Consider the following 72,089-nt stretch of genomic DNA (forward strand, 5'->3'; position numbering starts at 1 on the left):
ATATACAAATTATGCTTTGACTTCTATGATGGAAATTTGGATCTGACAAGTATAAATATGGGCCATATCACTTTGATACCAAAAATCCCAGTGCCTGAAGGAGTGAATGACTACAGACCTATAACTTTGCTGAATTGTATCTTAAAAATCATTACCAAGTTGTTGGCTAATAGATTACAAAATAAAGTTCTGCAGATTGTACATAAAAATCAATATGGATTTCTTAGAGGCAGAAATATACAAGATTGCCTTGCATTGGCATTTGAATTCTTATATCAATGTGAGTCATCAAGAAAGGAAATCATTCTACTCAAGCTAGATTTTGCAAAAGCTTTTGACACCATAGATCACTCTGCTATGCTAAAGATTATGACTCAAATGGGGTTTGATGACAAGTGGATTAACTGGATTAATATTATATTTAGCACAGGCATGTCATCTGTGTTACTTAATGGTGTGCCTGGTAGGCAATTTCATTGCAAACGTGGGGTCAGACAGGGTGATCCATTATCCCCACTCATTTTTGTGCTGGCTGCTGACTTATTACAAGCTGCCATCAATAAAGCCTTCACAGATGGAATTCTTCAAGCTCCTTTCTCACCTGATTTTGGAATGGATTATCCCATAGTTCAATATGCTGATGACACTCTGATTATAATGCCAGCATGCCCTATGCAAGTAGCTGCTATGAAGAATATTTTGGAGAATTATGCATTGTCTACTGGTCTGAAGATAAATTTTCACAAATCCTCTTTAATCCCAATCAATCTGAACAATAACTCAGCTCAAAACATGGCTGACTTACTAGGTTGTAATGTGGATGCTATGCCATTTACATATCTGGGATTACCACTTGGTACCACAAAGCCATCTGTGTATGATTTAATGCCCTTGGTACATCGAATTGAAAGAAGGGTTTCAGCAACTTTCCTGATGATGTCTTATAGTGGGAGAGTTACTGTGGTTAATTCCCTGATCTCCTCTATTTCTACTTTTTCTATGTGCTCCATTCAGTTAAACATTAAAATTCTTGAACATGTGGAGAAAATAAGGAGACATTGTTTGTGGAATAAGAGAACAGAAGAAGGAGAGAAAGGTCATGCATTAGCTGCTTGGGATATGGTTTGTGTACCAAAGAAGAAAGGTGGTCTGGGAATTCTTAACTTAAAATTGCAAAACCAAGGACTTCTCCTGAAATATCTACACAAATTTTATAATAAGGAAGACACTCCATGGGTTCACCTCTTATGGAACTCCTACTATATAGGGAGGATACCTCATGCTATTAATCCTACTGGATCATTTTGGTGGAAAGACGTTTGCAAGCTTATGCCCATTTATAGATCTATTTCAACACCTAAGATTGGCAATGGGGGGACTGCTTTATTCTGGAAGGATAAGTGGTTGAATACAATATTGTATGATGAATATCCTAGAGCATTCTCATTTGCCTTATCTGAAGATGTCCCTGTGACAGATTTTCTTTCTGCCACTTCTCTTGCTGAGAATTTCAATCTTCCTTTATCTCCAGAAGCGCTTCAAGAAATAAGACGGCTTCAGATAGATGCACAGCATATTAATCTCCAGGAGAACACACAGGATAAATGGGTTTATGAATGGAAATTAGATAAATATTCTTCAAGGCTCTTTTATAAGTACTGTTTCAGAGAACTTAAACTGCACATCTCGATCCAATGGCTTTGGAAATCAAAAAGCATCCCAAGATGAAATTTTTTGGCTGGCTTCTGCTCGCTGATAGAATCAATACAAGAAATATGCTCAGGAGAAGGAACTTTATTCTCAATACTGGGTACAACTGCTTACTGTGTGACACTCCACCTGAAGAAACAGTGGAGCATCTGTTCTTTCATTGCCCCTTTAGTCAAGAATGCTGGTCCATGTTGCATATCAATTGGCCATTGGAAGATAACAGATTACAAATTATTGAGCATGGAAGGACAAAATGGAAGGATCCTTTATTCATGGAAGTTTTTCTTATTGGTGCTTGGAATATTTGGAAGGAAAGAAACAACATGCATTTCAGAAATATCACTCCTACTATTGCAGCTTGGAAGAGAAGGTTTATAGAAGATTTTGGACTGCTTAAACACAGAACCAAGGAAGGGGTTCACCCTTACATTGATCATCTCATCTCTAGCTTGTAATTCAGAAATATTTACCCTGTATTGACCAAACCTATTGTAAATACCCAAGATGTAAAACCTGGGATCCCTGTTTGGATCCTGTTTATTAATATAAAACAGTAGGAGCCCTTCCTACTGTTAAAAGTTTCAAAAAAAACGAGTAAAATGTTTCATGACTATAGTGATGCAAAAGGAACCTTGTCTAGACTGTGGCATAGACTTTGGCATGTCATGTTGGATGTTATTCTTGTCATATGCTTAGTATTTATTGTGGTAGCATGACTTGTCTCAAATGGCTGAGAGTGCATAATGTGTCATTGAAATAATCATGTGTTGTTTCCATCATAAAAGCATAATATTTTGGTATTCTCCTTTGATGCTTTATTGGGTTGACTTGGCACATACTTATACCATGTTATGACTATAACTAGTCAACTAAATCCTCTATGATCATTTAGTTTTTGACTTGTAATATCACTTTATGCTTTGATTGATAATATTTTCTCGCTATGCATGATTATGGCCTTTACTGCTCTCTTAGTTGGTCACTCCCAGTCTTTTGCTAGCCTTCACCTACTGAGTATGAACTCTACTCGTGCATCTAGCCACCATGAAAAAAAATTGCCAATTGTGTCCACCATATCTATCTAGTATTATTATTGCCATTCCAAGTAATTGATCATGTTTTTATCTTCCAAATTAAATTTTGGCATGAGAAAATTAGTGAGTAAAGCTCTCACGAATTTGATGGCACATTTACTTTCTTGTACTTAATAAATTTGATCATTGTGCCTACCTTATGATGTTTATGTGTTTGCAAATTGCGAGTTGGGAGTTAGTAGAACCATGCTTTCACGGGGAACACTTTCTACATTGCACTTATATTTAGTTTATGTCATGTTCTTTTGTCTATGGATGCCTAGCGTGCGAAATAAAATGGAATCTTATAAGTCCATGGAGTTTGTATATGAGTTAGGGAAACGCCTGGACCGCTAATCTAAGCTATGCATCATTCATGGTGGAAATTTATAGATAAGCCATAGTGAGCATTCTATGAAGCATTTGCAATAAAACGCTATACTCATAGTAAATAAAAAATTGCTGAGGTGCTCACTGTCTATTTGTCTTGTCATTTTGGCAGGGGATTGCTCTTACAAGAGTACCTCCATATCATCGGGCATGAGGTACCCCGTTGGTGGTTCTCAATGATACATGTATACTTACAATGACAAGAACTTATTTGAGACCAAAGTTGAGTAGCATGAGGTTTAGGTACTGATACGTCCAAAACGTATCTACTTTCCCGAACACTTTTGCTATTGTTTTGCCTCTAATTTGTGTATTTTGGATACAACTAACACGGACTAACGCTGTTTTCAGCAGAATTGCTCTGGTGTCTCTTTTTTGTGCAGAAATTCAACTTTCTGGAAAATCCTCGAAATATATACCAAAGGGCCTATTTTACCAGAAGAATCAAGGAGCCAGAAGGGCAGGCCTGGGGGAGGCCCAGAGCCCCCAGACGCTAGGCCGGCGCGGCCTGGAGGGGGGGCGCCGCCCTAGCGTGTGGCCCCCTCGGCTGCCCTCTGACGCTCTCCTCTGGACTACTTAAAGGTTTCGATCTAAAAACGCGAGAAGAGAAGTCGAAGTCGCCAGAAACCCTCCAGAACGCTGCCACATCGCGAAACTCCATCTCGGGACCAGAAACTCCGTTCTGGCACTTCGCTGGGACGGGGAATTGGAGGAGATCATCGCCATCATCACCACCGACGCCTCTCCATCGACCAACAATGTTTCGCCCATCCATGTGTGAGTAATTTCCCCGCTGTAGGCTGAAGGGGATGGTAGGGATTGGATGAGATTGGTCATGTAATAGCATAAGATTGTTAGGGCATAGTGCCTAGTGTCCGTAATTGGTACTTTGATGATATTGTTGCAACTTGTTATGCTTAATGCTTGTCACTAGGGCCCGAGTGCCATGATCTCAGATCTGAACATGTTATTGTTTCATGATGATATGCATTGTTTTATGATCTTACCTGCAAGTTGTATACACATGTCGCTGTCTGGAACCCGAGGCCCCGAAGTGACAGAAATCGGGACAACCGGAGGGGAAGGCGGTGATGTGAGGATCACATGTGTTCACAGAATGTTAATGCTTTGCTCCGGTACTTTATTAAAAGGAGTACCTTAATATCCAGTAGATTCCCTAGAGGCCCGGCTGCCACGGGCTGGTAGGACAAAAGATGGTGTGCAAGTTTCTCATTGCGAGAACGTATGACTATATACGGAACACATGCCTATGGATTGCTTAGTACTTGGACACCGTTTTATTATTATCTGCAAATGCCCTGCTTTGATTGTTACATGAGTTTCTCTCATTCATGCAACGCCCGTCATCCATCCCTGTGCCTACAGTATTTTAATCATGTTGTTTACTATAATCACTACTGTTGTCTCTGTCACATCTTTGTTATTTCACCATTGCATCGCTATAAAACTCGCATTATCGATAAACTCTTGCGAGCAAGTCTGTTTCCAGGTGCAGCTGAATTGACAACTCCGCTGTTAAGGCTTTCAAGTATTCTTTGTCTCCCCTTGTGTCGAATCAATAAATTGGGTTTTACTTCCCGCGAAGACTGTTGCGATCCCCTATACTTGTGGGTCATCAAGACTATTTTCTGGCGCCGTTGCCGGGGAGCATAGCTTTATTTGGAGGTTCACTTGGATTGATATTGTTCGCTGCAAATTCTCCATCATGGGTAAATCTCGCGATTCTAAAGTCGCCATATTACCATCCACTACAAGAAAAGGTACAACTCTGAGTACCTCTGCTGCTCTTGATTCACCATTTGTGATAAGTCAACTTGTTTCACCACCGCAAGCTTCACTTGCTGGTACTTCTATTGAATTTGAAAATTCTCATAATATTGATGATGTTTCTGTTGTGCTTGATGATAATGGTTCATTGGGATCTTTTCTAGATGCTACAATTGCTAGGTCTAGACAAATTGAAAATGCTGAAACTCCTAATGAAAATGCTGCTACACCTGTTAATTCACCTGAGTCTGTTGATTATTCTAGTGATGATCCTGATGAGGATTATGTGGAGCTTAATGATGATTTTATTGATAGATGCAATGCTATTACTGATGCAAGAAAAATTAAAAAGTTTCTCGCACAACATACTGTTAGATATAAGCTATCTCCTGATCCTAAATTTGCCACATCTCCTATAAACATTAAGGATAAATATTATGATTTTTCTCTTGATCTATCTCATGTAGCTATTTTTGAGAAAACACCCTTTTGTGGTACTGAAAAAGAAAGTGCTGTAGAACACATGAATGAACTCTCTTCTATGAGTAGCTTGTTTTCTGATGATGTCAAGATGCGCACTTATTTTGTTGCTAAATTTTTTCCTTTCTCATTAAAGGATGACGCTAAAACTTGGTATAATAGTTTGCCTCCTGGTTCTATTACTAGTCCAGGTGATTTGCTTGATGTTTTCTTTCGGAAATACTTTCCTGCTAGTGCTCAACATGCTGCTTTACAGAAAATTTATAGCTTTGACCAGGAAGATGGAGAGAAATTGCCTGAAGCATGGGCGAGATTTTGCTCTCTTATCAGAGCTGGACCTGGACATGATTTGGAAAAGCATGATTTACTTGATATATTCTATAGTGGACTAACCATTGAGTCTAGAGCATATTTGGATAGTTGTGCTGGTTGTGTTTTCAGGAAAAGAACTCTGCATTTAAGCCGAAGAATTATTGGCTAAAATAGGCCGGAATCATAATGATTGGACTACACCTGAACCAACTCCGACACCAATATTGAAGAAGAGGGGTTTGATTAAATTAAATGATGAAGATATGAGGGAAGCCAAGAAATCTCTTAAGGAGAAAGGTATTAAATCCGAAGATGTGAAGAATTTACCTCCCATAGAAGATATATGTGAGATAATTCCCCCTTCATCCATGATTGAGGTAAACTCTCTTCAACGCTTTACTAGGGAAGATATTCTGTATTCAAAACCTCCTGCTCAATGCTTAGATGAGTTTGATAATTATATTGTTAAGCAAGAAAATTTTAATATGAGACTAGAGAATCATCTAATGGAAAACTCTCAAGCTATTAGCAATTTGCATGATATTGTGGAGAGAACCTCCAATGATGTTAAGATGCTTGTTAAACATTTTTAAATGGTTCAAACTCAAATTGATCAACTCACTAAAGTGCAAAATGACTTGTTAAAAAATAATTCTAAAGAGAAACATGCTTATGAAGTAACAACTAGAGGCAGTGTCTCTACCCAGGATCCTCTATATCCTGAAGGGCACCCAAAAAGAGTTGAACAAGATTTTCAACGAATTGAACCTAGTTCTCCTTCTAAGAAAAAGAAGAAGAAACATAAAAATGTTGTAGAATCTTCTGAACCTGTTAATGATCCTAATAGTATTTCTATTTCTGATGCTGAAACTGAAAGTGGTAATGAACATGATAATGATAATGATAAGAATGATGTTTCTGATAGAGAAGAAGTTGAAGATGAACCTGAAAAGTGTGCTAAAAATAAAAAGTATACTAAAGAAGATTTTACTGCTAAGAAACATGGTAATGAAAGGGAACCTTGGGTGCAAAAGCAAATGCCTTTTCCTGCTAAGAAACTAAAATCAAAGGAAGAAGAACATTATAATAAATTTTTTGATTGGATGAAACCTTTATTCTTGCAAATCCCTTTGACTGATGCTATTTAATTGCCTCCTTATTCAAAGTATATGAAAGATATTGTCTCTAACAAAAGGAAAATTCCTAATGAGGAGATTTCCACTATGCTTGCTAATTACTCTTTCAATGGCAAAGTTCCAAAGAAGTTGGGCGACCCAGGTATACCGACTATTCCTTGTTCTATTAAGAATAATTATGTTAGAACTGCTCTATGTGATTTGGGAGCAGGTGTTAGTGTTATGCCTTTTTCTCTTTACAAGAGACTTTATTTAGATAAGTTGATACCTACTGATATATCTTTGCAAATGGCTGATAAATCTACTGCTATTCCTGTTGGTATATGTGAGGATGTTCCTGTTCAAGTTACTAATAACTGCTTGATATTAACTGATTTTGTTGTGTTGGAAATGCCTAAAGATGATAATATGTCTATTATTCTTGGGAGACCTTTTCTTAACACCGCAGGGGCTGTTATTGATTGCAATAAAGGAAAGGTTACTTTCAATGTCGATGACAAGGAGCATACCATTTATTTTCCCAAGAGGATTGATAAAGTATGTGGAGTTAATACAATTTCTAATGTGAGAACTATCAAAATTGGAGATATTGATTGTCCTATATATGAGCCTAAAGAAGGATATCAAAATCTTATGATTGGATCCATATCAATACAATTCAAGGTAACATGATTGATTTGAGGTTTATTTCTTCTTATGCTATGTAAAATTTATTTGGTGGCAAGACTTGATCAACCTTGTTAACAAATACTTTTTATATGCATAGAGGAGGTAAACAACATTTCTTTCTTTCTCCACTTGTTCTACTTGCTGTAGCACTTTTATTTTGCAAAGTTCTTTAGTCAATTGGGGATTTCAAAAATCTTTTTCAGCCCAGTAATAATAAAATTAATACCCAGAATTGTGCATTTTTCAAAGTTTTCAAAAATTCACAAAAATTATACCGTTGGTATTATTTTTCGAAGACGCACCTGGGAGCACCTGGGGATGACCAGTGGGGCACCCCAGGGTGGCACCCCACAGGCCGGCGCGGCCTGGAAGCTGGGGCGCGCCACCCTGGCGTGTGGGCTCCCCCTTGCCCCACTACTTTATCTTTTCCTCCCACTCTCTTCTCTCTCCTGGAAAAACCAGCACCAGCTTTCTCTCACTCGTGTTTCTGCTCAAGAGCTCAAGATTTCTCGATCTCTTTGCTCAGCCCAGATTTCTGTCTGAAATTTGGCACATTTGCTCTCCTGTATGTGACTCCTCCGATTATCCAAGTAGAATTTTGTTTAGTTGAGTATATCTTGAATAATTTGTTGCTGTAGGTAACATGTTTAGTGAGCTTTCATGCTTGTTCTAAGTTGTAGAAACTAGTTTTGATGCATGATTAGTACTCTAGCAAGTTCCTATGGTAGTTTCCCTCAATTATATGTCACCAAATCGAATTTTATAATGTTTGTTGAAAAATTTCAGAAAAGGAAGATGGATAATTACAACTTTGGGGAAGTGTTTGAGAGAGAGACGACAAGCACGGGAAGGCCCTCTAGGACCGCCACTCGATTTAGGCGATCCTATAATGAGGATGTCATCGCGCCAAGCTTCGAGCCCGAAGAGGACAATGGAGTCCCTAACGCTTCATCTTTCCCATGTTATGACTTTTTGAGTAATGCAGGGTTGCTGAATTATTTCTTGACCCTCGTTGATAAGGCGGGCTTAACCACCTATATGGGAGATGAAAGGGAGCAATACTTCATGCTCACTAAAATCTTTGTTGAGAGATTTAAGTTCAACAACAAGCACTTTCACCCGGCAGTTGCATTCAAGATCTATGGTAATCCTGTTACTATGAAGTTGAAAGATTTTTGTGCTGCATTGGATATTGCCCCTGTAGGTACAGCGAAGAGGATCGAGGACAATCCCAGGGCTTTGCTTGAGCTCTATCGAGAGATCACCAATGATGATTGCCGCACCATTCAGCGTGGCAAGATAAGAAACATCCAACTCCCCGCCATTAAGTATTTTGCTTATTACCTTGCTACTAGCATTCTTGGTAGGGAGAACACTAGCAATATTTCTAGCTATCATCTTGCTTTCTTAATTGTTGCACTCACTGGAGAGACACCTTATCATCTTGGTGCTCTTATTGCTCGCCACTTGTCTAACAGGGGGCCTATTTTTGGAGGAATTATTGCATCACACATTTTAGCACATCTAGAACTTCCTCTTGATCCTACTGATGTGCAATTAACTCCTATAAGGCTTGATATTGCTGCTATGAAGAGCCATCAATTTGTTACAGCTGACTCTAGTTCAGATAATATGGTCTATAGAATGTTGTTTGCTGACGGGGATGAGAGGGAAATCCCTTTGCCACAGCCAGATTTGTTCAGTGTTGACAGGAAACCATGGTCGCGCTCTAAGGAGGAGGTGGATGAGAAAATGAAGATACAGGGCTTCCACCAGCAGCATGACTCCGAGGACACCGAGCCCTCCTACGACTACACCGTCACGTATCCGGGTGCTTCTTCCAGCACATACCCGGAATATGATCCATCTTCGTCATACTACGGAGGTGCTACTTCATGGGCACCATGGGATTGATCTCCACTTAGGCCAAAAGCCTAAGCTTGGGGGGAGGTATACCGGCATCACTCATTCTTTGCATATTATGGTTGCTGGATACTTGTATATACTTTTTTAGTTTCTTTAAGTGGTTTTCTAATAAGGGGGAGATGATATTTGGGGAAGTGCTGCCTGAAAACAGATTCTGGACTGTTACCAAAAAAAATCTCAAAAACAGCCAGAACGTTATTTTGCGAAGCCAATTTTTTTGCATGTTCCCCAGGTTGTTATCTAACTTTCATTAGTTGAACACTTTTCGAGCTGAGCAGCGGAAGAATTTCCTAAAAATCTATTACTGTACTGCTGTCAAGTTTGACGAATTCCTGCTGCTTTGTGTTTATGTGACTTTTCTAGTTTTCATTTTCTTGTTTTTGCTTTGTTTCTTTCCTAAAACACAAAACGACCAAAAATATTTCTGTTATTTCTCTTCACCATTTTTTTATTTTGGTTTCTTGCTTTTATTTTGCCTTATTTGCTATCGTTGGTTTGCTACAAGAAAATCCAAAAAGATTTTGCTTTGTTTGCTTGTTTCCTTTTGTTCTTGTTTCCAATTAGAAACACCAAAAATATTTGCTGTTCTTCTTTGGTTTTGTAAAGTTCATTATGAGTTCAATGGTCTTCGGTGGCTAGAGCGTGGTTTTCATTTCATATTATTCAAGCTACACAAGCGAAAGGCAATAATGACGATCTACGACAATTCGACTGTGGTGAGAGGCTGGTATGAACTCTATTTGTTTTCATTTTTGTACATATACTCATCCATGTGAGCATGCTTAGTTGGTTCATGTGAGGTATATGTCATTTAAGAAAGTCTAGTAGTTCATGATCTCTCATGTTTAGCTCCAATTTATTAATATGAGTAGCATGTCATGGATGTTTGCTTGCATTGTTTTATTCATAAATAGGTATGACATTGTGGTATCCTCCTCTGAATAATTCATTTGAATCGACTTGGCACATGCTCACGCATGCATATGACTGAACAAAAGTCAATTAAGCCTCGATGATTTACTTTGCTTCAGAGTTCTTGTATCACTTTTATGCCTCGTTAATTTATTTTGCCGCAAGCATGATTATGACGGTGACTGCTCTCTTGATTTGTCGCTCCCCAGTCTATTGCTAGCCTTCACTTGTACTGAGCGGGAACGCTGCTCGTGCTTCCAAACCCCTGAAAACCAAGTTGTTCCAAAGTGTCCACCATAAATACCTATGCATGGCATTTCAAACCATTCCAAGTAAATTCTCATGCGCTACCTTTAAACCTTCAAAATGCTTCTCAATTTGTGTAAATGTTTTATAGCTCATGAGGAAGTATGTGGTGTTTATCTTTCAACCTTGTCATTTACTTTTGACGGACTTTCATAATAAGAGCTGGCAACGGGGTGCCCAGCTCCAATTAATAAACTCATTAATAATTCTCTTCACATGTTTTGCTCTGATTCATCAGTAAGCAACTTAATTTTGCAAATAGACACTCCTCCATGGTATGAGATTGATGGAAGGCACCCGAGGATTCGGTTAGCCATGGCTTGTGTAAGCAAAGGTTGGGGGGAGTGTCACTCATAATAAAAACTAAAGTACATGTGTAAACAAAAGAGAAGAGGGATGATCTACCTTGCTGGTAGAAATAACGTCCTTCGTGGGAGCCGCTCTTGAAAGTCTGGTTGGCGAGGTAGTTGGTGTACCCATTACCATTCGTTGACAACAACAAACACCTCTCAAAATAATTTTACTCCTGTTTTAAAAATGAAAAGCTCTAGCGCATGTTAATCCCTGCTTCCCTCTGCGAAGGGTCAATCTTTTACTTTCATATTGTGTCACCATCCTTTCTTTGAGCACTTTCTTGAGAGCACAACTATCATTCTTATTATAATATGCTTGTCCCAAAATGTGATTGATTGTGGTATAACTTTGATGCTTTTATCTTTGACAATCTCTATTTCTAGTCTTTCCATGAACTTTAGAGGTGCCTGAGCATTTATGTTTTGCTATTCAAATATGGGCAAGCGAGATACCACTTTATCATACCCTTTTATGAACATTGCAATCCTGCTGATAGACATGATTCATGATGATTATTATTAATTTGTTGGTACCTTTCCATGATTGACATAGCTATTAGATGATCTTATTTGCATGTATCTTATTATGAATTGCCTAAGTACTTGTCCATATCATGAGAATATTTACATCATATGAACAAATGTGTTCGTGAAAGTTCTTTTATCGCACTCAGTTGTTAACTGAATTGCTTGAGGACAAGCAATAAGCTAAGCTTGGGGGGAGTTGATACGTCCAAAACGTATCTACTTTCCCGAACTCTTTTTCTATTGTTTTGCCTCTAATTTGTGTATTTTGGATACAACTAACACGGACTAACGCTGTTTTCAGCAGAATTGCTCTGGTGTCTCGTTTTTGTGCAGAAATTCAACTTTCGGGAAAATCCTCGGAATTTATACCAAAGGGCCTATTTTACCAGAAGAATCACGGAGCCAGAAGGGCAGGCCTGGGGGAGGCCCAGGGCCCCCAGACGCTAGGCCGGCGCGGCCTAGAGGGGGGGCGCGCCGCCCTAGCTTGTGGCCCCCTTGGCTGCCCTCTGACGCCCTCCTCTGGACTACTTAAAGGTTTCGATCTAAAAACGCACGGGGAGAAGTCGAAGTCGCCAGAAACCCTCCAGAACACCGCCACATCGCGAAACTCCGCCTCGGGACCAGAAACTCCGTTCTGGCACTCCGCCGGGACGGGGAATTGGAGGAGATCATCGCCATCATCACCACCGACGCCTCTCCATCGACCAGCAATGTTTCCCCCATCCATGTGTGAGTAATTCCCCCGCTGTAGGCTGAAGGGGATGGTAGGGATTGGATGAGATTGGTCATGTAATAGCATAAGATTGTTAGGGCATAGTGCTTAGTGTCCGTAATTGGTACTTTGATGATATTGTTGCAACTTGTTATGCTTAATGCTTGTCACTAGGGCCCGAGTGCCATGATCTCAGATCTGAACATGTTATTGTTTCATGATGATATGCATTGTTTTATGATCTTACCTGCAAGTTGTATACACATGTCGCTGTCCGGAACCCGAGGCCCCGAAGTGACAGAAATCGGGACAACCGGAGGGGAAGGCGGTGATGTGAGGATCACATGTGTTCACAGAATGTTAATGCTTTGCTCCGGTACTTTATTAAAAGGAGTACCTTAATATCCAGTAGATTCCCTAGAGGCCCGGCTGCCATCGGCTGGTAGGACAAAAGATGTTGTGCAAGTTTCTCATTGCGAGCACGTACGACTATATACGGAACACATGCCTATGGATTGCTTAGTACTTGGACACCGTTTTATTATTATCTGCAAATGCCCTGCTTTGATTGTTACATGAGTTTCTCTCATCCATGCAACGCCCGTCATCCATCCTTGTGCCTACAGTATTTTAATCCTACTATTTACTATAATCACTACTGCTGTCTCTGTCACATCGTCTTGTTATTTCACTATCTACATCGCTATAAAACTGTTACTACTGATAAACTCTTGCGAGCAAGTCTGTTTCCAGGTGCAGCTGAATTGACAACTCCGCTGTTAAGGCTTTCAAGTATTCTTTGTCTCCCCTTGTGTCGAATCAATAAATTGGGTTTTACTTCCCGCGAAGACTGTTGCAATCCCCTATACTTGTGGGTCATCAGGTACTCGCATTCAAGGGGCATGAGATTTTCAGCTTGTGATTTGCAAGCATATAGCTCATTTTTGACTCACATTAACTTTAATCATTCAAGATGCTTATGATAGGGGCAATGAGAGCTCAAAGCTAATAAGTACTATACTTTTTCGAAGGTTTATAAAACTTTTTTATCTTGCTTACTCTGCAAAGAGTCTCTCTTTTACTACTATGTTGAGTCCTCATCTTCTAATTTATGCACCGATTAAGAGAGCATAATTGTCATTCTTAGTGCAATGTGCATAGTCCCAAAATTATTATTGATTGATTCATGATTATGAAATTGTTTGTTCTTTAAATTACTTGTATCTAGTCACGCTCTGAACTTTGAAGGTGTCCTAGCATTTATGTTTTGCTACTTCTTAAAGGACATTTTGAGTACCACTTTGTTATGTTTCTATCTATGCTCATAAACGAACAGTTGCTTTCAATGCACTATTATTCATGATCCTTTTTTGAGTTACGTTTCATATTATAACATAGTTGCTAAGTTCTATTGTTAGAATTATATCTATCATGTCTATGTTTAGCGTACTTTGATCCTAGCTCAGAATGCTTTTACAATAACTTGATCAAGATTGTGTTGGCTTCATGTCACCTCAAAAATTATTTTATTATCACTTACCTACTCGAGGAAGAGCAGGAGTTAAGCTTGGGGATGTTGATACGTTGCAAACGTATCTATAATTTTTGATGCTCCATGCTTGTTTTACACCAATTGCTATATGTTTTGTTTACACTTCGTAGCACTTTTATGTATTTTCCGGAATCGACCTATTGGCAAGATGCCACAGTGCCAGTTCCCTGTTTTCTTATGTTTTTGTATTTCAGAAAAGTTGTACAGGAAATATTCTCGGAATTGGACGAAACAAAAGCCGAAGTCAATATTTTACCGAAATGAAGACGAAGTCTAAAGGGGGGCACAGAAGGGCACCCAAACCACCCCTAGGCGCGGCGTAGACCTGGCCCACGCCTAGGGGTGGTCTGGGGCCACCAGGCCTCCACCGACCTCGTCCTTCCGCCTATATAAAGTTCCCGACGTAAATACCCTAAATATATGAGCCTCCTCCCATGAAAAGTTACGTATCTCCGCTGCCGTCGCAGACAAGATCTGAGGGACAGAAGTCTCTGTTCCGGCACGCTGTCGGGACGGGGAATTTCACCCGGAGCCATCTCCATCGACTCCACCACCATCTCCATCGCTGTTGCTGACTCCCATGATGAGGAGGGAGATGTTCTCCCTGGGGCTGAGGGCTCTGCCTGTAGCTATGTGGTTTATCTCTCTCTCATGGTGTGATCTTTATGTGATCATGAGCTTTGTAATCTAGATGTCGTTATGCTATTCAAGTGAACTTTACTTACGTGTGTAAAGGTGGAGTGTGTGCACCGTGTGGGTCTCTTAGGCTATATTTCACAGAATAATTGTTCACTGAATTATGATTTGAGTTGGATGTCTCTATGAAATTATGGTGTGTTGGTACCGCCTATGAATGCTCAAAGTGCAGCGCGGGGTGTTCATTAGTACTTTGGAATACATTTTTAAGGTTTGCTTTTGCAGACCTACACAGTGAATTACTGTTCGTTATCCAGCCGAAGAGTCTTTCAGGGTAGCATAGTGAAGTGCTTATATTTATATTCCTTTATGATATCATTGTTGAGAGTGACCACAAGTGAAAGTATGATCCCTAGGCCATGTTTCCAAACATCAAATCACCGTCTATTTACTGTTTTACTGCATGTTTACTTGCTGCCATATTTATTTCAGTTTGTTATTACCACTCATATTCATCCATCTCACTTGCATTTTACTATCTCTTCGCCGAACTAGTGCACCTATACATCTTACGAGTGTATTGGGTGTGTTGGGGACACAAGAGACTTCTTGTATCGTAATTGCGGGGTTGCTTGAGAGGCATATCTTTGACCTCTACCTCCCGAGTTCGATATACCTTGGGTGATCCACTTAAGGGAATCCTGATGTTGTTCTACAATCCTCTGCACTTGGAGGCCCAACACTTTCTACAAGAATAGAAGCGTGAGTAGACATCACGGAGCGTCCGTGAAGACGCAAACCTGGCGCTTATTTGGTCCAGGTTTGCGTCGCCGCGGATGGCCCGGTCACTTTGCGTCGCCCCGCTGGAGAAGGGCCTAGATGCATTTTCGGTCACGGCGGATGCAAACGGTCACTCAGCGTCCGTTTGCATCTCCCAGTTGGAGATGGCCTAAGAAAAAATATTAAGCATCTCCACTACCCTCCCCACCCACACTCAAAGGCCAAAAATAGAAAACTGGGGCGTGGCGGAAAAAGTCGCTTTAGCCGCACCCTTATATTTACTTTTGCACCAGTGGTCAAACTTATCATCAGGCCGCCCATCATTCCCTTTTCCACCTCGCGACAGCTTCCTGCACCCTAGATCACCGCCTCATCCACCCTTGTCGTTGTTGGTCGTTTGTCACTGGTAGATATCCCTCCACCACCGCATATACTTTTTCGCAACCCACGCCCCATCCCGCCTTTGTCCCCACCATGACACTCCCACCCATACTTCGTTCCCAGCCCGCATCCACCTTGCATGCCAGGTGTCCGGTGGTTTTCCAAGGCGATGGACTTGAACGAGGAGGATGTGCTTGCCGCTCTAGGACGAGGAAGTCGTTGTCGCCGTTGCGGAGAGGGAAGCGTTCGGTGACGAGGAGCATCTGACTATCCTCGCCGCCCTCCTAACCATGATCATCAAAGAGGATAAGCGGAGGATTGTTGGTTACATGCTGGGTGCCGCCAGAGCAAGCCGAGGTAGAAGATGAAAGGATATTTCATGTTGTATGTTGACTACTTTGTCGATAATCCATTGCACGGCGATGTCATATTCCGCTACCGTTTCAGGATGAGGAAGAAGCTTTTTTAAGATTGCCGAGAATATGAGGGAGATCGAGTACTTCAAACTGAACAGAGACACCATCGGCCTGCTTGGTTTCTCCATAATTAAGAAATTCACAGTCGCCCTAGGGATGCTTGCATATGGAATTCCTAGAGACACATATGACGACTACTTGTGCATAGTCGAGTCCACAATTCCATGTATAGGTTCTGCGGGGCAATTGTGCCAATGTTTGGAAAGAACTACCTGCGCACACCCAATGCAGAAGACACAGCTCGAAGCTTGGCACAAAACGCATATAGAGTGTTTCCTGGGATGCTTGGAAGCATCGATTGTATGTATCGAGCATGGAAAACTATCCATTTGCACACCAAGATATGTACAAAGGACACAAAGGATCATGAAGTCTGGTGCTTGAGGAAGTGACAGATAATGATATGTGGATTTGGCATGCTTTTGAAGGAGATATGCCCTAGAGGCAATAATAAAGTGGTTATTATTTATATCTCTATGTTTATGATAAATGTTTATATGTCATGCTATAATTGTATTAACCGAAACATTAGTACATGTGTGATATGTAGACAACAAGAAGTCCCTAGTATGCCTCTTAAACTAGCTTGTTGATTAATGGATGATTAGTTTCATAATCATGAACATTGGATGTTATTAATAACAAGGTTATATCATTATATGAATGATGTAATGGACACACCCAATTAAGCGTAGCATAAGATCTCGTCATTAAGTTATTTGCTATAAGCTTTCGTTACATAGTTACCTAATCCTTATGACCATGAGATCATGTAAATCACTTAAACTGGAAAGGTACTTTGATTACACCAAACGCCACTGCGTAAATGGGTGGTTATAAAGGTGGGATTAAGTATCCGGAAAGTATGAGTTGAGGCATATGGATCAACAGTGGGATTTGTCCATCCCGATGACGGATAGATATACTCTGGGCCCTCTCGGTGGAATGTCGTCTAATGTCTTGCAAGCATATGAATAAGTTCATAAGAGACCACATACCACGGTACGAGTAAAGAGTACTTGTCAGGAGACGAGGTTGAACAAGGTATAGAGTGATACCGAAGATCAAACCTCGGACAAGTAAAATATCGCGTGACAAAGGGAATTGGTATCGTATGTGAATGGTTCATTCGATCACTAAAGTCATCGTTGAATATGTGGGAGCCATTATGGATCTCCAGATCCCGCTATTGGTTATTGGTCGGAGTGAGTACTCAACCATGTCCGCATAGTTCACGAACCGTAGGGTGACACACTTAAAGTTGGATGTTGAAATGGTAGAACTTGAATATGGAATGGAGTTCGAATATTTGTTCGGAGTCCCGGATGAGATCCCGGACATCACGAGGAGTTTTGGAATGGTCCGGAGAATAAGATTCATATATAGGATGTCATTTTATGTGAATTAAAATGATGCGGAAGGTTCTATGGAAGGTTCTAGAAGGTTCTAGAAAAGTCTGGAAGAAACCACCAAGGAAGGTGGAGTCCAAGTGGGACTCCACCTCCATGGCTGGCCAACCCTAGTGGGGGAGGAGTCCCAAGTGGACTCCCCCTTAGGGGGCCGGCCACCCCTCCATATGGAAGGGGGGAATCCCACCCCAAGTGGGATTCCCACCCTAGGTAGGTTTCCTTTTCATATGGAAGGTTTTGGTTTTGGGTCTTATTCGAAGACTTGGAGTCCAACACTTGGGGTTCCACCTATATAATGAGGGGCCAAGGGAGGGGGCCGGCCACCCCAAGACCACAAGCTGGCCGCCCCATTGAAGTGGCCGGCCACCCCCTCCCAAACCCTAGCCGCCCCCCTCTCCTCCATATCTCCCGCGTAGCTTTAGCGAAGCTCCACTGGAGTTCTCCACCACCACCGACACCACGCCGTCGTGCTGTCGGATTCAAGAGGAGCTACTACTTCCACTGCCCGCTGGAACGGGAGGTGGACGTCGTCTTCATCAACAACCGAACGTGTGACCGAGTACGGAGGTGCTGCCCGTTCGTGGCGCCGGAAGCAATCATGATCAAGATCTTCTACGCGCTTTTGCAAGCGGCAAGTGAACGTCTACCGCAGCAACAAGAGCCTCATCTTGTAGGATTTGGAATCTCTTCAAGGGTGAGACTCGATACCCCCTCGTTGCTACCGTCTTCTAGATTGCATCTTGGCTTGGATTGCGTGTTCGCGGTAGGAAAATTTTTGTTTTCTATGCAACGTTATCCTACAGTGGTATCAGAGCCGTGTCTATGCATAGATGGTTGCACGAGTAGAACACAATGGTTTGTGGGCATTGATGCTCTTGTTATCTTTAGTTTGAGTACTTTGCATCTTCGTGGCATAGTGGGATGAAGCGGCTCGGACTAACTTTACATGACCGCGTTCATGAGACTTGTTCCTCGTTCGACATGCAACTTGTATTGCATAAGAGGCTTTGCGGGTGTCTGTCTCTCCTACTATAGTGAAGATTCAATTTACTCTTCTATTGAAAACATTAGTATCAACGTTGTGGTTCATGTTCGTAGGTTGATTAGATCTCTCTCGAAAACCCTAAACCACGTAAAATATGCAAACCAAATTAGAGACGTCTAACTTGTTTTTGCAGGGTTTGGTGATGTGATATGGCCATAATGTGATGATGAATATGTATGAGATGATCATTATTGTATTGTGGCAACCGGCAGGAGCCTTATGGTTGTCTTTAAATTTCATGTTGAGTAGTATTTCAAAGTAGTTGTAATAGTTGCTACATGGAGGACAATCATGAAGACGGCGCCATTGACCTTGATGCTACGCCGACGATGATGGAGATCATGCCCGAAGATGATGGAGATCATGTCCGTGCTTTGGAGATGAAGATCAAAGGCGCAAAGACAAAAGGGCCATATCATATCACATATGAACTGCATGTGATGTTAATCCTTTTATGCATCTTATTTTGCTTAGATCGCGACGGTAGCATTATAAGATGATCCCTCACTAAAATCTCAAGATAATAAAGTGTTCATCCTTAGTAGCACCGTTGCCAAGACTTGTCGTTTCGAAGCATCTCGTGATGATCGGGTGTGATAGAATCAACAAGTGCATACAATGGGTGCAAGACAGTTTTGCACATGCGGATACTAAGGTGGCCTTGACGAGCCTAGCATGTACAGACATGGTCTCGGAACACGTGATACCGAAAGGTAGAGCATGAATCATATGGTTGATATGATGAACACTTTGAGTGTTCGCCACTGAAATCACACCTTGTCTCGTGATGATCGGACATAGGTGCGATGGATTTGGTTCGTGTGATCACTAAGACAATGCGAGGGATATTGTTTTGAGTGGGAGTTCACCTAGTTTTTAATTATGTTGAATTAAAATTTGAACTAAATTTGTCATAAACTTAGTCTAAACTTTTGCAAATATATGTTGTAGAGATGGCGTCCCCAATCAATTTTAACCAGTTCCTAGAGAAAGAAAAACTTAAGAGCAACGGTAAAAACTTCACCGACTGGTTCCGTCATGTGAGGATCTTCCTCTCTGGCGGAAATCTGCAATATGTGCTTGATGCACCGCTAGGTGACCCTCCTGCAGAAACTGAAACCGATGAAGTAAAAGCTGTTTACGAGACTCGGAAAATTCGGTACTCTCAAGTTCAGTGTGCCATCCTGTGCAGTCTGGAATCCGATCTTCAAAAACGTTTTGAGCACCACGATCCTCATGAGTTGATGAAAGAGCTGAAAGCTATTTTTGAGACTCATGCGGCCGTGGAATGCTATGAAGCATCGAAACAATTCTTCAGCTGCATGATGGAAGAAGGCAGCTCCGTTAGTGAGCACATGCTCGCCATGACCGGGCATGCGAAGAAACTCAGTGACTTGGGAATAGTGATTCCTAACAGACTGGGGATTAATCGTGTCCTTCAATCACTGCCACCAAGTTACAAGAACTTTGTGATAAACTACAATATGCAGAACATGAACAAGGAGTTACCTGAACTCTTTGGCATGCTAAAAGCTGCTGAGATTGAGATCAAGAAAGAGCACCAAGTGTTGATGGTCAACAAGACCACCAGTTTCAAGAAACATGGCAAGTCTAAGGGAAAATTCAAGAAGGGTGGCAAGAAAGCTGCCACGCCTCCTATGAAACCTAAGAACGGCCCTAAGCCTGATGCTGAGTGCTATTACTGCAAGGAGAAGGGACACTGGAAGCGTAATTGCTCCAAGTATCTGGCTGATCTGAAGAGCGGCCTTGTCAAGAAGAAGAAAGAAGGTATATCTGATATACATGTTATAGATGTTTATCTCACTGGTTCTCGTTCTAGTACCTGGGTATTTGATACTGGTTCGGTTGCTCATATTTATAACTCGAAACAGGAACTAAAGAATAAACGAAGACTACTGAAAGATGAAGTGACGATGCGCGTTGGAAATGGATCCAAAGTCGATGTGATCGCTGTCGGCACACTTCCTCTACATCTACCTTCGGGATTAGTTTTAAGCCTAAATAATTGTTATTTTGTACCCGCGTTGAGCATGAACATTATATCTGGATCTTGTTTAATGCAAGACGGTTATTCATTCAAGTCTGAGAATAATGGTTGTTCTATTTTTATGAATAATATCTTTTATGGTCGAGCACCACAAAAGAATGGCTTATTTCTGTTAGATCTCGATAGTAGTGATACACATATACATAACATTGATGCTAAGCGAATTAAATTGAATGATAATTCTACTTATATGTGGCACTGTTGTCTTGGTCATATTGGAGTGAAACGCATGAAGAAACTCCATACTGATGGATTACTTGAATCACTTGACTTTGAGTCACTTGATAGATGCGAAGCATGTCTGATGGGAAAAATGACTAAGACTCCATTTTCTGGTATGATGGAGCGAGCTACTGACTTATTGGAAATCATACATACCGATGTGTGTGGACCAATGAGCGTAGCATCGCGCGGTGGTTATCGTTATGTTCTAACCTTCACAGATGATCTGAGTAGATATGGGTATATCTATTTCATGAAACATAAATCCGAAACTTTCGAGAAGTTTAAGGAATTTCAAAGTGAAGTAGAAAATCAACGTAACAAGAAGGTTAAATTTCTACGATCAGATCGTGGAGGTGAATATCTGAGTTATGAGTTTGGCATGCATTTAAAGAAATGCGGAATACTTTCACAATTGACACCGCCGGGAACACCTCAACGAAACGGTGTGTCCGAACGTCGTAATCGAACTCTCTTAGATACGGTTCGTTCTATGATGTCTCTTACTGATTTGCCGTTATCATATTGGAGTTATGCATTAGAGACAACCGCATTCACTTTAAATAGAGCACCATCAAAATCCGTAGAAACGACACCGTATGAATTATGGTTTAATAAGAAACCTAAGCCGTCGTTCCTGAAAGTTTGGGGTTGCGAAGCCTATGTAAAGAAGTTACAACCGGACAAGCTAGAACCCAAAGCGGAGAAATGCGTCTTCATAGGATACCCTAAGGAAACTATAGGGTATACTTTCTATCACAAATCCGAAGGCAAAATCTTTGTTGCTAAGAACGGAACCTTTCTTGAGAAAGAATTTCTCACTAAAGAAGTGACTGGAAGAAAAGTAGAACTCGATGAGATTGATGAATCTATACTCGTTGATCAGAGTAGCGCAAAGATCGGAAGTTGTACCTGTACCGCCTACACCGGCAACAGAGGAAGCTAATGATAATGATCATGAAACTTCGAACGAGGAAACTACTGAACCTCGCAGATCGACAAGGGAGCGTACCACTCCTGATTGGTATGATCCTTGTCTAAATGTCATGATTGTGGATAACAATGATGAGGACCCTGCGACGTATGAAGAAGTGATGATGAGCCCAGATTCCAACAAATGGCAAGAAGCCATGAAATCCGAAATGGGATCCATGTACGATAACAAAGTATGGACTTTGGTAGACTTACCTGATAGCCGAAAGGCTGTCGAGAATAAATGGATCTTCAAGAGAAAAACAGATGCTGATGGTAATATTATTGTCTATAAAGCTCGACTTGTCGCAAAAGGTTTCCGACAAATTCAAGGAGTTGACTACGATGAGACTTTCTCACCTGTAGCGAAGCTAAAATCTGTGAGGATTTTGTTAGCAATAGCTGCATTTTTCGATTATGAGATTTGGCAGATGGATGTCAAAACGGCCTTCCTTAATGGAGACATTGAGGAAGAGTTGTATATGGTACAACCCAAAGGTTTTGTCGATTCTAAAAATGCTGACAAAGTATGCAAACTTCAGCGTTCAATCTATGGACTGAAGCAACCATCAAGAAGTTGGAACCGACGCTTTGATAAGGTGATCAAAGACTTCGGGTTTATACAGTGTCATGCAAAGGCCTGTATTTACAAGAAAGTGAGTGGGAGCTCTGTAGCATTCCTGATATTATATGTAGATGACATATTATTGATCGGGAATGATATAGAACTATTAAGCAGTGTTAAAGGTTATTTGAATAATAGTTTTTCAATGAAAGACCTTGGTGAAGCATCGTATATATTAGGCATCAAGATTTATAGAGATAGATCAAGACGCCTAATAGGGCTATCACAGAGTACATATCTGGACAAGATTCTAAAGAAGTTTAGAATGGACGAAAGTAAGAAAGGGTTCTTACCTATGGTACTGTGCAAGGTCTTGAGTAAGACTCAAGGACCGGCTACGGCAGAAGAAAGAGAAAGGATGAGTAATATCCCCTATGCCTCGGCAGTAGGATCTATCATGTATGCCATGCTATGTACTAGACCGGATATAGCACATGCTGTTAGTTTGACTAGCAGATATCGAAGTGATCCAGGAATGGAACACTGGACAGCGGTCAAGAATATCCTGAAGTACTTGAAAAGAACTAAGGATATGTTTCTTTGTTATGGAGGTGACCAAGAGCTCGTTGTAAGTGGTTACACCGATGCAAGTTGGAACACTGATCCCGATGACTCTAAGTCACAGTCTGGGTACGTGTTTATATTGAATGGTGCTGCAGTAAGCTGGGCAAGCTCGAAGCAGTGCACGGTGGCGAAGTCTTCAACAGAATCAGAGTACATAGAGGCTTCAGAGGCTTCATCAGAAGCGGTATGGATGAAGAGGTTCATTGTAGAGCTCGGTGTGGTTCCTAGTGAATTGGACCCATTAATCATTTACTGTGATAACATGGGTGCCATCGCCAATGCACAAGAGCCAAGGTCACACAAGAGGCTGAAGCATATCAAGCTGCGTTACCACTCGATTTGCGAGTACATCGAAGATGGAGAAGTAAAGATTTGCAAAGTACACACTGATCTGAATGTAGCAGATCCGTTGACTAAAGCTCTCCCTAGGGCAAAGCATGACCAACACCAGAATGCCATGGGTGTTAGGTATATTACAATGTAATCTAGATTATTGACTCTAGTGCAAGTGGGAGACTGAAGGAGATATGCCCTAGAGGCAATTATAAAGTGGTTATTTTTTATATCTCTATGTTTATGATAAATGTTTATATGTCATGCTATAATTGTATTAACCGAAACATTAGTACATGTGTGATATGTAGACAACAAGAAGTCCCTAGTATGCCTCTTAAACTAGCTTGTTGATTAATGGATGATTAGTTTCATAATCATGAACATTGGATGTTATTAATAACAAGGTTATATCATTATATGAATGATGTAATGGACACACCCAATTAAGCGTAGCATAAGATCACGTCATTAAGTTATTTGCTATAAGCTTTCGATACATAGTTACCTAGTCCTTATGACCATGAGATCATGTAAATCACTTATGCCGGAAAGGTACTTTGATTACACCAAACGCCACTGCGTAAATGGGTGGTTATAAAGGTGGGATTAAGTATCTGGAAAGTATGAGTTGAGGCATATGGATCAACAGTGGGATTTGTCCATCCCGATGACGGATAGATATACTCTGGGCCCTCTCGGTGGAATGTCGTCTAATGTCTTGCAAGCATATGAATAAGTTCATAAGAGACCACATACCACGGTACGAGTAAAGAGTACTTGTCAGGAGACGAGGTTGAACAAGGTATAGAGTGATACCGAAGATCAAACCTCGGACAAGTAAAATATCGCGTGACAAAGGGAATTGGTATCGTATGTGAATGGTTCATTCGATCACTAAAGTCATCGTTGAATATGTGGGAGCCATTATGGATCTCCAGATCCCGCTATTGGTTATTGGTCGGAGTGAGTACTCAACCATGTACGCATAGTTCACGAACCGTAGGGTGACACACTTAAAGTTGGATGTTGAAATGGTAGAACTTGAATATGGAATGGAGTTCGAATATTTGTTCGGAGTCCTGGATGAGATCCCGGACATCACGAGGAGTTTCGGAATGGTCCGGAGAATAAGATTCATATATAGGATGTCATTTTATGTGAATTAAAATGATGCGGAAGGTTCTATGGAAGGTTCTAGAAGGTTCTAGAAAAGTCCGGAAGAAACCACCAAGGAAGGTGGAGTCCAAGTGGGACTGGGACTCCACCTCCATGGCCGGCCAACCCTAGTGGGGGAGGAGTCCCAAGTGGACTCCCCCTTAGGGGGCCGGCCACCCCCCCCATATGGAAGGGGGGAATCCCACCCCAAGTGGGATTCCCACCCTAGGTAGGTTTCCTTTTCATATGGAAGGTTTTGGTTTCGGGTCTTATTCGAAGACTTGGAGTCCAACACTTGGGGTTCCACCTATATAATGAGGGGCCAAGGGAGGGGGCCGGCCACCCCAAAACCACAAGCTGGCCGCCCCATTGAAGTGGCCGGCCACCCCCTCCCAAACCCTAGCCGCCCCCCTCTCCTCCATATCTCCCGCGTAGCTTTAGCGAAGCTCCGCCGGAGTTCTCCACCGCCACCGACACCACGCCGTCGTGCTGTCGGATTCAAGAGGAGCTACTACTTCCGCTGCCCGCTGGAACGGGAGGTGGACGTCGTCTTCATCAACAACCGAACGTGTGACCGAGTACGGAGGTGCTGCCCGTTCGTGGCGCCGGAAGCGATCGTGATCAAGATCTTCTACGCGCTTTTGCAAGCGGCAAGTGAACGTCTACCGCAGCAACAAGAGCCTCATCTTGTAGGCTTTGGAATCTCTTCAAGGGTGAGACTCGATACCCCCTCGTTGCTACCGTCTTCTAGATTGCATCTTGGCTTGGATTGCGTGTTCGCGGTAGGAAATTTTTTGTTTTCTATGCAACGTTATCCTACAGCTTTCTTCGATATGGAACGATCACATAATGCAATCAATGTGATGCAGGGCTCAAATGTGTTCCAAAAGCTTTTTGAAGGCACTACTCCTCCAGTGTAGTTAATTGAGATCAATGGACACCAGTATGACAAGGATTACTATCTGGCTGACGACATCTATCCAAGATGATCAACATTTGTTAAGATAATCTCAAACCCAAGCCTGGAGGGAAGAAAGGTTGGTTTGCTCAACAACAAGAGACTTGCAAGAAGGATGTGGAGCGGGCATATGATGTGTTGCAAGATCGATTTTCCATTGTCCGCTAGTCTTATTTTAACTGGTCGAAATATCAGATGTGGGAGGTCATGAATGCATGTGTGATATTACACAACATGATCAATGAGAGCTATCATGAATCTCCACATAGTGACACTGAATTGTATGAACGGATGTGTCCTCTTTCATATGTTTATCACCAGGTGCCTCCCGCGTTTGCTGCTTTTGTCGCTAGGCATCAAGAAGTGTGAGACGCAAATACTCATCACCAACTGCAATATGATCTGGTGGAGCATTTGTGGAGGCTCAAAGGAGCCGCCTAGTTTGTTTATCTGTTTGCCATTGTGATTCAAACTTGTTAAATTATTTGTGTGCTTTGTTGAACTTATATTGTTTGTTTACTATGTTGAAATTGTTGAATTATTTCTATGATTTTTTGAACTTGCAATAAATTATTATAGTTCATTTTTTGTTCAAATTTAAATTATGTCAAAAATAGTTTATGGGGCATATGTGGTAAATGGTTGGGTGTCGGCACCTCCCCATAAACACATACATGTTGGCTCCCCCCATACGGGCCAGAAAACAACTTCGTCAGATGCCTTATTGGATGGGGGGAGTGAAGATGCTCTTAGAGCATCCCAACATCGTGTTTCAAAGCGTCCTCATAATGAATCACTATCGGAAAAACAGGCACTCTCGTGCAGCCATTTATTGCCATGCGCCCCCGCATGGCAAAGAAAGCTTTATCATGCACGACCAGGAAAATGCACGGAAAATAATCGATGCACGATAAAGGCTCGACTAAACACACGGCAAAGAGGGCCGCACGGAAAAGGCTCAACTAAACGCACGACAAAGAAAGACCGCACGGCAGTGGCAGAAACCAGCGCACGACAAAGAATCACAACACGACAATGATTCTGAGCATTTCCGTGCCTTTCCTTTTGCTGTGCGCGTGGCTAGGACGCATGGCAACGACTCCTTTGCCGTGTGTGCTGCCCTTTGCCATGCGCCATATGGCATTTTCATTTCTTTTCCTTTCTATTTTATTTCATTTAATACTTGTATTTATTTTTTCAACCAGTTTTACTTTTTGTTGACTATTTATTAGTGTTACTTAATGCAATGTGTATACACCTTTTTGCAATACAACAAGTACTCTCCATTTTCATCCCCCGACATATATCAGGGTTTCGGAGCAAACCGCACTTCGGACAATCTGCTAAGTATTATCGCTCGAATGTGAGGAAGGTCACACCGGGGAGCTATTTTTTCACCATTACACCTTCCACCATACTTTCACACATATCATAGGTCCACATGCAAGATTTGGTAGGATTCCGGTGCTCCGGCGGTCATTCTCCCCCCCCCCCCCCCCAAAATAGCGGTATGTGTGCCCCAATGGGTCTACCCCCCCCCCTAGATTTCTCCGCGCGAGGTTCCACCAATGTACTTTTTCATTGGTTTAGGTTTGTTTATGACATATACACATGCAAAACCAGGATTGGGTACTGTAGAAGGGGAGTTAGACAAGGAGACTTTCTCCAATCAATTCTCAACAAAGCTTTGAGACGGAATTTGTTATGTCTCACAATTAATTGCCCAAGTTGTCCTGACTTTCCCATTATTCAATATGCTAATGATACCCTGGTTATTATGAAAGCAGATGCTACCCAACTCACTTGCCTCAAAGCACTCCTGACAACCTTTGCTTACTCAACTGGTCTGAAAGTTACTTATCAAAAATCCAGTATGGTTCCTATAAACATGAATGAAGAAAGATTAAGGCACTTCACATCTACTTTCAATTTCCAAAGTGGAAGCTTCCCCTTTACTTATCTTGGATTACCCCTTGGGATTACCAAACCAACTCTGGAATATTTCATTCCAATGGTACAGAGAGTTCAAAAAAGGCTTGGAGGAATTGCAGATTTTCTAAATTATGGTGGAAAATTGCACATGGTGAACTCAGTGCTTGCATCACTCCCTATCTTTTACATGTCGTGCTTTGATGTACCAGTCACTATCAAGGATCAGGTTATAAAATACATGAGGCATTGTCTATGGAGAAAAAGAAATGCAGAGGTTCAGGCCAAAGGTTCTGCTCTGATATCTTGGAATAAAGTTTTCAAACCCAAGAAGCAAGGGGGCTTAGGTGTTCTGAACTTAGAAATCCAAAACAAAGCTTTGCTTCTAAAAATTCTGCATAAATTTTACAATAACTTGGAAGATTACCTTATTATGGAAATGGTAGATTACCTGGTACAAACTTGGAAGGTTCTTTCTGGTGGAAGGCACACTTAAAGCTGATAGATCATTATAAGAAAATGGCAAGGTGTAATTTGGGAGATGGCAGCACGGTTTTCTTTTGGACTGATCTATGGAATGACAATTGTCTGCATCTGCAATTTCCACACTTGATTACCTTCGCTAAAAGAACTGATCTATCGGTGGCAGAAACTGTAAATACTGAATTCTTACAGGACCTCTTCCACTTGCCTCTCTCTGTACAAGCCTTTAATGAATTCGAAATTCTTGAAGACATTTGTGTAACATTAGGTGAAAAAATTCAACTGGGTGAACAAGACTCCTGGACATATATTTGGGGCAATAATTCATTCTCTTCAAAAAAGGCATATGAAGCATTGATTGGGGTTCAACCAGCTCCACAACTTTTTTTCCTGGCCATGGGACACTTCATGTCAAGCTAAACACAAAATCTTCTTCTGGTTACTCCTACATGATAGATTAAACACAAGAAACCATCTCAGAAGGAATTTTTTTGAGATTCCCACCTACAATTTTGCTACTATAAACCGTGTTCAAGAAGAAACCCTGGTTCATTTATTCTGGTCTTGCCCCTTTTCTCAAGAATGCTGGGATTACCTTTGTCCACAGAGAACAAGAAATCTTTCAGTCCATGAAGCTTTTTATGACATCAGAGACAAACTGAGACTTCCTTTCTCAATGGATATTATCATTTTAGCAGCCCGGGGTATCTGGAATATCAGGAATAACAAGATTTTCAAGAATCAAAGACCAACTTTCCAATCCTGGAAATTCTTATTTTTTCAAGAGCTTCACATGTTAGAATACAGAATGAAGAAAAAAAAGTTCAATCCTTCAAAGAATGGTTGCAAACTCAAGTGGCTTAGCTTTGTTAGTTCTGTAGTTTTGTAGTTTTTATCTTTTGCTTTTGATAGCTGAGGCTGTCTTCATATGTATATACCTTGTATCCTTTTTTTATATAAAAATTGCAGTGGGTTTTTCCCCACTGTTTCTTCTTCAAAAAAAACCAGGCTTGGGACCCTTTGGCACATTCTAGCATCCGGTATACCCGCAGCGGGACACTCTAGCCTCCCCACTTATCAGAAACATTCCGAACACTTGCATTTTGATCCCACCTTGCATTCGCCGTTGGGCTATTATCCCATGAGCCACCCTTCTCGGTAACTTGATGTTCTTCAAGACAATCTGCAAAAGTGGGCATACCAAGGTTCCCATCCAATGCTGGTGATAAGCAGATATCATCCATCACGTTGTCTTCAACAAGGTAGTCCACATGCGCTAACGACACTTAGGAACAATATTACAAGAAGAATTGCTTTGATCTGCAGGTTTTGCATGCAGCTCCCGTGTCAGCAGCTGCAGTTACATTACTCTAGCCTCACCATTTATCAGAATCATTCCCAGCACTCGCATTTGGATACCAGCTTGCATTTGGCATTGGGCCTTTATCCCATGAGCCACCCTTCTCGGTAACTTAATGTTCTTCAAGACAATCTTCAAAAGTGGGCATACTCAGGTTCCCATCCAATGCTGGTGATAAGAAGATATCATACAACCTGTTGTCTTCAACAAGGTAGTCCACATGCGCTGACAACACTTAGGCACATTATTCCAAGAAGAATTGCCTTGATCTGCTGGTTTTGCATCTAGCTCTTGTGTCAGCATCTACAGTTGGATTACTCCAGCCTCCCCAGTTATCAGAATCATTCCCATCTTTTGCATTTTGATCCCAGCTTGCATTCACCGTTGGACCGTTATCCCCTGAGCCAACCTTGTCGGTAACTTAATGTTCTTCAAGACAATCTTCAAAAGTGGGCATGCCAAGGTTCCCATCCAATTCTGGTGATAAGCAGATATCATCCATCGCGTTGTCTTCAACAAGGTAGTCTACATGCACTGACGGCTGTAAACAATCATCATTACCAGGAAATGTCGTACTCTGATGACTCGCTCTTACGTATGAGCATTTGCGACTGGTTTGACCGGGGCAACTAAATCGCTTAGACATACCTATCACGTCAGGCCCACGAGCTAGGCTTAACCGTGCGCCCTAATCAAGTGCATGGTGGCTATTTCTTTCTTAAGACCCGAGGCATGGTTAAGATGCCGTAAGGTTTGCTCTTTGCATTTCAGAGAAAAAAGTGAGGCGAAAGCCGATGAACAAATGGAGAAGGAATCGGAACATGAGTGGCACATTGGGTATTGGCACCAACAAGGCTTTGCTAATCGGATCAAGTTGTTGCGCTAAAGGATGAACAACGTCCTGTCGGGCCGATCAACCAAGGTGAAATGGAGAAAGGCATGCAAAGAACAAGGGGACGAAACGGCAAACGTAACTTAAATATTGCAAAGCTAGTGTCATTACATTTCTATGGAATACAATGATGCAGCTAGCTCTAAGGAATTTACGAGGAGGAGCTCCGCCTGAGGGAAGTCAACAACGACAAGCTCAAGGTGGGAGCGTGTGGAGCCATCCAGGTGCCCGGAGGAGCAGGAGCCAGGCGTTGCGCTCGGGGAAAGGGGGTTCACCCACCCTCTACAAACCTTTTGCGCCGCGTCGCGTGCTCGACTCAAAACAACATCAGGCCTACGGAGTGGAGGGGCCGAACTCATCCTCAAGCGGAGGGTAGTAACTCCAGCGGCACATGCTGTCATCGAAGATCTTCTCCGACAAGTGGCCATAGCCGCGGGACTGGAGCTTCACGGCGTAGCCTACTTGCAGCTCATAATGAGCCGCAAACTCTTGCCATCCCCCGATCAGGAACATGTTCATGCGGTCGTCCTGCCACACCTTTAGGTCCCAGCTAGGCTGGTTACCGCCTCCCTCTCGGATCCACAGCTTGCAGGAAGGGTACTTGCGGAGTTCGCAGGCGAACTTGCCCAGCAGCTTGAGCCAGCACTTGAAGCCCGCTGGGAGGAAAACAAGGAACTCATAGACGATCAGGTTGTCGGTTGCGTCATCATCCACCATGTCGCGCACCCGAGGTGGGGAGACCCAGGTAGGAGCTCGCAACCGTACCTCATGTTGGGCTGGGGGCTGCGATCGTGGCTAGAGCCACGCGCAGCTGAACCCCCGCCCCACGAGATCCACCATGATGATCACGGTGGGCCGAGGCCCTACCGTCCCGGACCAGAGGATCTTCGTCAACCGGAGGGGCACCACGGCTGCCGCGGTGGTGGCTCCCCCGCCTACGTCGTGGTCCCTCCCCCACCGGATGAACAGGGTCATCCCCAGCAACGTAGAGCTCGTCCCCGTGGCCATCCTTGGAGCCCTCCGACGCCATCGTCGTCGAGCAAGCAAAGCAAGAACATAAGGAGATAGCAGAAGGAAATAGGGTGGATGCGCCTCTGCTACCACTAAAGCATCACCCCCTTTTTTATATGCAGTAAGAGGGGAACGGTCCACTTGGAGAGTGCCGAGTACCCTCCCACGATTTTTTGTGTTTGCGCAGGATTCAGAGCAACGGCAGTTAATGAAGACGTGATGCGGAAGACGAGGCAAGGCGCGTCGCTGCGCTCGCACTCGAGTACTGACGCATGCATGCATCGAAAACTTGGCACATCGTCCCATCGCATCGTGCCCCGCGACAGGCTGGGCCCGCGCGCCGTTGTAGGCGAAGCCCGACAACGAGATTCTCAGAAGAACTCAAGATCAAGATCGTTCATGGGCTACTCTGTGGCATTGCCGGCCCTCGCCCGAGGGCTTCTGTCGACGTAATGGGACCTAGGGCCCTCACGATTACGCCATGGCGCGCGCGGTAGTATGTGTATGTTGTAAATATCGTATTTCATTATGCATAGCAAAATACGACTTCTTCTTCAGGTGCCGATGACACATTGTTTTTTGTTTCGTGGGGCAATTCAATGCTCCTTGAGCATCGTTGATGCTATTTTTTGTAAGTTTATCGGAGGCGAATCTTTGAGTGATCAATTCTTTGTTGTAGGTTTGCTGAACCCGTAGTAATGTGCAACTTCACTTGAACCGATGATGTATGTCTAAGCGGCAACCCTTGAATTAAATCGAAGGGACTGTGCCTGCCATCGACTCCGTCGCTCGTTGATACTTGTGTAGTTTAAAGTACCGGCATGGGCCTTGTTTGTAAGTATAAAATTGTGTATCCTTGCTATTCGTAGTACTCTCATAATCTTGAGGCTTTAGCAAAAGGTTATGTGTATGTTAAAAGTTCCACTTGTTTTGCCTTCTATTGCAACACTCGTGTTTCAGAGGATTTTTAGATGGTAAAAGCGGGTGTAGTCTTGATGAACTTGTTCAGGTATCCGAAAGAAACGAAACTTGAATGTTTATTATTAAGATAAACTAAAGATTATGCGGCTAGAAAGCCTTATTGAAAAATTGAAAAAACTGCTAAGATGAAAAAACTAAAGGTGCATAGCGCTAGTAGTCTTGTTTTTAAACAAGAGGAGGATTCTTCTTATCTTGAGTCTTGTCTACATGGCCGATGACTTTGGAGATGCCGATGATTTCATCAGGAGTGCTAGCAGTAAGTGCCAAAGTATTAATATCTTTGGCTGAGGCTTTGTCATCCATCTTTGAGGGTCCAACCACTGATACCCCTAATGTAGTTTCACTTGGTTTCTTTTTCGAATTCTTGACCTTGTCGTCTTCAGGAGAGGTCAATTGCTTGGACGGGTAGTCGATTACTTCTTGTTTCATTCCAAATTTTGCAGCAATCCTTTGAAACTCATGATCACAGTTATCTGAACGAGAGAAACTTCCATGTACCGTGATGTTTGTTCCATTGTTGCCTGGCATCATAAGCTTGAGATACGCATAATGTGGCACAGCCTTAAACTTGGCGTACGCTGGTCTACCAAGTATAGCATGGTACTGTTATTCCCAATTGACTACTTCAAACTCGATCCTTTCTTTCCTGAAATTATCGGGTTTCCCAAAGACAACATTCAAATAGGCCTTGTCGAGAGAATATGCTAGTAAAGTAGGAAGGATGATGTGAAAACATGTATCAGAGTCTTCTAGCATCTTCATGGTAATCCCCATGTTCTTGGTTGTGTTAGCGAACAACAAGTTCAATCCGCTTCCACCATCCATAAACACTTTGCTCATACTAAATCTCCTATTTGAGCCTCGACTACCAAGGCAGCATGACCTGGCTTTGGGATGGTCATCGGATGATCTGCTCTGCTGAACAGAATGCTATGTGATGACCGGTTGACATATTCTGGGATATTTGCCATGGTGTTTTCTGCGAGGTTGATTTCCTGTGTAAGTTTCTTCATCTCTCTTCTTGAAATGCTAGTTCTGTGAATCATACGCATCTGTCCTCTTGGTGGAGGAAAGGACTCATTGGGGTTATGAGGCTGTACTTGCTGAACTTGATGCTGAGGTGGTGGTGGTGGATTTGACTGTTGCGTCCCCTGAATGAATTTCTACATCTCGATGAACTACCAACAATCTCTGAGCAGATGACTCGACTTCTTCTTGTCATCCTTGGAGTCGATATATGAATGTAGATAACAGGGTGCGTTTAGCTGTTCGGCAAAAGGTAGTTCTGGGACCCTTGAAGGTCGTCCTTTGTAGTTGCCATGACTTCCTAATTATCCTGATTATCCTGCCGACCATCGCGTCTGTCGTCATACTGATTATCTCGTCGATCAGAGTATCCAACAGCTACCATGTTAGTGTCATCATATCCGCGATCTTTCCTCCTCTTGCGCCGATCTTTTCGACCGCCCGAGTCATGCCTCGGGTGTTCGTCATCTTTGTCATCGTTGCGTGGACGCTGTTTTCTCACATTATCTTCTCCGTCAGCCCAACTGTTGGCGATTTCCATCAACTTGGTGATACTTTTTGGTTTCTTTCGACCAAGCTCTTCAATGTATGCTTCCCATTGAATTCCATCGTTGAAGGCGTCGATTGCTCTGTCGACTGAGACCTTCGGCAGCGTTCAATAGCTTGGTAAACCTTCCGATGTACGCCCGCATCGACTCCGTTTGCTTATGCTGGAAGTGACATAATTCCTCGATTCCGACAGGCCTTTTGTAAGTTGCTTGAATTTTTTTGACAAAAGCATCGACCAAGTCCTCCCATGACTGATGAAGCCCTTAGGTGAACCCAACAACCAAGCTCGTGCCGGATCCTTCAGGTAGAGCTGCAAGCATTGCATTGCCGCTATCTGATTTCCCTTGTGCAAAATCACGGTTTGTAGATAATCATCTATCCAAGATCTCGGCTCCTGCTTTCCGTCGTATTTGCTAGCATCAAAGGGAGTGGGTTTGAACCTTTTGGGTGGCATTGTCTCTCGAATCTTATAACTCAAGCAGTCGGCTCCTCGCATCTCACCGTCGTACTCCTGAGTTTCTTTGATATCGCTGCTATCATACCCTCCTCTTGCGGCTCGTCGCCGCCGAGCCTTATCCATCCTACTTTCAGTAATGTCATCCCGGGCGTCTCTCGAACGATGTTTGGATCCGTTGCCCTGATGCGTGGACTTTTCTTTACGAGGAACTAGTTTATCTCCAAGGATTGCGAGGCTCTCCAGAGCACCCCGATGAGCTTGCGCCATGGGCCCTTCGGGTGGTGGTTGCTGATTGATTAACTATGCCACGAGGTTGGCCGTGGCTCCTTCAACGGTTTTCGGTCTCAACATGCCTGCATTGTTAGTAGTCATAAAATATTTGGGCAGGTTTGAAGTTATTTCTCTCGCGTCTTCTTTCGAAAGTCGAGGCATCCTTGCTCGATATCTTCTTGAACCTTGATTGCTCCGAGACGCGCCTGCATGTGAGGCCCTCCGGTGTTCGCTAGATTGATCGGCCACAACCCGACGTCGGTCGAGAGTTACCTGCTCATTTGACAGCCGTACTCAATTTCTCTCTAGTATGGAACGATACGCATTAAGGGTTCCTACTGAGGTCCCAGAGGGGAGCTCGGTGTTGTTAAGTATAGCATCTTGAGCCGCCGCCCATTCTTCTTCGGTGATAGTGTAATCGATTTCATCATTGCTAGTGCTATTTTTGGGGTTATGGCGCCTGCCGGCGTGTGGCGTACGTTCTCCATCTTCTCTTGCGTGCGCTGCACTGAGGGTGGCATAGATCTGATGATGCACCGCCCTCCATGTAGTTGTCCTGACGATGCTATCGATACTTTCCTCACCCGAAGAGTAATTAGCACTACAGAAGAACGGCGTGTCGTCTGAGCCTAACCCATGCCTGGTATCGCAGTTTGAACAGTAATACGAAGTCATGTCGGACGACATAGAATCATCGGATCCAACTGACATGGATGACATTGACCGAGGGGTTGTTGGAAGTGAAGAGTTTGTTGAAGCGGAAAACTCAGTCGATAAGGTGCCCGAGTCCGGAGTGGTTGCGGTTGACCTTGTTGCTGTCGACGACGGCATCTTTGTCGAGCAGGAGGCGATTGGTTCGGGCAGTCGAAGGATGCCCTCAGCGTTGTGTAACATCTCAAATTTCCAAATCAATAAAGAGGAACCATTCCCCTTATCCAAAAATTTGAGCCAACAAAAACTTAAAATGGAATTTGCATATGTTACATAGTGTGAATGCTTGTAGATTTTGATCCTTGCCATGATGCTTGTGTGAAGTGTTACCAATGCACCTAAACCCTAAACCTTGACCTTGGAAATCAAAAAGAAACAAAACAAAAGAGAAACAAAATAAAAGAAAAAAGACATATGAGAGCAAATAGCCATTTTCCAAAACTTGGCCTAAGCCATTTCTACTTTGTGTAAAGGGTTTGGAAACATCAATAAACTCATATTAATCACTTTTGAATCAAAGAAACTCAAATCAAATCAAAATAAAATTCAAATTTCACTCACATGTGATAATGGTCAAATCTGCCATTTACATCAGGGTACCTACTTTGAGCCCCTGCATTAAGAGATTTCTAAACCAAACATGCTCAACTCTTTGCACCTCATCCAAGACCTCATCAAGATGAACACTTTTGATGTTTACCACTTTGACTAATTCCTTTTCTATTGCTTAATATAAGGATGCCGAGTGGCAACATCAAATCAGATTATAGATCAAATCACTTTTGGATTTTAACAAAAACATTTAAAATTACAAACCAACACCACCAACATAGCCCTAACATTATTTGAATCACAACCATAAAAAAGTTTGGCAAAATTCAAAAATCTTGTTCTTGCGGCCATTGTGTCGAACACTTGGCATGCACTAATCTGCCAACCCTAGACATGCTTATATCCAGCAGTTCTTGACCTAAACCCTCAAGCCTAGGTCATCACCAGCTCACTCTTGCACCCAGTAAACATTGCCAGGCCTTGGTACCCTCTGTACCTTGATGATTTTGACCAAACCAAGCCATGCCGTGTGCACCATGTCACCCTATTTCCAACTCTCCTCTCCTCTCACTTCTGCCATGCACCACCATGTCCTTGAGACTCTACACACCTCCCTGGTCACGCTCGAGCCAACCGTTGGCCAAGAGAAATGCTGCAACGACGGGAACGCATCGTGCCCGTGACGTCCAGTGCGCGCCAGGACGCCGACGTGTGCACGCTAGAGCGCGCCAGAGCGTCGTCGCTCCCCGTCACTGCTGATGTCCCCTTGACCTCTCCTTGCGCACACGCACGCAGCCGTACCCCAGCAACCTGCCAGACACGCTCGCTTGCGCCGGAGAGGACGGTCGCCATCGTCACCATCAGCGATTTCCGCCACGGTACTGTGAGCTCGCATCACCCTCCCGCTCGCATCAGCGCACCATTTTCAGTGCCGTCAAGCGCTCCGTACTCACCATGACATCGCCAACACCCCTGTGTCATCGCCCAACTCCCTCCACCAATGTAGCCTCGACGCCATGAGCGACCTGCCCCGTGCGCCTCAGACCCCGTCGCCACTATAAAAGGAGGCCACCCCATGCTCAAACTCCACGCCAATCTCATTCACCCATCTCAGAACCTCTTCTCGAGCTCTCCCTCTGCCCAATTTCACCCGTAGCTAGCCAATTGATCGCCGGAGTGCTGCGGAGCCGCCGCAGACGAAGACGACGATTAACGCCGCCCCAGGAAGCGCCGCTTGTACCATAAGGACCGCCGTCGTCGACAACCCCCTCCTGCATCAACGCTGACGATCACCGGAGCGACGGTGAGTCTTCGACACCCCCACCCTCGCCGCAGCCAGTGTGCGATCTCGTCGGAGACGACGATGATCCACCGTCGTTGGATCTATATCTAATCCAACGTCTCTGGTTCACTCGTACCGTTTCGCTGTTTAAACGTCACTGACACACGGGCCCCACCTGTCAGGCAGCCCACGCGTACGAGATGCGCTGCTTGGCTGGCCTTTCCCCTTTTATTTCTCTTCGGCCCGTTAAGCTTTTTCCGCGCAGCCCATGGATTCAAAATCGAATTATTCATTTTTAAACCAAATTCAATACTGGTGCCAACTTCAAAATTAAAAATAGGAAGATCTACTGAGCCAAAATTTATGAATTTTATATTGATGGAAAGCTTGTGAAATTCTGTAAACAACTACACTGGTTTCAACCCTAGATGTGTTATAGAAATAATGTAGCAAAAATAGCAAGGCAGAGCCTTTTCCAAATTCAAACATTTATTAAAAATCAACCATAATTCATTTTGAGTTGATTCCAACTCTCATAGTTCACATTTCGAATGCTCTACTTGAATATGTAAAAATAAGATAGTGGTGTTTACCATGATCATGGTCTAGAGCAAAATAATGACTATGTGGCCATTTCTAGTCCATTTAAATCACCCCCAAAGTAATTATTAAATGGTATGAGAGTTATCCTCTCATTTAAATCAATGTACTAAGTGGTTCAATATGAGGTAATATTCTTAGTAACTAGAAACTCCTATTTGATTACTTAGTGATATTATAATATTACTTTAGTAGTGTTTAAATTGCATGAGATAGGATATCTCATTTAAATCATTTTCCCAAATGATAAATGTGAAGTGTTGACCTTGGTCAACATGATCTCACACTTATTAATTGAGGAGATTAAATCTTAATAAGATTCAATGAGAGGAAATTATTTCTCAAAAGGAAATAAATAGAAACCCTAATCCATATTTCAATGAGAGGAAATTATTCTTCTTATAAATAAACAAAGCCAACCACCATGTTAATAATGTTGTGATGCTAGGATAGCTTGAGTGAACCATTTGTGTGTTAAGTCTAGCACTTGAGCATTGTTTGGTGATTGTATACCTCGTATCTGTTTATAGACGCTAGTACCGAAGACTATCAGGAGGAGGAGGTCTTCTACGAGGAAGAAGAAGAAAACTTTGACCACTGTACCATTCAAGGCAAGCTATACTCTTGCAAGCTACCCTAATGCAAGCTCTACTTGAGCAAGGCACCAATACCATACTACTTTGTGTTCTACTTTCCAAGTCCCAGTTTTTATCTTACAAAGCTTTTACTTTGTTTATCAAGTTTTACTTTTATAGTTAACTTGAGTCTACATATGGAGTAGTAAAAGAACATCAAAGTTAGCCTAGAGAGCTACAAGTTAGTTAGCATCTCTCATGACTAGTTGCTAGTGCTAAAACTAAAATTAACTACTCTAGATGGGAACATGTACGAATCTTTTGACTTTGAAAACCTTGGAATGATGAGTCATTCTATTGAAAGATTTTGAAGGTGAAGGTGATTTGAATGACATGGTGATTTTGATAAAAACTGATCATTGGGTTCGGATGCGATACCATTCCAATTTTAGAGTACCCCCACAATACCTGATTATGGGTAAGGCTTTAGCTGGAAATTTATGTGTCTTAGTATGGGTTCCCTCTGAACAAGCGTCATAGAGATTATGCTGAGGCTGCCTCCGTTGAAAGTGAAATGACGTGAAAAGAGTTGAATATCCTACCCAAACCCTATGCAGTTCCTAGGATGACAGTTGGTGATCACTAGGAGGCCAAGCTCATAGGGGAGGTGCCTATACTAGGGTATGTAAGTGAAAGGTTGATGGTTGATGATCCGCATACTGGGTTATGATGATTCAGGGTTATCCCTGACGGATGTAATCAAATGTTGTGGCACAAGTGTGCAACCTCTGCAGAGTGTAAAACTATTCGAATAGCCGCGTCCGCGGTCATGGACAGTTGGATGGCCATACTGTTCCATTGTCAGATGATTTGTAAAAATGAATGGTGAATTGAAAGGTGAACTTGACTTGATCACAAAAGAGTTGTGGGAATGACACTATTGTTCCCACTTGAGTTAAGTTAGGCAAATGAAGAGTCTTTGATTACTAAATTCTTATGAAATAAAACTGGCTTTATGCAAATGAACCTAGAGCTTAGAACCCTCTTACTAAAATTGTTAGTACTTACACTAGTATTAGTTTGCGAGTACTTTAAAGTACTCATGGTTGTGTCCCTGGCTATTCAAATGGCCAGACTATGAAGAAGAGCAGCAGTATCATGATGATGGACAACAGGACGTCTATGATAACTAGGACTACTTCCAGACGTCAAGCGTTGCATGTGGAATAGATGGACTTCTACTACGTACTTCCGTTATTTGTGTTGTAATTTATCCTTAGATCAAAGGTTGTATTAAGACTGGATCATGTGATCCATTGTTGTAAAATAATAATGGTTTGTAATGAATGATGTGCTGTATGAACTTATTATGTCTCGCAAAAACAATCTTCCTGGGATTGCGATGTATGGCATACTAGGCATCTGGACTTAAAAATCCGGGTGTTGACAAGTTGGTATCAGAGCCATTGTTTGACCTTAGGAGGCCCTAGTTAGAATGGACGTCTGAAAAACTTAATTTCAAAAACAAGTGAAGTGAATACTTATGAAAACTTATTCACACTCTTACCCTTGAGATCTTTTCCAAAAGAGAAATTCATGTTCTACCTTTCTCGGTAATTCTACTTAAAATTTTGACACACTTGATCACTTCTCTAACTTACTCATCCAATTCACCTACAGATGGAGCAAATCAACAACACCAAGTTTTACCAGCTGGGCAATGGAGGAAGCCTAATCTTTGAGAGGGACTTGGATGCTTTATCAGAGCATCTCGGACGCCCGCACCCGGAGTTCTTTGGGACTCAAGTCAACGACCAGCCTGGAGGAGAACTACAGTGGGTTGTCGTCGCAGATTTGAGGGGCAAGATGGAGCCACCTATGTCAGAGAGGATTCACTTCTCCATCTGGGAGAGCAATTGGCTAGATGGGCTAGCCCGAGCACTGCAGGAAGCACTTGCCCGCCTGTGTGGGCAGAACGTGATCGGGATACAAGGAACTCGCTTTGCTCACCTTGCAAGGCATGAATCCATAGGAGGACCCATGGAACTGTCACCGCACCCAGAACTAAAGTATCATGTGGAGCATTTGGACTTTATGTTGCACGAGGTCCGCAAAGAGCTGGACAACTCCCGCATCTACGCCAACCAGACTCACCTCCACATGTCGCAGCAGACCGAGGCCATCAAGATGCTTGCCAAGGATCGTAAGTCACTCCGCCTACAGTGTGCCAAGAAGGACTCCACCATTGCTCGCCTCCGCGCGAAGATAGCATCCTTGGAGGAGACTGTCCAGGAACATGAGACTCAGTTGAGGGAACTGGAAGAAGAAGGTGAAGACATTCAGGGAGGAGCATCCTACCTGAGTGATGACGATGACTTTGAGGAAGACGAGAACACTGATGTGGAAGACTATGAGTTCATGGAGGCCAGAGAAGATGACTTCATCCCGATAGATGTGGATGATGAGTAGTATCACTAGATTCACTTGCGTAGGTGTGAGTTTGTATCCAATCCCTTGTATCGTAGAATGGAGAAATGGTTCTTAAAACCATTGATGTGTTAGCTTGTAATGTGTGTTGTTTGGAATGAATGAATGCAAGTGTTGTTTGAATTCAACAAGTCAAGTACTCAAGTTTTAAACTATTTGAACTTTACCCCAAACAAGCCATAGAAAATTCTCTCTTATCTCATGATCTATCTCAATGTTCAGATGGCCCCTCCAACCCGCAGCAATCAAGATGCACTAATGCAGATGCTACAGATGATGGTAGCAGATAGAGAGGTTGACAGAGCTGAGAGACAAGCCAACCTTGTCGTACTGCAGAAACTTGCATAGAACAACCAAGGCCAGGGAAATCATGATCATCCTGGATCCAAGCTGAAGAATTTCCAGAACACTAACCCTCCCATGTTCAGCAAGACTGAAGAGCCGTTGGATGCAGATGACTGGCTCCAAACCATGGAGAACAACTTGGAAGTTGCAGGAGTGGAAGCTGCAGAGAAAGTACTGTTCGCCATCCACTACTTGTCAGGACCTGCTATAGCCTGGTGGACTAGTGCCCACGCAATGAATGCGGGACAGATGATGACTTGGGAGGATTTCAAACTCAAGTTCAGCAAGTACCATGTGCCCCCGGGCCTAATCAAGAAGATGAGGGATGAGTTCACGGAACTCAAACAAGGGAGAATGTCCGTGGTGGAATACCGTGACAGATTCCTCACTCTGTCTAGGTACGCCCCGGATGAAACCGACACCAACGAGAAGAAGAAGGAGAGATTCCTGAATGGACTGCACGATGAGATGCAGACTGTGCTTGTGAACATCCCGTTCGCTGATCTGGAAGCCCTTGTGGACTCTGCCATCCAGATGGAAGGAAAACTGCATCAAGCCAATGAGAACCGCAAGCACCGAATGATGAATCAGAGTGGGCCCAGCAATACCCCAAGGTATCGCCCCAGCTCAAGTGGAGGATTTGCCCCAAGAAACAACAAGCCCCATGTGCAGCTGTCACGTCCGAGTTTCCCCAATCGGAGTGGAGGACACCCAAGGTCAGGAGGCCACAACAACAACAACAACAACAACAACAACCACAACAACAATCACTTCAACCGTGCCCATATGAGAGCCCCCGGCAACCACAACAACACCAACACTGCTCCAAGGACTAGAAGCAACACTGTTCCCATCACCCCAAAGGACAAGTCAACTGTGACATGTTATGAATGTGGAGTTGTGGGTCACTACTCCAATGAGTGCCCCAAGAAGCTTGCCAAGACTGCCCCCAAAACCGATGCACCTGCTCAGCAGCAACGCCGTTTCTCAACCGGAAGGAAGTTTACCCCAGGCAACCCGAACAACCGCAGCGGCCGCCTCTTCCACATGAATGCCGAAGAAGCCCAGGAAGCACCCAATGTTGTGTTGGGTATGTTTTCTGTTAACTCAGTACCTGCAAGAGTTTTGTTTGATTCTGGAGCATCGCACTCGTTTGTTACTGAAGATTTTGCATGCACTAGTAAGATTCAACCAATCAGTTTGAAACATGTTATGATAGTTCAAATACCTGGTTCAACTACAAAAGCTAGAAAAATTTGCAAAGATGTGCCTATCAGAATACATGAAATAGATTTTTATGCAAATTTGATTGTTCTAGGAACAAAAGGTTTTGAAGTAGTACTGGGTATGGATTGGATTTCAAAACATCATGGATTGATTGACTGTGCCAAGAAGGCCATCACCATGACTAGTAGCACCGGTGTGTTAGTAGAACACGTGTCTGAAAGGCTGCCCAGAAAGTTCACCTGCAACCAGAGTTTAGCCAAGCCAACCTTGGATCAGATCAGGGTAGTCTGTAGATACCCCGATGTGTTTCCTGATGATCTACCCGGTATGCCCCCATATCGGGATATCGAGTTTATCATTGAGTTAATACCTGGAACAGGACCTATAGCCCAGAGACCCTATAGTATGAACCCCGCGGAGTTAGTAGAACTGAAGAAGCAACTGGATGACATGCGGTACAAAGGTCTGATTCAACCAAGTGTGTCGCCTTGGAGATCACCAGTTTTGTTTGTGGATAAGAAAGATGGTGCCACTCGTTTATGTATGGAGTACCGTAAGTTGAACGATGTCACCATCAAGAACAAGTACCCCCTGCCCAAGATAGAAGACTTGTTTGACCAGCTGACCGGTGCCAGAGTGTTCTCTAAGATTGATCTTAGGACTGGTTACCACCAACTGAAGATCCGTGCAACTGATATCCCCAAGACAGCCTTTACCACCAGATATGGATTGTATGAGTACAATATCATGTCATTTGGATTAAGCAATGCCCCCGCTTATTTCATGAATCTCATGAATAAGATCTTTATGAACTTTTTGGATAAGTTTATCGTTGTCTTCATCGACGACATTCTAATCTACTCCAAGTCATAAGAAGAACATGAGCAACATTTGGAAATCATCCTAGAAACCCTTAGGGAGCATAAGTTGTATGCCAAGTTTAGAAAATGTGAGTTTTGGTTAAAGGAATTAGGATTCCTGGGACACATCTTGTCCGTACGAGGAATTGTGGTAGATCCTACGAAGATCAAGACCGTTGAAGAATGGAAAGCCCCAACCACTCAAACTGAAGATCGTGCATTTCTCAGATTGGCGGGATATTACCGCAGGTTGGTTGAAGGATTTTCAAGCATAGCAAGACCAGTGACTAAACTGTTGAAGAAGAACAAGAAGTTCAAATGGACTGACAAATGTGTAGAGAGTTTTCAGCAACTCAAGAGCAGATTAACCACAGCCCCAATCCTGATCATGCCCGATATCACCAAACACTTTGACGTCTATTGTGACGCCTCCAAGATTGGTCTTGGATGTGTACTGATGCAAGAAGGCAAAGTGATATTGTAACATCCCAAATTTCAATAAAAGAAATTTAGAAGAATTCCAGAGATTCAAAATTCAGAGCCAACAAAAACTTTTATTTGCATATAGTGCCATGCATAGGACTTGTGCATTTGAGTGATATGCCATGATGATTGTTATTATGTTTATGTGCTAAACCCTAAAACCCTAATGTGATCAAGTGAAGATCACAAACCAAATAAATCAAAAAGAGAAAGAAATCAAATAAGAATAAAACCCTAAAACCCTCACATATGGTTTAGGCCATTTTTGCAAATCTTTACCCTAGACCATTTTGGTCTTCACCATTAGTTGAATAATGTTACTAAACACTTACTACAATTTTTGGAATCAAAGAAACACAAATCAAATGAAATTCAAACTCAAATTGGGATCACATATGATAATGGTCAAATCTGCCATTTATAGTCTGATCCCTACTTTGAGCCCTTGCAATTCAAATTTTTCAAACTAAACTTTCCCAATTCTTTGCACCTCATCCAAAAGCACATCAAGGTGAACACCTTTGGTAAAGACCATCATGCCAAAATCACTTTGGATCAAATTCTATGCTCATGCAAAGTTGGGACTTTTTAATATGTGGAACAATCTCCAACTTTGCAAATTTTTAATTATTTGATTTTTAAAATTCCACCACCACACATGATGGTCTCTGGTCATTTACAATTTAACCAAATACATCATTTTAAAATTTTGCAACCATATGAACTCAACCAAATTTGGGCAAATTTTGCAAGTTTCAAATATGGAATCATTACAAACACTATTTTGAATAGTGATCTAGCCTAACCTACTGCCCCCTCTCACTACCCTCTGTCCCCTGGTTCCCTCTCTCACCAATGCCAGCATAGGAACCCTAGGAGGAGAGGCATAGCATGCATGTGCATGGCCATGCCGGCCATGCCACACATGTCGCGCCACCCTCTTCCCTCCCCCTCTCTGGCCACGGCCACCGTGCCCAAACGCGCCACCACACCACCCTAGCACCGCCTACACTCGCTGTTGTCGAGGAAGACGCCGCAGCTCGCCGGAGATCACGCGCCAAGATCGGCCCAGCATGCCGATGACGTCGCAGCAGTGCACGCCGCGGACGTCACTGGCCACCTGCCGCCTCGCCCGCACACGCTCGCCCTAGCCCCTCTCTCGACACGTTGAGCACCGCCGTGCCACCGCGGATGCACCAGACACGCCCACGACACGAACCCTGGACCGCCGCCGCCGGAGACGATGAACAAAATCCCGTAGCCGCCGCGGCAGACACGGAAGCAATGCGACTCAATCCGACGCCGCCCGACCGTGCTGTCGCCGCCAATAGCTTCGCCTGGACACGCTGAACAGATCTCCGCCATCGCCTAGCTCCCTAGCTCGCCGGAACCGCCGCGCGCATGTCGACCCTAACCCTGCCCCGCAGCACCCTTGCTCCTCTATAAATAGAGAGCTCCCCTGAGCAAACCAAGCACACCACCAGCCTCTCCTCCCATCTCTGCTTCTCCACGACCAAGCCACACACTCAATCGCCGCCAGAGTCGCCGCAATCGCAAGCTCGATGCCGCGGAAGCCCTGGAGGAATCGCCATCGATTGGAGCCGCCTCGAGCTCCGCCACTGCTACAGGCTGCTTCACCATCGTCGACAACCTCGCCCTGAACATCGCCGCCGCTCGCCGGACCACTGGTTAGCCCTCCGACCCCCTAGGCTCGCCGCCAGAGCATCGGGCTCTCGTCGGAGAAGACGACGACCCTCGGCCGTTAGATCTTGTTTTAATCCAACGCACCGCATTAGTCCATACCGTTTCTGGTTTACAGAGTCGCTGACAGGCAGGCCCCACCTTGTCAGCAAGCCCACTCGCACGAGATGCGCTGATGGGCTGTTTTTCTGTGTTTGAATCGTTTCGGCCCAACTCCATTTCCCGCCGGCCCGTTTAATTCAAACTTTGATTTGCCAAATCCATTTAATTTCAATACTAGCTCCAACTTTGAAATTTAATAGAATCTGTTTGGCTTGGCCAAATTTAGCAAATTTGATGTTGTTAGAAAGCTACTGAAAAGTTCTACAACTTGCCACTGGTCTCACCTTGAGATTTGTTGCAGAAATAAAGTGACAAAAAGATTAAGTCAGGGACTTTTGCATACTCAATTAAATCTTAAAAATCAACCAAAATAGATATTTAGTTAATTCCAACTCCAATAGCTCACATTTAACTTACACTAATTATTTATGCAATAAAATGGTGTGGTCACTTTGTATGATCAGGCCCTAGTTTAAATAAAGGACAATATGACTAGTTTACTTAAGTGATATTGTCCAAAACTATTATGAAAATCATATGAAGTATTTTACTTCATTTAAATCTTGTCCCAAGTAATTTCATATGAAGTTTGAACCTCTGGTCAAATACTCTCACATGAAATACTTGGAGATTTTAAATCATTTGTAGGATTATTAAATAGTATGAGGTGGTCTACCTCATTTAAATCATTTTCTCAAATGATGATGATGATTGTTTGACTTAGGTCAACATGATTTCATGTAGAATTGTTTGAGAAATTAAATCTTCAGAAGATTCAATGAGAGGAAATTGCTTCTCAAGAAACTATATGGAAACTATCATTTACATATGTAATGAGAGGAAATTATTTTTCCTTATTAAAGAAAACCAATGCACCTAATGGTATTAAGTGTGTGCTTAGAATAGTTTTTGTGAATATATGTGATGTTTAGAATAGCCATTGAAGTTGTGAGTGATTATACTCGTATTCAAATTTAGACGCTAGCACCGGAGAATACCCGGAGGAAGAAGGTTGCTACCAAGAGGAGGAGGAGGAGAACTTTGACCACTACCAAGGCAAGCTAATATTCTTGCAAAGTGCAAAGCCCCTTTGGGGCAAGGCACCATAGTATTACCTTTCTTACCACAAGCCTATCCCCAGTTTTTACCTTACAAGTTTTTACTTGTTTATTCAAAGAGTTACTTTTATAGTTAACTTTGGTCTAAGTTAAAAAAAAGGTTACTAGAGTAGCAAAGTTAGTCTCAAGCTAGCCAAGCAAGATTAGCACCCCTCATGATTAGTGCTAGTGCTAAATATTAAAACTTGACTACTCTAGATGGGAACATGTGACTTGAAATGAATTTGAAACCTTGGAATGATGAGTCATTCCATTGAATGATTTTTGAAGGTGAATATGACCAAGAGAAGATGGTGATTTTTGATAAAACTGATATTGGTTTGAATGCGATACCTTTCCAATATTGAGTACCCCCACAATACCTGATTATGGGTAGGGCTCAACAGAAAGTTTATGCATCTTAGTATGGGTTCCCTCTGAACACACATCATAGGGGTTATGCTTGAGGCTGCCTCCATTGTTTAGAAATGATGTGAATTGAGGTGAATTGTACGGCCAAGCCCTGTGCAGTTCCCAGGTTGACAGTTGGTCTTCACTGGGAGGCCAAGCTCATGGGGAGAGGTGCTCATACTAGGGTTTGTAAGTGAAAGGTTATGGGTGATGATCCGCGTATTGTGTTACGATGATTCGGGGTAATCCCGACGGATGAAATCAAATGTTGTGGCACAAGTGTGCAACCTCTGCAGAGTGTAAATCTATTCGAATAGCTGCGTCCATGGTTACGGACGGTTGGAAAGGCCATACAGTTTCCGGTGTCAGATTCTTGAAAATGATGGTGAAATGAATGGTGAATTGGTGACTTGGTTTGTATCACAACCAATGTTGTGGGAATGACACTAATGTTCCCACTTGAGTTAGTTAGCACTTGAGTAAGTCTTTTCTCAAATACTTGTGAACTAAAATTGGCTTTATGCAAATAAAATAGAGCTTAGCACCCTTACTAGAAATGTTAGCACTTACACTAGTATTAGTTTGCGAGTACTTAAAGTACTCACGGCTTTGTCCCTGGCTATTCAAATGGCCAGAGTATGAAGACGAACAGAACTATCAAGGAGATGACCAGCAGGACGCCTACGACAACTAGGAGTCTTCCAACGTCAAGCGTTGGCCTGTGGACTAGAGAGTCCATTTATCTTTACGCTTCCGCTATGAACTTGTGCTTGTTCGTTGATCAATAGATCAACTATTCGTGTAATATGGATCATGTGATTCAAGCTGTAAGACAATATGGTTTGTAATGAATGATGACTATGATACTTAACTATTATGCCTCGCAACAACAATATTCCTGGGATTGCGATGAATGACATAATAGGCATCCGGACTTAAAAATCCGGGTGTTGACAGATATCATATCTGTCTAGGCAACTGAGGCAACATGAGCAGAATTATCCAACCCATGACTTAGAGCTAGCAACAGTAGTCTTAGCCTTGAAGGTATGGCTTCATTACCTCATGGGTAATCGATGTGAGATCTATTCAGATCACAAGAGCCTGACGTACATTTTCACCCAGAAGGAGCTGAATATGAGGCAGAGAAAATGGATTAAGTTAATCAAGGATTATGACATGGAAATTCACAACCACCCCGGCAAGGCCAATGTGGTAGCGGATGCCCTGAGTAGATAGCCGTGTCAACTGAACTCCATGATCGCAGAATAGCAGCCTAGTTTGTATCAAGAATTTGAGCAGTTTAGACTGGAGCTAGTTAGCGAAGGATTCTAAGCGAGCATTGAGCTCCAGCCTACCTTGATGAGTCAGATAAAGGAAGCACAGAAAGGAAATGCCAGCATCGATCGAATCAAGAGCGAAATAGCTGCAGGAAAGGCACCTGGATTTACCGAAGATGAAGAACGAGTTCTTTGGTACAACGGACGCCTATGTGTGCCGGCAGATTCGGAGTTGAAACAAGTCATTTTGAAAGAAGCCCATGATACCCTGTATTCCATTCATCCCGGAGGAACCAAGATGTACCAAGACTTGAAAGAACAATTTTGGTGGCATGGAATGAAAAGAGAGATTGGAAGTTACATAGCCAAGTGTGACATCTGTCAGAGAGTCAAGGCAGAACATCAGCGATCCGCAGGATTACTACAGCCATTACAGATCCCTGAATGGAAATGGGATTCTGTAGGAATGGATTTCATAACTGGTTTGCCCAAGTCAAGTAGAGGAAATGATTCTATTTGGGTAGTGGTCGATATATTAACCAAGGTAGCCCATTTCATACCTGTCAAGACCACATACCAAGGCCCTAAGCTAGCAGAGTTATACATCTCCAGAATAGTGAGCCTGCATGGAACACCAAAGTCAATTGTATCAGATAGAGGATCCCAATTCTTCTCAAGATTTTGGCATAAGGTACACGAAGGACTAGGAACCCGTCTGAACTTCAGTACAACTTATCACCCGCAGACCGATGGACAGACGGAAAGGGTCAACCAGATACTGGAAGATATGTTGAGAGCCTGTGTGCTAGAATATGGATCTAAGTGGGAAGACTACCTGCCTTACGCAGAATTCTCATACAACAACTAAAGTGATTCGTTGCATAGAAAACAAAAAATTTCCTACCGCGAGAACGCAATCCAAGCCAAGATGCAATCTAGAAGACGGGAGCAACGAGGGGATGATCAAGACTAACCCTTGAAGATTTCCAAAGCCTATAAGAGTAGGCTCTTATTGCTGCGGTAGACGATCACTTGCCGCTTGCAAAAGCGCGTAGAAGATCTTGATCACGGTGCCACGATCGGGCAGCACCTCCGTACTCGGTCACACGTTCGGTGTTGATGAAGACGACGTCCTTCTCCCCGTTCCAGCGGGCAGCGGAAGTAGTAGCTCCTCCTTGAATCCGGCAGCACGACGGCGTGGTGGCGGTGGCGGTGGAGATCTCTGGCGGAGCTTCGCTAAGCATGCGGGAGAAGAGGAGGAGAGAGGGGGCGGCTAGGGTTTGGGAGAGGGGGTGGCCGGCCACCTAGGGGTGCGGCCAAGCTATGGGCTTGTGGTGGTCAGCCCCCTCTCCTATGCCCCTCATTATATAGGTGGAAGCCCCAAGTGTTGGACTACAAGTCTTCGAATAAGACCCGAACCAAAAACCTTCCATGTGTAGGGAAACCTACCCAAGGTGGGAATCCCACTTGGGGTGGGATTCCCCCCTTCCATGAGGGGGGTTGGCCGGCCACCCTTGGGGAGTCCACCTTGGACTCCTCCCCTTTAGGGTTGGCTGGCCATGCAAGGTGGAGTCCCTCCGGGACTCTACTTTCCATGGTGATTTCTTCCGGACTTTTCTAGAACCTTCTAGAACCTGCCATAAATGCACCGGATCATTTCCAAACTTGGAATATGACTTCCTATATATGAATCTTATTCTCCGGACCATTCCGGAACTCCTCGTGATGTCCGGGATCTCATCCGGGACTCCGAACAAATATTCGAACTCCATTCCATATTCAAGTTCTACCATTTCAACATCAAACCTTAAGTGTGTCACCCTACGGTTCGTGAACTATGCGGACATGGTTGAGTACTCACTCCGACCAATAACCAATAGCGGGATCTGGAGATCCATAATGGCTCCCACATATTCAATGATGACTTCAGTGATCGAATGAACCATTCACATACGATACCAATTCCCTTTGTCACGCGATATTTTACTTGTCCGAGGTTTGATCATCGGTATCACTCTATACCTTGTTCAACCTCGTCTCCTGACAAGTACTCTTTACTGCATCGTGGTATGTGGTCTCTTATGAACTTATTCATATGCTTGCAAGACATTAGACGACATTCCACCGAGAGGGCCCAGAGTATATCTATCCGTCATCGGGATGGACAAATCCCACTGTTGATCCATATGCCTCAACTCATACTTTCCAGATACTTAATCCCACCTTTATAACCACCCATTTACGCAGTGGCGTTTGGTGTAATCAAAGTACCTTTCTGGCATAAGTGATTTACATGATCTCATGGTCATAAGGACTAGGTAACTATGTATCGAAAGCTTATAGCAAATAACTTAATGACGTGATCTTATGCTACGCTTAATTGGGTGTGTCCATTACATCATTCATACAATGACATAACCTTGTTATTAATAACATCCAATGTTCATGATTATGAAACTAATCATCCATTAATCAACAAGCTAGTTAAGAGGCATACTAGGGACTCTTTGTTGTCTACATATCACACATGTACTAATGTTTTGGTTAATACAATTATAGCATGACATATAAACATTTATCATAAACATAAAGATATATAATAACCACTTTTATTATTGCCTCTTGGGCATATCTCCTTCAGTCTCCCACTTGCACTAGAGTCAATAATCTAGATTACATTGTAATATACCTAACACCCATGGCATTCTGGTGTTGGTCATGCTTTGCCCTAGGGAGAGCTTTAGTCAACGGATCTGACATGCTCAGAACCGTATGTATTTTGTAATTCATTTTGCGTCTCAACGCATCACTCATTTCCAAATGAGTCGGAATTAAATATGTTTGGTCTTCTGGTGGAACCTTAATTCCGCGGTCTGAAATATGTCACTAATATTGTCACACACAATATAGCTTCAAAGTTCTGACACTATCGGAACTACACCAAGTTCTCAAATAACTTCTTGACTTAACATCCTCAGTTATTGTCAAAACAATAACATACTCTGCCTTTCGTTTGTAGAATCCGTCACAATATTTAGAACTCTTCTAAATCTAACATAGACAACTTCTAACTCATTGTGCTACCTTTTAAACAACACTTAGTCAAATTTGAGATTGAAATTATATTTTATATGTGACAAAACCAATATCGGTGCAACACCTTATAGCGATTTGTTTTGTCATTTCTCCATACAAAACTATATATATATATCCTTGGTTCTTCTCAAGTACTCAAGAATATTCTTACTGTTTTTCAATGATCATCACATGAAAAATTCTGGTACATGCTCATAACAGTTTTTAGAGCACAGGACATCTGATTGTGTACATATTATCCGTGATCTATAATCACTCATGTGTTTTTACTCATTGAGTGTCAGATACACTCAAGTCTTGTTAAAACTTCACATGACAAGAACATTTTCTTAATATTTCTATATTGAACTATTTCAATATCCATTCTATGTACTTTGACTTAAACTTATTTTGTGTTTCAATCTATCTTCATAGATCTTGACACTAGATATGTTTCAGTCCATATCCTTTCATTGAAGTTAATTTCTCAATGAAACCTTTTTAAATCAAGTATATAATTACATCATTTATAACCAACTATATGTCATCTACATAATTATTATAAATATGTCTCAGCGCTCCCACTTAATTTCTTGCAAATGCAAGCCTCTTCATCGTCTCTGATGAAATCAAAAACTCTTTGACTATTTCATCTGGTGAAGATTCCAACTCCGTGATACTTACTTCATCCAATTGAAGTTCGTATACCTATCTAGTATTCTACGGACCAGCAAAACTCTTGGTTGTATCTTGTATACACCTTTAATACACACTTCTGATAAGTAATGTATTTTGCCATCCTACTAACATATCTCATAAAGGAAATATGTAGTGATTACTAGAATAATCCATATAGACTTTAAGCATTGCTACGGAAGATCTAATCTTGTCGTAGTCAATTCTTTGAACTTTGTCGTAAACAACTTTTCGACAAGTCAAGTTTCTTCAAGGATATTTCATCCAAGTCCATCAATTTTATAGATCCATTTACTTTCAAAAAGTATTCATCTATCTTGGATTTCATGGCGTATAGCCATTTTAACGGAGTCAGGGCCCATCATAACTTCTTTGTTTGTAGTTGGTTTATCATTGTTCAAAATCAATCATTTGTCCACAAATCATTTATTTGATCACAAAGTAAACCATATCTACAAGGTTCAATATGTACTTCGATCTTCATGGCTAAAACATTTTGTAGTCATGGGAGCCATGATCGTTGTGGCCACTTCCGGAACCAATTTCCGATGCTGCGCTACTCTGATCATTATGCTCAGGTTCATAAACCTTATCAAGTTCTATTGTCCTCCCACTCAAATACTTCGCTAGAAAACAATTTCTTGGAAATAAGCAAGTAACATTAACAAACACTTTTGTCTTTTACTTCATAGTGGAAAGAATTCCCAATCAATTCTTTGGGATATCCAACAAAGACATTTATCCGATTTCGGTTGTAAACTTTTTAAACCAAAATTTAAAGAAAGGACTATTAGGGTTTATACCCATGCCATAACTCGTATGGTGTCATTTCTACGGATCATGATGATGCTCTTATTTAGTGTAAAAGCGGTAGTCTCTAAAGCATAATCCACAAAAATATAATGGCATCAACATTTTATTTCATCATTAATCCAACAAGGTTTGGATACATCTCTCGGATATTATATCATCATTATGATACTCTAAGAAATGTGAGTTGTAGAACAATTTCATGACTCTCTTAGATGTTCGCTAAAACTCGTAATTCAAATATTTTCACCATGATCCAATCATAGATATTTGACTTTTATATTACGATGATTTCCACTTCATGCTCAAATTTATTTGAATCCATTCAAATGTTTCAAACTTCTTCCTTATTGAATATATCCACATATATACTCAATTCATTGTTGAAAGTTTTTCATGAAGTAGAAGAATCTCCCGCACACAACTATGCCCAGTGAACCACATATATCATTATGTATGTTTTCACTAAGTTAGTTGCCCGTTCAACTCTCGGCCTATGAACGGTATTTCAGTCATTACTTTTTAGAAAAGATTTTGCAAGCGCCAAACGATTCAATAAATCAAATGACTCCAAAAATCAATTTGCATGGAGTTCCTTCATGCGTTCATTTCTAACATGACCTAAATGGCGGTTCCATAAATACGTGGAATTCAAATCATTTGCCTTATGGCATTTTAGCGTCAGTGTTATGTATGTGTGTTTCACCATTAAGATTTATAATAACTTATCCATCGTACATGGAGTAATGTCATAATTTGAACAACTCATTGTTTTCATTTGACCAGAGCAAAATAACAATTATTAAGTTCTTTATTATAAATTCTAAGGGCTAGATAGAATGCTAACGACGAACATAATAACACTTTATTTTGTTCTAGACGTGCATTCCTATCATGTTCCTTGTCAGTCACTTAGGCCATTGTATTCTTGTATTGCGTTGTTTTGTATGACACTTCATACCAACCAATATAGTACTAATACCCAAGAATTTCATAGTGTGACCTAACTAGGAATATAACCATAACATGTATATCATTTATATACACCTGAGCTAGACATTCTAGTCTTTTATTTCTTTCTGCCAATAATCTTTTGTAGTTTCTCTTTTAGCTTTCCTCATTATTCAGAAAATCACATCAACTTCAATAACTTCTCGGTTTGTCGGTCAAATACCAATAACCTTTAGGTTCTTACTTTGAAGTTGATCATCTTATGACAAGTGTTCCGGATTTCACTATTAGTAACCTTGTAATATGATGAACAATTTCACTCATAATTTTATCCATTGTATCATGATGACTTTCTGAGACCATGTCTGTACATGCTAGGCTCATAAAGTTTTAACCTTGGTATTCGCATGTGCAAATCTGGCTTGCACCCGTTGTATGCACACGTAGAATCTATAACATCTGATCATCACGTGATGCTTCGAAACGACGAGTCATAGCAACGGTGCATACTAAGGACGATCACTTCATGGATATGCGAATATCGTTAGTGTCCCAATAGTTGGAGTATTGGGACGCCTAGCGTCTTCAACCTTCGTACATTCCCATAAAACTTATGAGTTTATGTAGTCTCACCAAATTATATTCTATCATCTTGCAATAAGGTCTTAGATATCACATATATCTCATACCTTGATTATTTCTGAAAACTAAATTTTCAGCTCCTTACTTTTCAAACTGATTTGAACTTCAAGTTTCACGGAGACAAGATAACTTTAGGTACTAATTGAAACCATAGCTCTTTGAATCAACAATGTGAGGTTTACTAAAAGTTTGCAAAAGGACTTAATCAATTCTTGATTCTTTTAACAATACGGTACCAATCCATAAAGTTTCTTGTCAGATTTTAACAGTATTTCTATCTCAATAACAAGACTAGCGCATGGTAGAAAAACGGATGCCAATACTACAAAATTAATTCAAAATACTACTCAGACTATGTTTATGATAATTAGTTCATGTTTTAATCTAATTACTAATGAACTCCCACTTAATATAACATCCCTCATAGTTGTTAAGTGGTACACGATCCAAATCCACTACACCAAAACCGATCATCACGTGAGATGATGTAGCTTCAATGGTGAACATCAACATGTTGATCATATCATCCATATGACTCGTGTTCAACCTTTCGGTTTCCGTTGTCCCGAGGCCATGTCTGTACATGCTAGGCTCGTCAAGCAAACCCAAGTATTCCGCGTGTGCAACATGGCTTACACCCGTTGTATGTTGAGTTTATCACATCCGATCATCACGAGATGCTTCAAAACGACGAACAATACAACGGTGCATACGAGGGGAGAACACTTTATTATCTTGATATTAATGTGAGGGATCATCTTATAATGCTACCGTCGCGTTCTAAGCAAAATAAGAGGCATAAAGGATTAACATCACATGCAATTCATATGTGATATGATATGGCCCTTTAGTCTTTGTGCCTTCGATCTTCATCTCCATAGCACGGACATGATCTCCATCATCAACGGGCATGATCTCCATCATCATCGGCGTAGCGTCAAGGTCCATGGCGCCGTCTTCATGGTTGTTCACCTCATGTAGCAACTATTACAACTACTTTGAAATACTACTCAACACGAAAATTAAAGACAACCATAAGGCTCCTGCCAGTTGCCACAATACAATAATGATCATCTCATACATATTCATCATCACATTATGGCCATATCACATCACCAAACCCTGCAAAAACAAGTTAGACGTCTCTAATTTGGTTTGCATATTTTACGTGGTTTAGGGTTTTCGAGTAAGATCTAATCTACCTACGAACATGAACCACAACGGTGATACTAGTGTTGTCAATAGAAGAGTAAATTGATTCTTCACTATAGTAGGAGAGACAGACACCCGCAAAGCCTCTTATGCAATACAAGTTGCATGTCGAACGAGGAACAAGTCTCATGAACGCGGTCATGTAAAGTTAGTCCGAGCCGCTTCATCCCACTATGCCACAAAGATGCAAAGTACTCAAACTAAAGACAACAAGAGCATCAACGCCCACAAAACCATTGTGTTCTACTCGTGCAACCATCTATGCATATACACGGCTCTGATACCACTAAAGTGATTCGTTGCATAGAAAACAAAAAATTTCCTACCGCGAGAACGCAATCCAAGCCAAGATGCAATCTAGAAGACGAGAGAAACTAGGGGATGATCAAGACTAACCCTTGAAGATTTCCAAAGCCTATAAGAGTAGGCTCTTATTTCTGCGGTAGACGATCACTTGTCGCTTGCAAAAGCGCGTAGAAGATCTTGATCACGGTGCCACGATCGGGCAGCACCTCCGTACTCGGTCACACGTTCGGTGTTGATGAAGACGACGTCCTTCTCCCCGTTCCAGCGGGAAGCGGAAGTAGTAGCTCCTCCTTGAATCCGGCAGCACGACGGCGTGGTGGCGGTGGCAGTGGAGATCTCCGGCGGAGCTTCGCTAAGCGTGCGGGAGAAGAGGAGGAGAGAGGGGGCGGCTAGGGTTTGGGAGAGGGGGTGGCCGGCCACCTAGGGGTGCGGCCAAGCTATGGGCTTGTGGTGGTCAGCCCCCTCTCCTATGCCCCTCATTATATAGGTGGAAGCCCCAAGTGTTGGACTACAAGTCTTCGAATAAGACCCGAACCAAAAACCTTCCATGTGTAGGGAAACCTACCCAAGGTGGGAATCCCACTTGGGGTGGGATTCCCCCCTTCCATGAGGGGGGTTGGCCGGCCACCCTTGGGGAGTCCACCTTGGACTCCTCCCCTTTAGGGTTGGCTGGCCATGCAAGGTGGAGTCCCTCCGGGACTCTACTTTCCATGGTGATTTCTTCCGGACTTTTCTAGAACCTTCTAGAACCTGCCATAAATGCACCGGATCATTTCAAACTTGGAATATGACTTCCTATATATGAATCTTATTCTCCGGACCATTCCGGAACTCCTCTTGATGTCCGGGATCTCATCCGGGACTCCGAACAAATATTCGAACTCCATTCCATATTCAAGTTCTACCATTTCAACATCAAACCTTAAGTGTGTCACCCTACGGTTCGCGAACTATGCGGACATGGTTGAGTACTCACTCCGACCAATAACCAATAGCGGGATCTGGAGATCCATAATGGCTCCCACATATTCAACGATGACTTCAGTGATCGAATGAACCATTCACATACGATACCAATTCCCTTTGTCACGCGATATTTTACTTGTCCGAGGTTTGATCATCGGTATCACTCTATACCTTGTTCAACCTCGTCTCCTGACAAGTACTCTTTACTCGTACCGTGGTATGTGGTCTCTTATGAACTTATTCATATGCTTGCAAGACATTAGACGACATTCCACCGAGAGGGCCCAGAGTATATCTATCCGTCATCGGGATGGACAAATCCCACTGTTGATCCATATGCCTCAACTCATACTTTCCAGATACTTAATCCCACCTTTATAACCACCCATTTACGTAGTGGCGTTTGGTGTAATCAAAGTACCTTTCCGGCATAAGTGATTTACATGATCTCATGGTCATAAGGACTAGGTAACTATGTATCGAAAGCTTATAGCAAATAACTTAATGACGTGATCTTATGCTACGCTTAATTGGGTGTGTCCATTACATCATTCATACAATGACATAACCTTGTTATTAATAACATCCAATGTTCATGATTATGAAACTAATCATCCATTAATCAACAAGCTAGTTAAGAGGCATACTAGGGACTCTTTGTTGTCTACATATCACACATGTACTAATGTTTCGGTTAATACAATTATAGCATGACATATAAACATTTGTCATAAACATAAAGATATATAATAACCACTTTTATTATTGCCTCTTGGGCATATCTCCTTCAACAGTTATCAAGCCAGTTTACAAATGGCCCCCTTTGAAGCATTGTACGGAAGGAAGTGTCGTACCACCCTGAACTGGTCAGAAGTCGGAGATAGTCAAATCTTTGGACCAGATATTCTCCAATAAGCAGAAGAAAAGGTTCACAAGATCCGTGAATACCTCAAGACTGCTGAATCAAGACAGAAGCGTTATGCTGACAAGAGACGCCGAGAAATGACTTTCAATATTGGAGACTTTGTGTATCTCAAAGTATCACCCCTTAAAGGAATGCAGAGATTCCAACTCAGAGGAAAGCTTGCACCTAGATATGTTGGACCCTTGAAAGTTCTGAGTCACCGAGGAGAAGTATCATATCAGCTGGAATTGCCAGAGGAAATGTCAGGTGTGCATGATGTGTTCCACATCTCGTTACTTCGGAAGTGTTTGGAAGTTCCTGAGAAGATGGAGGTTTTCAAGAACATCGATCACAGATATGTGGATATCAACAAATACTTGACCTATCGTGAAGTACCTATTCGTATCATGGAAGAAGCATTCAGAACCACCCACACCAGAAGTATCAAGTTTCTGAAGATTCAGTGGAGCAATCATACTGAGGAAGATGCCACTTGGGAATGCGGAGATTATATGAAGACGGAGTTTCCCAATATCTTTAGTACCTAGTTTTCTTTAGATCTTGGGACGAGATCTTTTGTAAGGGGGGAGGATTTGTAACATCTCAAATTTCCAAATCAATAAAGAGGAACCATTCCCCTTATCCAAAAATTTAAGCCAACAAAAACTTAAAATGGAATTTGCATATGTTACATAGTGTGAATGCTTGCAGATTTTGATCCTTGCCATGATGCTTGTGTGAAGTGTTACCAATGCACCTAAACCCTAAACCTTGACCTTGGAAATCAAAAATAAACAAAACAAAAGAGAAACAAAATAAAAGAAAAAGACATATGAGAGCAAATAGCAATTTCCCAAATCTTGGCCTAAGCCATTTCTACTTTGTGTAAAGGGTTTGGAAACATCAATAAACTCATATTAATCACTTTTGAATCAAGGAAACTCAAATCAAATCAAAAGAAAAGAAAATTTCACTCACATGTGATAATGGTCAAATCTGCCATTTACATCAGGGTACCTACTTTGAGCCCCTGCATTAAGAGATTTCTAAACCAAACATGCTCAACTCTTTGCACCTCATCCAAGACCTCATCAAGATGAACACTTTTGATGTTTACCACTTTGACTAATTCCTTTTCTATTGCTTAATATAAGGATGCCAAGCGGCAACATCAAATCAGATTATAGATCAAACCACTTTTGGATTTTCACAAAAACATTTCAAATTACAAACCAACACCACAATTAGAGGCCTAACATTATTTGAATCACAACCATACAGAAGTTTGGCAAAATTCAAAAATCTTGTTCTTGCGGCCATTGTGTCGAACACTTGCCATGCACTAATCTGCAAACCCTAGACATGCTTATATCCAGCAGTTCTTGACCTAAACCCTCAAGTCTAGGTCATCACCAGCTCACTCTTGCACCCAGTAAACATTGCCAGGCCTTGGTAACCTCTGTACCTTGATGATTTTGACCAAACCAAGCCATGCCGTGTGCACCATGTCACCCTCATGCCAACTCTCCTCTCCTCTCACTTCTGCCGTGCACCACCATGTCCTTGAGCCTCTACACACCTCCCTGGTCACGCTCGTGCCAACCGTTGGCCAAGAGAAACACTGCAACGACGGGAACGCGACGTGCCCGTGACGTCAAGTGCGCACCAGGACGCCGAAGTGTGCACGCTAGAGCGCGCCAGAGCGTCGTCGCTCCCCGTCGCTTATGACCTCCCCTTGACCTCTCCTTGCGCACATGCACGCAGCCGTACCCCAGCAACCTGCCAGACATGCTTGCTTGCGCCGGAGAGGACGGTCGCCATCGTCACCATCGGCGACTTCCGCCACGGTACTGTGAGCTCGTGTCACCCTCCCGCTCGCGTCAGCGCACCATTTTCAGTGCCATCAAGCGCTCCGTACTCGCCATGACATCGCCAACACCCCTGCGTCATCGCCCAACTCCCTCCGCCACTGTAGCCTCGACGCCATGAGCGACCTGCCACGTGCGCCTCAGACCTCGTCGCCATATAAAAGGAGGCCACCCCATGCTCAAACTCCACGCCAATCTCATTCTCCCATCTCAGAACCTCTCCTCGAGCTCTCCCTCTTCCCAATTTCACCCGTAGCTAGCCAATTGATCGCCGGAGTGTTGCGGAGCCACCGCAGACGAAGATGGCGATTGACGCCACCCCAGGAAGCGCCGCTTGTACCAGAAGGACCGCCGTCGTCGACAACCCCCTCCTGCGTCAACACCGATGATCGCCGGAGCGACTGTGAGCCTCCGACCCCCCACCCTCGCCGCAGCCAGTGTGCGATCTCGTCGGAGACGACGATGATCCACCGTCGTTGGATCTGTATCTAATCCAACGTCTCTTGTTCACTCGTACCGTTTCCCAGTTTAAACGTCACTAACACGCGAGCTCCACCTATCAGGCAGCCCACGCGTACGAGAAGCGCTGCTGGGCTAGCCTTTCCCTTTTTCTTTCTCTTCAGTCCGTTAAGCTTTTCCCGCGCAGCCCATAGATTCAAATTCGAATTATTCGTTTTTGAACCAAATTCAATACCGGTGCCAACTTCAAAATTAAAAATAGGAAGATCTACTGAGCCAAAATTTGTGAATTTGATATTGATGGAAAGCTTGTGAAATCATATAAACAACTACACTGGTTTCAACCCTAGATGTGTTATAGAAATAATGTAGCAAAAATAGCAAGGCATGGCCTTTTCCAAATTCAAACATTTATTAAAAATCAACCATAATTCATTTTGATTTGATTCCAACTCTCATAGTTCACATTTCAAATGCTCTACTCGAATATGTAAAAATATGATAGTGGTGTTTACCATGATCATGGGCTAGAGCAAAATAATGACTATGTGGCCATTTCTAGTCCATTTAAATCACCCCCAAAGTAATTATTAAATGGTATGAGAGTTATCCTCTCATTTAAATCAATGTACTAAGTGGTTCAATATGAGGTAATATCCTTAGTAACTAGAACCTCCTATTTGATTACTTTGTGATATTACAATATTACTTTCGTAGTGTTTAAATTGCATGAGATAGGATATCTCATTTAAATCATTTTCCCAAATGATAAATGTGAAGTGTTGACCTTGGTCAACATGATCTCACACTTATTAATTGAGGAGATTAAATCTTAATAAGATTCAATGAGAGGAAATTATTTCTCAAAAGGAAATAAATAGAAACCCTAATCCATATTTCAATGAGAGGAAATTATTCTTCTTATAAATAAACAAAGCCAACCACCATGTTAATAATGTTGTGATGCTAGGATAGCTTGAGTGAACCATTTGTGTGTTAAGTCTAGCACTTGAGCATTGTTTGGTGATTGTATACCTCGTATGCGTTTATAGACGCTAGTACCGAAGACTATCAGGAGGAGGAGGTCTTCTATGAGGAAGAAGAAGAAAACTTTGACCAATGTACCAATCAAGGCAAGCTATACTTTTGCAAGCTACCCTAATGCAAGCTCTACTTGAGCAAGGCACCAATACCATACTACTTTGTGTTCTACTTTCCAAGTCCCAGTTTTTATCTTACAAAGCTTTTACTTTGTTTATCAAGTTTTACTTTTATAGTAAACTTGAGTCTAGATATGGAGGAGTACAAGCAAATCAAAGTTAGCCTAGAGAGCTACAGGTTAGTTAGCATCTCTCATGACTAGTTGCTAGTGCTAAAACTAAAATTAACTACTCTAGATGGGAACATGTGCATCTTTTGACTTTGAAAACCTTGGAATGATGAGTCATTCTGTTGAAAGATTTTGAAGGTGAAGGGGATTTGAATGACATGGTGATTTTGATAACAACTGATGATTGGGTTCGGATGCGATACCATTCCAATTTTGGAGTACCCCCACAATACCTGATTATGGGTAAGGCTTTAGCTGGAAATTTATGTGTCTTAGTATGAGTTCCCTCTGAACAAGCGTCATAGAGGTTATGCTGCGGCTGCCTCCGTTGAAAGTGAAATGACGTGAAAAGTGTTGAATATCCTACCCAAGCCCTATGCAGTTCCTAGGATGACAGTTGGTCATCACTAGGAGGCCAAGCTCATAGGGGAGGTGCCTATACTATGGTATGTAAGTGAAAGGTTAATGGTTGACTATCCGCATACTGGGTTATGATGATTCAGGGTCACCCCTGGCGGATGTAATCAAATTTTGTGGCACAAGTGTGCCACCTCTGCAGAGTGTAAAACTATTCGAATAGTCTCGTCCGCGGTCATGGACAGTTGGATGGCCATACTGTTTCGTTGTCAGATGATTTCTAAAAATGAATGGTGAATTGAAAGGTGAACTTGACTTGATCACAACAGAGTTGTGGGAATGACACTAATGTTCCCACTTGAGTTAAGTTAGGCAAATGAAGAGTCTTTGATTACTAAATGCTTATGAAATAAAATTGTTAGTACTTACACTAGTATTAGTTTGCGAGTACTTTAAAGTACTCATGGCTGTGTCCCTGGCTATTCAAATGGCCAGACTATGAAGAAGAGCAGCTGTATCAGGATGATGGACAACAGGACGTCTACGATAACTAGGACTACTTCCTGACGTCAAGCGTTGCATGTGGAATAGATGGACTTCTACTACGTACTTCCGCTATTTGTGTTGTAATTGATCCTTAGATCAAAGGTTGTATTAAGACTGGATCATGTGATCCTTTGTTGTAAAACAATTATGGTTTGTAATGAATGATGTGCTATGATATGAACTTATTATGTCTCGCAAAAACAATCTTCCTGGGATTGCGATGTATTGGCATAATAGGCATCTGGACTTAAAAATCCGGGTGTTGACACGTTGATGTTGTAGTGGACGCTTCCAAGCGTCATGCCCAGTCCTCCTTGCAGATCCGAAAAGCTCGGGCGAGACGAGTTGTCATGCGACGTGAATTCGAAGGACCCGAATCGAATCGAGTTCCCCGAACCTGGTGAAGAAGGGCCGATGATACCGCCGGCGATGATGGTGAAGCTGCTGATAGCATGGCCAAAGGAGCCGATGTCGAGTCATGTGCCGACAGGTTTCCCACAGATGGCGCTAATTGTCGAGGGTGCTCCTCGGCAATGCCCACCTTGAGGGGCTTAGGGTTGACTGAATCCTGTAGGCTAACACGAGACATCATATACCAAACAAACGGGGAGAGAGATTTACCTAGGTTTGGGGCTCTCGATGAGGTAAAACTCTTACTTCATGCTTGTCTGATCTTGATTATTGTGAATATCGGGTTACAATGAGGTAGCTGAAGGCTACGACTAAGAACTCAACGAGAAGTTAGATTTGTGTATGACCTAACTCTCGACTTGTGGTGCCTATGGCTGGATTGATTGTGTCCCCCTCGGCAGCCCCTCCCCTGGCCCTTATATTGTGAGCCAGATCTCGAGAGGTCTGCTCGAGTATGACTAGGTTACAAAGAGCGCTATATCTAAACGTTCCTTATTCCTTCGTCTCCTTGCCTTGTTCTTCAAGAACCCTTTACGGGAACCGATATAGCGGTCCACCTTGATTAGCATATGATCTTCATGGACCCAGACTGGACCCTAGAAGGTGGCTCAATATTAATTACTCGAAGAGTAATGCCCGCATCACCGCGTCCTTGTACAAGCTTAGTATAGATTTCTCTTCTTTTGGCCGTGTGGAGCTTGGCTCGCTGAAAAAGGCCATGTTAGGCCTTTTTTCACATGCAAGCTGAAAAGTGCTTTAAGAACCGTACATACCTAGATTTGGAGCTAACTAGCCAACCGAATTCCCCAAATTTACGTCTGCAGAGAAGTGAAACTCATTATGGGCCACCAAGCACGCCCTTGGTAACTGACCAGTCAGCTAGTACTAGATTAACTCGCACCCATCTTGAATAAGTACTACGTACTCCCTCGATCCTCAAATAAGTGGACATCTAACTCTAAGGGCATCTCCAGTCGTGTCCCTCAAATTGTCCCCCAAAACGAGCCGGATTAAACGTTTGGGGGACGTGTTTTGTTCGTGCCGTGTTTGGGGGACGTCGCTTCCCAGCCGCGTCCTCCAAGCGTCGCCCCCAAATAAATATTGGTGCACGAAAATAAATGTTTTCATTGAGATTTGATTATATATTACAAAGTTTGAATGAAAACGGCTAGATTTCATCTAAACCTAAACCACTGACCGCCCGATGGTTCGTTTGACGGCCCCGCCCCATCGTCGCCTCCCCTCCGCCGCAGCTCCTCCTGCGCGCGCCTCATCTCCTTGTGTTGGGCGGTAGCCAGACGTCGCCGCTCCAGCCGCGTGTCCTCGTCCCCCTCCCCTGCTGCGCCGCCTGGAGGGAGAGCTCGACGGCGCGATGAATCTGCGCCTCTTCGCGGGCACGGGCATCGTCCTGGAGCTTTTTCTCCGACTCTAAGGACTCGATGAGCGCGTGTTGCTGATCGGCCGTCTCATCCGGGTGCGGCCCGTCGTCATCGGACCACTCGAACTCGTCGTCGTCCTCCACCTCGGTCTCCTCCTCCGCCTCGGCCTCCTCCTCCTCCGCCTCGGCCTCCTCTTCCTCCTCCACATCCGTTGGTGCATCCATCATCGCCGCCACCAACGTGTCGGCCTCCGCCGCCAACGCGTCCGCCCGCCTCCCTCAGATCGCCGCCAGCGCCGCCTCCCGCTGCCGACGCTCCTCTGCCGCTAGCTGCTGCTGGCGCTCGACCGACTCCCGCCGCCGGCACTCGATCGCCTCCCGCCGTTCACGGTACAGCGCCTCCCGCTCATCGCGCTGGCGGCGGCGCTCATCAACCCACCGCCAGCTCATCTCCTCCGTCCGGCGCCGCCGCGCCTCTTCTGCCGTCGAGGCGTCGAACGCCGCAACGGTGTCCGCCAGCGCCTCCTCTTGCCACGCTGCTGCCGCCGCGGCCTCGTGAGCTGCGGGTCCAGGGGCATCGAACGCCGCTACATCCGCTGCGTGCACCGCCTCACGCTGCTGGAGGGCCTGCTGCTCGAGTGCCTCCCGCTGCTGCCGACGATGTGCACGCCAGTCCTCCATCCCTCGTCGCCGCCGCTCTTCCCGGGCGGCGACGTCGATGCCGAACTGCGAGTCCAGGAGTGGAAGTGGAGGAGACGACGGTGGAGGGAACTGGCCAGCGCCTGCGCGGTTCGCCATTGCCACTGGTGATGGAGGAGACGGTGGAGCGACGAGGGCTGTGTTTGTTGCCGGCGGCTGTGGTTGCTACCAGTGAGCCGGGAGACCTTTTATAGACGCCGGCGTCGGGAAGAAGAGGCGGGAAGATCGCACGGGAACGGGCGGTGGCGTGCGAACGCCGGCGACGCGTGGAGGCTGCGCAGCATCGACGAGACGTCTCGCCTGCCCCTCCGTCGCCATTAAGGCAAAGATTCCATCGTGTGTCACTGCGCGCGAATAACTTCCGCCGCGAGGTAGGCGACGGTTAGGTTAAAATTTATTGTACCGCTGACGCGTCGGCCCCGCCACTCCCTGCGTCGCTTTTCGTTGTGTCCGGCGTGCCCGGAGCGTCCCCTGTGGGACGGGGACGGGCTCGGGGCGCCGGACACCGTATCGGGGCAGGCCGGATAAAAATGGGCTTTGGGGGACGCGGCTGGAACCGTTTTTTGGTCCGGCGCGCCCCAAATTGCTTTGGGGGACGCTTTGGGGGACGCGGCTGGAGATGCTCTAAGCTTTGTCCACAAAAGAGTGTACTCCTATCTTCCCAATGTACTTTAATTGTTTCTCTCTCATCCCATGAAAATCAAACCCAATAATATTAACCACATGTTTTTCTTGTTTTCTACTTGCACTTAGCTTATTGGAGGTGAAAGAATTAAAGAGAAGAGATGCATGTTCATAATGTATTTTTACTCTACTTCATAATTTATCTTGAAAAACCGCATGTACACTTATTTGTAGAGGGAGTAGAGTATCCCAGCTAGTGGAAGACAATTAACATGTAGATCTAATTAAAACATATTCCTACTAAGAACACGGCAAGTGAGCAATACCTACTTAATAGGGATTTCTATTTTCGTGCCCCTGGTTCGTTAGTTGTACTCAGTTTTCCCCAGTCCTTTAGTTTTTCCTCAGTTTTCCCCTCCTCTAGTTTGAAACACGCACAAGTGCTGGAACGGCCGGTAGCCGTCAGGTCAGAGGCCTTGACCGTTAGTCTGACCGGGTGGGGCCGCACAGGGGCAGCTCCTCCCTGACCGTCTCGTGCTGACGGGTAGGGTCAGGAGACACGTCGGAGCAGCCATCCATCTATCGCTGATGTGTGGGCCGTTTTATGTCATGATTTTATACGCGTTGCTGCCAATGACAAATGGGGCCGCTCTATAGGGCTGCCGCAGTCAATGACCAGTGGGGTCGTATATTTTTCACGAAAAGACATATATTGCCGCTCTGTGGGGCTGCCGCAGCCAATGACCAGTGGGGTCATCTATTTATTTAGAGAAAATCATATATTGCCGCTCTGTGGAGCCTCCGCAGCCAATGACCAGTGGGGTCGTATATTTTTCAGGAAAAGACATATATTGCCGCTCTGTGGGGCTGCCGCAGCCAATGACCAGTGGGGTCGTCTATTTATTAGAGAAAATCATATATTGCCGCTCTGTGGGGCCGCCGCAGCCAATGACCAGTGGGGTCGTATATTTTTCAGGAAAAGACATATTGCCGCTCTGTGGGCTGCCGCAGCCAATGACCAGTGGGGTCGTCTATTTATTTAGAGAAAATCATATATTGCCGCTCTGTGGGGCCTCCGCAGCCAATGACGAGTGGGGTCGTCTATTTTTCAGGAAAAGACACATATTGCCGCTCTGATATATGTATTTAGAGAATATCATAGAGAGAAGCAACAAGTTCGCTAATTAATTATTCTTAAGCTAGACCGGAGAACCGCTGGCAGCTCGTTCCCCACCGTCGGACGGAGCAGCCATCGCCGGCGCCTCGTCGCGCCGCCGGCTCTGTCCCCCGGCGGCGTCAGACGGACTGCGGCGCTGCACGTCAACCATGGCTCCAGCACTTGTTTCGTCCGCACAAATTGTACCCACCGCAGGAAAGTCCGCCGCAAGCAGATCCACCGCCCACGACGACCGGGATTTGTTCCGCGCACCAATTGGTAGTATAGCTTGGTAAGACCTCCGCTTCTGCCTCCCCCGCCCCCTAATCGATTCGGTTCCCGTAATTTATTGGAGTTTGCAGGTACGAAATAGTCCTCAATGTCTGGTCGTAGCGGGTACACCGGCGAGGGTGGGGACTCGATCATGTCGTGGCCACGTTCTACTTCTCCTACCTCGTCGGAAGTGCAGGTATCTAGCTTCAGCTCTCTGTACTACCGTTGAAATTTCCGCCATGGCATGTTGGAGTGATTTCAGTTGTTCTTTTTTCCATTATTGTTACAGTTAGCCAGGCAAGCCGATGATCCATGGTACATTGCATACCAAGATGAATCATCCCAGTGGTGTAGCCAGAGGATGGATTTGGAGGAGAAGGTGGCCAATTTAGGTGATGAATTGGCCCGTAAAAACCTGATGATATTCGAGCTGAAGCGTATTGTGGAGGAAGAAAAGAAGAATTCAGAGCTTATTCGCAAGGAGAACTTGAGAGTTGAGACAGATCTGGCCGTATTTGATCAAGTGGGTGAAAATCTAGAACATGAACTTAAAGTGATGGGAGAGGAGAAAAGTAGATTCATCTGGGCAGTTTTATTAGGTGTCATCCCTGTCCTAGCAGTTATATGGTTCTGGTAGACGATTTAGTATAGAATTGTTATTCAGTAGATGGCTCTAACCACTGTATTTTGTTGTGGCTCTAAGCACTGTATTTTGGCGTACAATTTCCTAGTTGTGCTATGTAATGCGCGCGATAATTTTAGCATGCATGAACATTTTATAAAAGTGAAGGGATCCCAAAAGTGAAAGCATGTACCAGCATCCGGATCAAATACATATCAATATCTTCCCAATCAAGTTGGGATAGAATTCAAATCATACATACGGATGTACATGGACACATCAAGAACGTGGAGAAGCTTTTTTTTGAGACGGTGGTAGTAGTTCGAACAATTTTATCCCAATTGGAAATTGAAAAATACAAATTTATCATAATTTATCTCAATTTGCGGCGTCGAACACGGCCGCGCAGCGATGGGCAAGAAAGGCCGGGACGATGGGCGGCTGAGGGTGGTCATCTGCGCCATCCGCCGTTGAAGCGATGTTATCGGCGATGGCTTCAATGTTCGTGGCATCGATGACCACTGTCGGAACCGCCGCTGTCTTGGTGTACTTCATCAGCGACGGATCTGCGGAGGGCTGGATCGGCGGCTTTGCAGCGCGGTTGCAGGCGATGGCTTCAATGTTCGTGGCATCGATGACCACTGTTGGCATGGCCGCCGTCTTGTTGTCCTTCATCAGCAACGGATCTGAGGAGGGCAACGGAAGTGAGACATCAACAGCCTCCGACATTGAATGCTGGATCTGCGCCGTCGAAGCGATGTTGTAGGCGATGGCTTCAATGTTCGTAGCATCGATGACCACTGTCGGCACGGCCGCTGTCTTGGGGTTCTTCATCATTCAACAGATCTGAGAAGAGAAACGAATGTGAGATAGAGAGAGACATTTCAACTATTTCTGACGGTTAGATCCTCACAGGCACTCTTAGATTCGCGCCGCCGCACGCCACCGCACGCACGGTTAGATCCGCGCCGCCGCGACCGCCGGAGTAAGAGAGGAAAGAGGAGAGAGGAAGATGCGACTGGAATATGCGACTGCCAGGGTTGGTAGGTATGTGCTCTGCTCTTGTCTCCGTATGCGTCCATCGTGGTAGAGAGAGATATACAGGCCGTCCGATCATAAATGATCGTACGGTGCAAGCGTTCGTTGAGCTTTCAACCAACCAAGATCCGTGTGACATACATCTCGACCAATCAGAGATCAGCCAATGAGTACAATTTAGGAAAACTGAGTAGAACTAAGAGGGGGAAAAGTGAGGAAATGTTTATCGGAAGGGCAAAACTGAGTAGGACTGAGTAAAACAAGTGGGCCCGGAGGGGGAAAACTGAGTAACACTAAGTAAAACAGGGGCACCCAAATAATAAAGGGACTAAGGGAAATTGAAGCTTTTGGCATAAAAATTGTAAAATTGTGTTATTTGAACAATATATTACATTTTGGCCGACTAGATATTGTTTGCAATTCAAAGATACACAAGTGTGACGAATTTGGACTCATTTGGACAAAGTTTGTAGGCATAGTGGGTATTTGGGAGGTGTATTGAGCAGAAAGCCCTGCATCTTCATAGCTAGTAGCTCATGGACTAGGAAGTGGTTTTGAAGCTTTTGGCATAAAAACTTCATATCTCTATATTTCCTTTTCCATTATTATTTCTCTAGGTTGTAGGTAACATAACAAGACTCCATGGGAAGGTTCCACCATGTTTTGAATTATTTTGAATTAAACCCTAAACCCTAAAACCCTAAAACCGTAAAACCCTAAACCCTAGAGAAAATGATAAATGTGGCTTAAATGTGGCATACAAATTGTTCATACAAATTCAAATTGTTGAACACAAAGGGATCCCCAATACAAAGGGAACCCCAATACAAATTGTTCATACAAATTCAAATTGTTCACTAATTCAAATTGTTCATACAAATTAAAATTGTTCAACACAAAGGCATCCCCAATACAAAGGGAACCCCAATACAAATTGTTCAACACAAAGGGATCCCCAATACAAAGGGAACCCCAATACAAATTGTTCATACAAATTAAAATTGTTCAACACAAAGGCATCCCCAATACAAGGGGAACCCCAATACAAATTGTTCATACAAATTCAAATTAGTTGTTCAGAATAAAATCTTTCTCTTGCTCCTGGTGTTACTCGCTGGGGCCACCACCTTACTCCGGGTAACCCTACCAGGGATATTACCAGTGTCTACCTTCCTTTTGCCCTCTTTCTTGTTCTTCTTCTTCTGTGAAGCTTGTGCTTTTTCTTCTGCCATCTGCTCTTCAAAGTTAGCAATAATCTAGGCCATACCACTTTCGGTGCACTCTCGATTATACTGTTCCTTCTCCTCTGGACTCATCGGTTGAAGCCATTCTACATCCATCTGTTCCCTCTGCTCACGATCCATCGGTTCAAGTAGCTCTACATCCATCTGTTCCCTCTGCTCACGTTCCATCGGTTCAATCTCCTTATGTTCAATTGCTGCTTCAATCTCCTCTGCATTTGCTGCTTCAATCTCCTCATGTTGAACTGCTGCTTCAATCTCAAGTTGAATTGCAACTTTATTCTCCTCTGCATTTGCTGCTCCCGCCTGATCTTCCATTCCAAAAGTTGGGTCAACTGGATTTTTACAAAGCCTAGCAATGTGTCCAGGGATTCCACGATGTTTGCACTTACGTTTTTGAATCGGTGCACCACCCTCTGCACTAGCTCTGATCCTATTCTTCCTCGGCCTACCTGTCGGTCTAGTCAATACTGGAGAGTACAGTTTGAAGCCTGGATTGACTTTCATCCATTGGTCTTTTCCCAACAAGGTAGGAACATTCATAGCATATGCAGCCCTAAATTTGGCAACAGAGAAATACTCTGACACATACTGATCAACTTCACCATCTTCACCCCCTATAACACTCATGAAAAACAATGCGTGTATGCAGGGTATCCCACGGATCTGCCATCCCCTACAATGGCATGTCCTATCAACCAAACTCACTGGATACCTCGATCCACTGCCTGTTTTTACTGTCAGTGTAGGTTACCTTAGCCTCCATTCCTTTTCTGACGCATTGCATCCTCAATTGTTTTGCCCTGTCATGCAAAGACTTAATCAAAGATGGGAGCATGAGATGGCCAGCATATTTTGTGGATGCAATTCTTTGACGCAGATCGATCTTTATCATGATCATCTGCCTAATCTTATCAAATATTTGCCACAGCATAAGCCCTTTCAATGACTTGACCTTTGAATTGAAACTCTCCCCAAGGTTACTTCTTACATAGTCTACCTTGCAAATTTCATTGAATTGGCTTCTTGACCACACCCTACCATGATGTTCATCCAAGTACTCCTTCACCCCAGGTTTTTGTTTATACAACACATCCAAATGAAACAGATGCTTCCTAGAGCTGCATGTGTATGAAGCTGGCCATAGGTTGTCAGTAAAAACTTTACCCTTGAATTTCTTTGTAAAAATCTGTACCAAGTGTCGCATACATTCCCTATGCTCCACTCCAGGGAATACTGCTTCTACCGCAGTCTCCAAACCTTTGCAAGCGTCTGTGCGGATAACAAGTCCTGGTGGATGACCTATAAGGTCGCGCAAATTCTACAGAAACCAAGTCCAACTTTCCTGTGACTCAACCTCCAAAACCCCATAAGCAACAGGGAACATCCAATTATGTCCATCAACTGCAGTAGCAGCAACTAGCTGTCCTTTAAACCTGCCATGAAGAGCTGATGCATCCACGGCCAAATAAGGCCTGCAACCGTCCAAAAAGCCTTTCCAGCAAGCTTTGAAACAAACAAAAGCCCTTCTAAAACATTCCTTGTGCATTACCTTCCCGCTTTTCAATTTGTAGGGAACTGTATGCTTGTCTATCGCTACAACACTGCCTGGACTAGCCATCTCCACTTCAGCTTTGAAAGTGTAAAGCAACTGAAAGCTTTCATTCCATGGACCATTGATCTTGTCAAGAGCCATTTCCTTTGCATAGAACATCCTCATGTAAGGTACTTCCATTTTATACTTCTCAACCACCTTTTTTACGAGTGTTGTTGGACCAAGTGAAGGATTTTCTCTCTGCCAATCTAGGATTATATCTGCCAACCACCTAGTCTTCGCTAGCTTTGTTTTCAGCTCTGGCTCTCCCCCTAGAGGTGGACACCTATGGATCTCCTTATTCTTCTTTATCTGAAACATAATGATAAGGGATGTCAGTAATAGATAACAAATTTTACACCGTGATCTAAATACACAACTGGTTAGCGTAGTACCTGAACCAAGCTGCTTCTGCGCATTGTGGATGCATGCAGCCTAAACCTACACCTTAGGTATGGGCATTTAATTGTGAACCTACCTGGCTCACTTTTAATAACCTCATAATTATTCTTGGTGAGAATGTGATATGTAGTAATTGCATTACGGCAGTCCATCATCGTTTGAAACACGGTGCCTTCTGCAAGCTGGGGATTCTCCCTGTTCCACTCAATTGTTGGCAAGTCTTCACCTTCGTAATCGGCTAAAACGAGGTTGTCATCATTCTCATTCTTCTCTTCATCATCAGTGTCATAAAATGTGGCACCAAAAGCAATATCTTCCATGTATTGATCCTCCATTGCCTGCTTACTGCATCGATCTACCAATTCAGGAAACATCAACTCATTC

General features: G+C 43.3%; 1 protein-coding gene across 1 annotated transcript; it reads right to left on the reverse strand.

Annotated features, from left to right (window-relative positions):
• Positions 1 to 30,471: 30,471 nt before the first annotated feature.
• Positions 30,472 to 30,855, reverse strand: LOC127319525 (B3 domain-containing protein Os03g0212300-like). The gene has a single exon (XM_051349496.1). It carries the CDS (start codon positions 30,853 to 30,855, stop codon positions 30,472 to 30,474), a length of 384 nt encoding a protein of 127 aa, XP_051205456.1.
• Between the last annotated feature and the right edge of the window lie 41,234 nt (positions 30,856 to 72,089).

Source organism: Lolium perenne, chromosome 6 (assembly GCF_019359855.2).
Source record: "Lolium perenne isolate Kyuss_39 chromosome 6, Kyuss_2.0, whole genome shotgun sequence".
NCBI lineage: Eukaryota > Viridiplantae > Streptophyta > Magnoliopsida > Poales > Poaceae > Lolium > Lolium perenne.

What these genes read in the sequence shown, in the direction of transcription:
- LOC127319525 (XM_051349496.1), bottom strand. Translation starts at nt 30,855, where the DNA reads ATGGTGGATGATGACGCAACCGACAACCTGATCGTCTATGAGTTCCTT.